The sequence below is a fragment of the Coffea arabica genome, chromosome 1e (genome assembly GCF_036785885.1).
Source record: "Coffea arabica cultivar ET-39 chromosome 1e, Coffea Arabica ET-39 HiFi, whole genome shotgun sequence".
Taxonomy (NCBI): domain Eukaryota; kingdom Viridiplantae; phylum Streptophyta; class Magnoliopsida; order Gentianales; family Rubiaceae; genus Coffea; species Coffea arabica.
Genome location: NC_092311.1, coordinates 20,550,419 through 20,622,507, shown reverse-complemented (window position 1 = coordinate 20,622,507; position 72,089 = coordinate 20,550,419). Strand labels below are relative to the sequence as shown.

The 72,089-nt window shown below is 38.8% G+C and overlaps 2 protein-coding genes across 2 annotated transcripts in view; both read right to left on the bottom strand.

Annotated features, from left to right (window-relative positions):
• Positions 1-34,257: 34,257 nt before the first annotated feature.
• Positions 34,258-57,084, bottom strand: LOC140016347 (uncharacterized). Its single transcript, XM_072069854.1, has 6 exons — positions 56,761-57,084; positions 55,741-55,846; positions 55,169-55,386; positions 34,784-37,328; positions 34,575-34,699; positions 34,258-34,521 (listed from the first exon to the last, which is right to left on the bottom strand). Exons 1-6 carry the CDS (start codon positions 57,082-57,084, stop codon positions 34,258-34,260), a joined length of 3,582 nt encoding a protein of 1,193 aa, XP_071925955.1.
• Positions 57,085-69,775: 12,691 nt separating this feature from the next.
• LOC113701610 (zinc transporter ZTP29) overlaps positions 69,776-72,089 on the bottom strand; it is a 12,139-nt gene continuing 9,825 nt past the window's right edge. The window contains exons 8-12 of the mRNA XM_072053792.1: positions 71,782-71,822; positions 71,560-71,627; positions 71,397-71,453; positions 71,182-71,299; positions 69,776-70,278 (exon numbers count right to left, since the gene is read on the bottom strand). Of these exons, the coding sequence (XP_071909893.1) occupies positions 70,233-70,278; positions 71,182-71,299; positions 71,397-71,453; positions 71,560-71,627; positions 71,782-71,822 (330 nt within the window). The 3' untranslated portion in view covers positions 69,776-70,232. The remainder of the gene's footprint in view (positions 70,279-71,181; positions 71,300-71,396; positions 71,454-71,559; positions 71,628-71,781; positions 71,823-72,089) is intronic.

Genomic DNA, 72,089 nt, shown 5'->3' with positions numbered 1-72,089 from the left:
TTCGTATTCGTATTCGTATTCGGGAGACACCTAAACTCGTTGGTTAACTTTGCGAATCGAGCCAACACGGGCTTGGTCGATAAGCTTAGCCAACCATGAGATATTCGTAGAGCATGATCTATTGGAGAGATCTTGCTCGGCATTACTCGTGCAGTATTGCCGTGATATACTCAAGTATTATCAAAACTTTGATGAGCGGGCAGGGTTAGGGGGTGTAACGGTGACGGGATTCGAAAAAAAATGGTGTATCTACGGATTTGATACTTATTGGTTGACGGAGTGTCAACGTGAGATGTGATCAAGACTTCGACTCGACTCGACTACGTGGAATTTAGCTCCTGAGAGCTACAGTATCCTTTAATTGTTTCTGTTTATTTTTCCTGTTCGAAATATGAATTATTCGAATTTTATAGCTTTACTTACTATGTAATTTGTGGCTACTTGGATTATGTGTTTGCATGTGTGTTTCTTGGCCTCACTGAGTATTGGCTCATCCCATTAGTTAACAGGTTGGATTGGAAGATTTTAGAAAAGCCGACTAGATTATACTTTTGATTGGAATCTGGGTTGTAAATGTTTAGTCGACTTTTAATGGTTGTATTTTGGGACTTGATGTATCTTTTGTGAACATGATGTAAGATTTGAATATTTAGTTAAGGAAGCGACTTTTCTTCATTTTGACTTGTAGTATTTGGTATGTATCGTTAAGTTCGATTTGAATTGCCTTAAGGCCTGGCGAGAGCTGGGCAGGCGTCCCGCGGATACCCTTGGGTTCGTCCTTGGGAGAAGTGGGGCGTCACATTCTAGCCATGAGTGAAGAAAGGAAAAGAGAGAAAGAAAACCATTTCATTTCATCTTGAGTTTAGCTTATTTGAGTGAAAATCAAGAAACTAAACCGATTAAATCTTCTTTTGAGTGCTTAGGTACTTGTGTGTTGGCAAAAGTTGGAAGTGAATGCTAGGGTTACTCTTGAAAGCAACTTTAGGAAGGTAATAATGCTGGTTTACCATTTTCTTACTTTTAATCTTGCCTAAGTTGGTATAGCACCTTAAATTTTTGGTTAATGATAGTTATTTCAATGGTTTGGATGGATATGGTGCATGTTCTTGAGTTAGGGTTGAGGTTTTCAACTATATTTATTGTTGGTTAGATGGTTTATGATGGTTATAATCTTTGTATATGAAGTTGAGGAGGTGAATCAAACCAGAAATAAGAAGATTAGCATTGGACTGTATGAATTCCAGATTTTAGGAAATTTTGTTTTCAGTTTTGCCCGTTTCTGGTTGCCTATGTTAGAGGCCGAATTAGCCTTAGCCTAAAACATGAAAGTTGTAGAGAATGATGTTTTATAGTTGCCTACAAATTTCAGCTCAATCCGAGTACTGTAGCTTGTGAAAAGACAAAACTACCCCTGACTGCCATAGGTAGAGCCCTGTGGACAGCGTTGACCTTTCACCAATCTGACCGCATTTGTTCACCCTGATCTGTACTGAATTAGCCTTTGGCCAAAACACAAAAGTTGTAGTGCTATGTCTTAGCTTTCCAACGCCCTGGAATTACCTCGATTGGACTTCGATAGCCTGAGTTATTGTCGTTTAAACATAGCGTGGTTAACTGACCTGTTTGTGCGATTCTAGTTCAGTAATTTGACATTTTGACCTAGATACACTACGAACTGGACTAAGTGGTCTTCATCAAAGTTGTAGCCCTCTGTCTTAGCTTCGAAACAGTATAAATTGTACCTCAATCCGATAAGCGTAGCCTCAGTTGTGTATATTAAGCAAAACAACATCAAATCTGTCTTTTGTTTCTTGACTCAACCTTCATTTCCGCACATGCTCCTAGCTTGATTTTGTACTTGTATGACTTGGAGCCTATGGAATGGCTATTGAAATGAGATGATTTTTTGTATGACTTTGGGATTGATGGAGGAAAAGAATGAAGCCATAAATGGCTAGAAAATAGGTAAATACAAAGGGCGTGCTGCCCAAATTTACGCTTGAGAAGTAGGTCGATATACTTGTGACTTGAGTAAGGCTTGAGAGCAAATACCACGTGAACCATCTAGGGTATTTACGTCTTCTTTTATCGAGGTATATAAGTTAGAATTCGGCCGAAACTTGTACCCTTGAAAAAATGAAATTTACGACTACTAGAAATACGTTTTCTTTGCCACTTCGACTCAAATAGCGATTTTAAAGTTTTACAAGTAAGCATAGGTTTTACAAATATTTTGCTTATGTCCTTTGGTTTAAATGTACTCTTTTCACTACCAAAACCATATTTATACTTTGTACTAGTACGTATTCGAATTTTCTTTGAATCACTTAAATCTTTGATGGTTGAAGCATAATGTGTTCTTTTGATTATATTAGGGTTCCTTGGTGATTGAGGGTGTTATCTGAAAGGATGCTTTGGACGTTATTTTGTGTAAATAGGTAAGTGTTCATTGTTTGTTATATTTTCATTGACTATGTGGCTTGTTCTTGATTATATGACTTGTTATGAATGAATGATAACATGTTAAATGTTTTCAATGATTGCTTAAAATGAGTTTTCTAAGCGACTGTGTACTTTATCGCACCCGACCTAAATGAATGTGAAATTTTCAATGATTAAATAATTAAATGCTAGTTGCGCATGAATGTAAGCCGTTTGGCTGAACTGGACCCTTGCCCTTCGTTACTGATCGACTCGAGCTAGAAGCGAACTTTGTCGGCCAATTTAGTGACCTTGGGTGAACGTTTGGTATACTCGAGTATTACCGTGTAGTCTGGTGGAGCCTGGCCAACGTCCAGGAGGGGGTGAAATGAAATGAATGAACGAATGTCAATGTAAATGAAGGGTTTTACTTATCAAAATGCATTTCCGAACGAATGGAGGAATAAGAAAATGAAAGGAGAATGAATGAATGAATGAATGGCTCCATGTGAGCGCATATCCTTTTAATGAATGTTATTATTGCTTTATATTGTCATGTTTCTGGAATTACTTGCTATCTATGATTAATGTATTGAACTCATTGTTTGTTTATGTGTCTGGAACCTCACTGGGCTTTTAACTCATTCCGTTAGTTTTGTTTTCCTTACAGGGGATGCGAGTAAGGGTGAGAGACTTGTATAGAATAGCATAGCCTAGTCCTTTTGAAGATATCTTTTACAATTGTACTCGCTCTAGTGCTTGGTTAGGGTTGGAAGTATTGGGAACCTAAAGCTTTTGTACATTTGGGATTGTATTACTTTTGAGATAGAAATGAATGTAAGTAAGCGTTTCAACTTTGGGAATTGGTTTTATTTTACTTTTCCTCGAGGTTTTGTCTTATTTTATCTGAATAGAGTGATCGAGCCCCGGCGAGAGCTGGGCAGGCGGTCCACCGAACCCTTTGGTTCGCCTTAGGGGAAGGTGGGACTGTCACATATTTGATAGCTTATGATTTGTATATGCAATTGTGGTTGATTGTTATGAGATTGGTGGTTAGTTGTAGCATGGAAAAGTAAAGGAAAAACAAGGGAAAATGCTGTTCCTTTATTTTCTTCGAGTTTGAGTGAGTGAAAGTGGGATTTGAAATATGATTTTGTGATGAGTTGGACTTATTTTGCTTAGAACTACTTAGGTCCCCTCTAGTAGTCTTATATGAGCGAACTTTTACTTAAACTTATACATTTTCGCATGGTGAATGTGATGACCATTTTAAACATGATGGTTAATTGCAAATGTCAAGTTTTGAACTTCAACTATCTTACTTATTTTCTTCCCAAAACAAAGAAAAGTTGTATAGGTTTCTCGGCCACAAAATCTGTTTTTAATAAGCGAGGCTTTAGGTGTGAATTTAAGGTATTTGTCTTCCTCTTGCATATGATTTTAACCAAGACATTTGTTACACATTATCTCCTTGCATGAGTGTTACTTTTGAGCCAAACAAAAGCTTTACGAAAACAAGAAAATGTTTCTTCAGCATATCCAGCCGTATCTTGGCCGGATTGCTGGCCGGATGTGGACACCAAATTTTTTATTTTAAAATTTATTTATTTAATTAATTTAATTGTAGCTTTATTTGCTTCAATTTTAGGTTTATTTTATTTTATTTTATTATTTATTTTTGCCTTCATACTAAATTTCATAAAAAGGAAAAAAAGAAAAGGGAAAAATAATAAAAATGGCAAGTGAGGGGCATGCATTAGGACAAGTGTTCCCTTTATGTATTGGACAACTAAGCACTTAAGGGATTAGATGTTAGACATTTGGAGGCCTAAGATTTGAAGGAAAAGAAAAAACAAAAAAGAAAAAAGAAAGGAAGGGGCGGCTAGAGATTTTTGGGGGGCCGGCTGAAAAAGAAAAGAAGAGAAACAGAGGGTTTTGAGGGGGGAGTCTGAGTAGAATCCGGAGGGGACGGCTGAAGAGATAAGGGGCGGCTAGGTTTTGAGGTCTGAGAGCGGGAGAGAAAAAATCTGAAAAGGAGGCGGCTAGGGTTTTAGGGAAAAAGCAGAGAAAGAAAGAAGAGAGGGGGCTGAAGTCTGAGAGAGAGGGAAGAGAAAAAAGGGAGACGGCGATGAAAAAGAATCTGGGGGGTCGGCTGGACAAAAGGATGAGAGGTTGGCAGCTGGGTAAAGGGGGCTGATGGAAAAATGAGGTGACGGCTGAGAGAGGGTTTTGAAAGGGAATTGAGTTGGCGGCTGAGGGACGAAAAGTGACGGGGGGTTTCTGAGAGAGAACCTAAGCGAGAGAGAGCGGCCAAGCTGCAATCAAGAGGAATGAACCAGAAAAAGCGAACCTGGGAAAACTTGGAGGAAAGCTTCGGCAAGGAAAAAACAGCAAGGAAAAAAGGAAGAGCTTCGAGGGGGGGGACTGGCCGACGACGAAGGAGTTTTGCTTCACTAACTCTTGCAGGTAATTATAGCTTTGTTTCCTGTCTTTTCAACCCAACTTTTTGATGAAGATTTGAGTTCGTCACATCAGTTTCTTGTTCTTTCCTAGTTAATGCGATTGTTATTTCATCCCTTTGTGGTTCCTGATGCTCTGAAGAATTTGTTTGGCTGATTCAAAGGCATTTAAAAGGCTTTAGGGTGGTTTTATGTTCAATGAATAGATGGGTTGGCTAGAAAGATATTGACTTTAGATGGAGCCAATTACCACAAGTTTCGTTCTTTCTTTCTTTGCTGCGTTTTCATATACAGACGCATTGTTAGATCTTCTTTGAATGTTCAATCGTGGTGGGATGATGTTAATTGAATGGGTCGGAGTGTTGTTGGGTTTAGATTGATAAACTAGTGTGTTTCGCTTGAGTTTTGCATTTAATCCACCTGGTAAGATAGGAAGCAGGTTGCGGAAGTAAATAGTTGCAAAAGGTTTCTAGCTATGCTTGTTTCCTGTTTTGAATTTCTTTTGGCATGTGTGGAGGCTGAATTTCTGTGATATTTGGTTGAGAAGTTTGATTAAATTGTGTGTTTGAATCTGAAATTTATGTGTAAAAAGGAAACGGCAGCAGGTTTGAGTTGCAGAAGCCTTGTATTAATTTGCATGCAAGCTTCAGAAAAAGTAGCTGTCTTTTGTGGCTTGGTTGGATGATTGAAGTCCTGCGATTTTGTTGGTTAGATTATGGGTTTTGATGTTCGGCTGGATTTTTTTTATGTGATTAGAAGATGCATGAAAATGTTTACGGAAGAAAATGGAAGTTTTTGAAGTTGTGAAAGTTTGTTGCAGAAAGCTTCTTCCTGCCTTTTTGCATGAAATTATTTAGTATTTCAGTAATTTCCTTCTATGTTTTGTTTGTTTGGATATCAAGTTTCGTATTGCGTGTTGTTTTAATGTCAAGTTGGAAAGCTGGATGATGGATCTGAATTCGGTGCTTGAGGCTGAAACAAGAATACAGTAATTCATTTGTTTTTGATTGCAGAAGCTCTCTTCACGTCAATTTGCAAGCATTTGCAGGGGAAATGTTCTAAAATCCCATTCTTACCCCTTAATTTGTGTTTAATATTATTATGGCCCAAATAAATTGAAAGAACTTATCAATTTTACCCCTTCACCATATTGTTTTCCTTTGACATGCTTTAAAGTGATTATTGGACAAAATGGGCATGAGTTTTAGGATGAATTTGAAGGTTTTAAGAACTTTTTTCTAGATTTGTAGTTTTGATTTGATTTTTTTTTGTGGAATTTTTGAAATTTTATTGTTTAATCGTAGCAGATTGGTCTTCATTTATTTTTTTTTATTTTATCATTTGATGGGTAGGTTTCACCTTAAGCCCTTAATCTTAATTTATTTCTTTTGGACCCTTAATATTTGTAAAAAATAATAAATTGATCCCTCGAATTTCTTTAATTCTTTCAAATGGGTCCTTGTTTGTTTCAATTTGACGAATATGGGTTGTTTAGTTCATTTGAATGCTTTGATTGATTCAATTTCATGTTTATCTTCATTTCTTGTGATTATTTGTTAATTAAAGTGATGCCTTGACCTTTTCTTTGTTTTTGGAGGGTAAATAAATAATTCGTATTATTAGGGTCCCGACTCAAGGGAGGTACACTCTACCCCTTATTTTTTAATTTATTTGACTCTATGTGCCCTTATGTGACTTTATGTGTTTAATTGCATGATTTTGAAATATTTTATTTTATTTATTTATTTACTTTATTTGCTGCAATTTTGTATATTTATTTTAATTTAATTTGTAATTATTTGGGAAGGCAATTAAATGCCACAATTGTAATAGTTAGGTATTTTCTTTAATTATTTATTTTATCTCCCCTTTTAGATTGTAGTAGGCCCCCCCTCAATGTAATAGTTAGGGCTTTATTTTCTTTATTTGTTTTGCGTGTTTTTGCATGCCTATGTGCTATGTGTTACCGCTTTCTTAGGGTCTTGCATCTAGATATCATGCTTACGTGTTATGTGCTATATATGATTTATGTGTTTACATGTTTTTATTAGGTCTTACATGATTTATTTGATTATAATTAATGTGTGACGTTACCACACTAGTCCAACGCTAGTTGTGGTTTCTTTGTTCAATTTCTCACTAGTCCAACGCTAGTGAGAAAGTAGAAATATGGGCTAGTCCAACGCTAGACCCTTAGGAGCCCTTTCGCATGTTAGATCATGATTGTATGATAAAATCACTTCACCTCATGCATATTTTTTACTTTCTAGGGTCTTTTATCATTTTGTATGATATTCCCCTTATACGTATAGCCCTTATCCCTAATTTCCCTAAATATATACCCCTATGTATGATACATAACATTAGAATTGCATTTCATTTTAGAATTAGGATTAGGGTAGTGCATTTGCTTGATTAGATTAGGGAATACCCCTTGAATATGGGATATGGACGAGTTTGGCTCTCTAGCCTTAGCACGCTCGTATTCCCTCTATTAAAGGGAAAATTGAGTCACGAACATTAGTCCCCCGTACCCGACATGATGCACTCCTTTAAGACATGTATATTTGTATAATTATTTTATTCCTTTTTTTTCTTAGAGTCTCATATTTTGACCAATTCGTGACTTCTTCGAAATAATCACTTTGGGCATCACAATTAATGTGATTGGTACCAATTGAGCTTTGAAGAGATATTTTGACTCCCCGATACCCTCCTAGGTCTAGGGTATGCATTCATATAGTACATCCAAATGTGATAAATCTTTTGGTTAAAATAAAAAAATCTTGGACTAAATCACGCAACTAGCCTTGGTTAGGTTGAAAGGGTGCCTTGGATTCTTATCCTTGCCTTCCCTTTCTTCAAATGTGACTCCCGAATCTTTTTCTCTGATTTTCGTAGACTTGGAGTCGTTTAAAAAGGTTTTTTCTACTTTTTTCTTTAAAAATTTATTTTTAGGTGACTTGGTACACCTTAATTCTATACCAAGTGGCGACTCCGATTTTTTATTCAAAAACCCTTTTTAAACTATATTTTGGGTCAAAATCGTCGTATTTTCAAGTCCCATTTAGACCCATGTTTTTCATTCTCTTTTAAATCAAAAATTCATTTTTCAATCAAAAAATTGAATCAAAAGCCATTTTTCTAAACTCGTCTTTTATTTTTTCTTATTAAAAAAGGGGGCGCGACAGCTGGCGACTCCACTGGGGACTTAGAGAGTCCGAGCAAATTCGATTTAGTCAATCTTTTTCTTCTTTTAACCCTCTCATATATCGCATTTGGATGTTTAGGGTTGCATTCTTCGTTCCCTTTTGCCCTTTTTCTCTTTTTAGGGATTTTGCATCTATCACGCGCATAATCGCTCTTCGCACACTATGTATGTGATGAATGGATGGTTCATTTATTTGTTTACTTTTGCTTGTTTCGCGATTGCATTTTGGGATGGGGGGTAGTTACCCTAGAACCTTCGACCGCATCTAATGGTACAATCCCTCCCCTCAATAAGAAAGCACCTCATACGTGCATACATAGTTTTATTTACCCTATTTTTTTCTTTTTCGTGGGCGTTTCCCACACCTCCTTGTAGGATTAGAATCGATTGCCTTGGGTAGGCGGATGGTGTGCTCTGCGCCCATAGCGCTACCTAAGGGATCACTCGAGCCACCGATCAAAGGCCCTGGGAGTGATGACCCTTCGCCTTTAGGTCTGAAGGCTTGGGAGCCGAAACCTTATCGAGTCTAGATGCATTAGTGAGCCAAACCTCATGCATCCATATTAGAATTGCCTAGGATAGAGTCGACCTTATCCTGAACTAGGGACACTATGCACGAGGGGAGGGATTCCAACCCTCTCACCTTATTTCTGCTTTCTATATTTTATTATTATTATTTGATTGCCACAATGTGTTATGTGTTGAGCTAACTTTCCTTGTTTCTTGCCTTTTGCATTCACAAACATTAAGAGATAAAAGGTCTGGCATGATCTTCTTTTAGAACCTACCCTTGTAGATAGGCTATTGCACATTTAAGAAATTTTGGTATATTTCGTCCATGAATTAATAATGCCATATCATTTTAGGCCTACCCTGGCAAATAAAGGGTCCCTTAGGTCATGTTTCATTTCAAATTGCATATTTTACTGCTTTAATAAACTGGCATCACGCATAAACCATAGAAAGGGAATGCCATTTAGGGGATCCCACGTTAGGAATAAACCGCCCTGTGTCTCAGATATTTAATCCAAGGAGACTTGCACGTTTATATTTTTGTACCATCCGAAGGGGTAGTGCACGAGGTAAGGTAGGATTCGATCCTTTCCATGACCCCATAGTGATTTTTGGTACATTAGAATATGAGTCTCTAACAATCACTTTTTGGCCATTTATCAAAAAGCTGGATAAAAATCCCTTGCTTAAAGGGCATTAAGTTGAAGGAATTCACAAATAATTCTTCATTGATTGAGACAATATATCAAGGCCAAATTTTGATTTTAGAAGGGTCATAGACTAATGCATCTCAATAATTTTGAAATCACCAATGGCCGGACAATTCAATCGATCCATTTTGCCAATTCATTCACTTTAGGACAATATAGTCGATTTTGAATAAAACATCAATTTCATTAAATTCATTTGACCAGTTTACCCTTTTTAGGGCGATCCGGTCAATTTTGAATAAATTCTCGATTTCATTCAATTCATTTGACCAATTTCTTTTTTTAGGATGATCCGGTCAATTTTGAGTAAATTATCAAATTTCCATTCAATTCGCTTGACCAGTTTCCCCTTTTTAGGGCGATTAGGTCAATTTTGAATAAATTCTCAATTTCATTCAATTTATTTGACCAGTTTACCCTTTTTAGGGCGATCCGGTCAATTTTGAATAAAATTCTCAATTTCATTCAATTCATTTGATCAAGTTCCTTTTTTAGGATGATCCGGTCAATTTTGAGTAAGTTATTAAATTTCATTTGACCCGTTTACTTTTTTAGGGTAATCCGTTCGATTTTGAATAAATTGTCAATGTCATTCAACCCATTTGACCAATTAGGGTTTCAATGTCGAATTTCAAAGTGGGAAACCTAGTCGATTTTGAGAAAACCATCCATTGCATCCAACTATTTGGTCGGTTGGGGTTTTGACTCATTTGTCAACGAATTTCAATCTCTCTAATAGGAAGTTCGTCAAGGTTAAACCGGTGCATTTTTGTAAATTCTTGTATCGGTCAAAGTGATCAATCCATTTGGACGTTGTCCTCATTTTGACAAATGTCTCTCGTCACCCCAATTGACCAAAATTTTCAAATTATTTTTCACTCCATAAGTTGATTGGATCCATCAGGTATTGTATGATGCCTACCCTAGAGGATTGCATTCTCATTGTAGGCCTACCCTTGGCTCAAAAAGGGCTCCCCCATAGGACATGCTTACCGATTTTATAGTCTTGCTTACTAACTCGGGGTATTTTTCTTTTTATTTTCCCCTCTCCCCTGCATTCATAAAAATGCTTCAATAAGGTAAAGAATATTTTTCTATATCTGATTCAACTTCACGATTATTTGTTAATTAAAGTGATGCCTTGACCCTTTCTTTGTTTTTGGAGGGTAAATAAGTGATTTCATTTCATTAAAGCTCCAACTTCAAGGGAGGTAATCTCTATCTCCTTGATTTTATTTTCCAACGTGCTCCTATGTACTTTTTCGTCAATTTTGCATGTTTTATTGCGTGCTTGTTTATTTTATTTTTATTGGTTGTTCTTTAACTCCATTTTTTTCCTAATGTAATTATTTGGAGGCACTTGAATGCCAAATTTGTAATAGTTAGGTATTTATTCCTTTTCCCCCTCTTAGATTGTAGTAGGGCCTCCCCAATGTAATAGATAGTGTAGACACCAAAATTTTAAGGTATTTTGTTTACTATTATTTTTATTTTTGATTAATTTCATTTACTTTTAGTCTTTTATTTTTAAGTCATTTTATCATTTAATTAAACTTTAATCATTTAATCATTTAATTTTTATTTTAGTTTGTTTCGATTCTAGGTTTTGAAGAAAAAAAAGAAAAAAGAAAAGAGAAAAAGAAAAAGAAAAAATGGAAAAGTCAATCAAAGGGACAAGAATAAGACATATAAGCCTACTTTGGGATTTGAAATCTGGGCCTTTCAAATTAGGTTTAGTCTTTGGAGGTGCCTTTAAAAGAAAGGGAGCCGCAAGCCACAAGGGGGGAATTGGGGACGGAAGGAAAAACAGAAATCAGGGAAAAGTTTTTTGACGGCGAGGGTTTTGAGAGAAAGGAAGAAACCAGAGAACTGAGTAGGCGGCTGAGTGGGAGAGAAACCAGGAGAGTCGAGGGTTTGAGATGAGGGTTGTGGAAAAAGACGCAGCTTTGAGCGAGAGAGAGAGCTGAGAGTGAAGTGCAGAAAAATTTTGTAAAAAGTAATCCGTAGTTAGTGGAACGGTGAGGTTCCCCGCCAGATTCCGATCACTCAAGAACCTCTGATAATAAGATTTTGCTTTCTGGGGAATCTACGTGGTTTGGGGAAGAAGTTTCATGTGGATTTTTCCTGGAGGAAACGGCCGGAATATCGCCAAATTCGAGCTTGAACTAGCCATCCACGCCAGTCTTGAAAAAGATTTTGCAGCTTTGATTGCGTACCTGGGCTGTTCTCTCTTGCATTTCCGTGCTTAGTTTCGCCCTTTTAAGGTGTAAAGGTGATCTCTTTCCATCTCTTTTTGACCATATATCGCCGTTTTGTTCCAAGCATGGTTAAAATTTTGTTACTGCATTCTTATTCCTTTTCGTTTTGGCTGTTATCTTCCCTGTATAATAGCTCGATGGTTTGGGTTTTGCTGCCTAAGTTGCTGTTTAATCTTGTCTTGAACAAGGAAACCTGATAATCAATGTTGGGTTGGAAAGGTTTTGCTCAAAAAGTTGCGCAAGGTCTGTTTTTAGTTAGGATCGATACAAGTTTCTCTCCTTATGCACCTTTGCTGCCTTTTTTGCACTTTCAAATCTGTTGGGATGTATCTTAAGATCATGGCTTTGCAGTTTGGTTTAAAACTGGCCGCATGAAGTTGCTAGAATTTCAAAACATCTGAAATTGCAGACGCTCCTTCATTAATTGCATATCCACATTTCTGTCTTTGTCCTCTTTGTTTGTGATCTTCTCGTGATGGCCAATCTGTCCCTTGTGCCTTAAAAGTCTTCCCTCTTGTTTTCCATGATTAGCTGGAACCATTTTTGTCGAGATGCTGCACCACAGTTCGCAGCTCATGAAGTCCGCATTTCCTGAAGCTGTTATACAGCAATTCACAAGCCCACACTCATTTGCATTTGTTAGCATTGAAGTTTATCACTTGGTCTGTGATTGTGTCATCATATTAGTTTCCGTTTCTCCAAGTGAGAAGATTAAGTGCTTAGTTTGCTTCCATCCGAGAGTTTGGAGAGATGTTTTCTATGAGTGTTGAGTCTTTTGTTTGCGTTTGATTGCAAGGATATGGTTGGGATCTTAGATTTTTTTATCTTGTGAATTTGGTTGGAAGTCACGGCAGAGGTTTAATTTATTTTGGTTGTGTTTTGGTAAACCACAAGTCTGCATCAGAAAAACATTGCAGAAAACCTCCTTAGCTGCCAAATTTGTTTTGGTAGCAGAAAGCTCTGTTCGTATTTTTGCATGGATCCTTGCATGAATATTTTCCTCGTTAGCATTTGTTGGCATGGAAGCTTATCATTTGTTTTGTGATTGCTTCATCATTTTAGCTTCCGTTTCTCCAAGTGCATGAAGAACATGCTGCTGTTCTGCTTTTATTTAGCTCACCTGCTGTTTTTTTTTTACGCTAGATCAATAAGTTGCTAAGAATATTGTGTTCCTGTGATTGCATTTTAAATGTTAAGATTCTGTATTCTGTTACTTAGAGTAAGGCTTTGATGTTTGATTGAGGTTAGTTGTGTTGGGATGGAAAGGAGATTGCATTCAAGTAACCCGAGGGGAAGTGAAAATGCAGAATGCTTTCGCTTGTAGAAATGAGTTCCTCGTAGCCTGCATGCATGAAACCTTTTTTCAAATTGCACGTTGACCCCTTGGCTTCTAACTCATGCTGCTATGACCCAATCAATTGAATAATCTCCTCAATTTGGTCCTTGGTAGTTTTAATTTTACAACTTCATTGCTTGTTTGTTTCAATTAATTACTATGCTTTATTTCAATTGTACTTAAGTCATGACTTTAGGGGCTTTATGATCAAGTGAGTTTTGTTTTGCATATTTCTTTTAATTTTTTTAAATTAAAGTGGTACCTTGACCTTTTTATTGTTTTGAAGCCATTTTTCCTTCATTTGATTACCATTGCGAGGGAGGTACACTCTATCCTCTATTTTTGACTTTATTTGACCCTACGTTCGTATACGTGTCTTATGTGTGCAATTGCATGACCTTAAATGTTTATTTCATTTTCACCTTATTCATTTCTTTAGTTGCTTAGTTTTGCCTTAATTTTATCATTTGGGAGGCACTCGAATGCCAAAATTGTAATAGTTAGGGATTTAATTGTTTTATTCCTTCTTATTCCCCCTTTTAGATTGTAGTAGGCCTTCTCCCCTAAAAATGTAATAGTTAGGGTCTTATTGCCTTATGTGTTGTGCATGCTTAGATGCTATGTGTTTAATCGCTTTTCTTAGGTTTTGGCATCTAGATATGCATGCTTATGTGTTATGTGTTATGTGAATTGCGTGCTCACATGTCTACTTGCTTTAATTATGCACCTTACTTACATATGTGAGTATGATGGATGCAAATGCACGTAACCGTGACCAGTCCAATGCTAGACATGGTTGTCCCCTCGAGCTCTTGCAAGTCCAATGCTTGTGAGAGAGCGTAGATGTGGGCTAGTCCAACGCTAGACCCTTAGGAGCCCTTCGCGCGTTAGAGCATGATTGCGTGACAAACACTTCATCTCATGCATATCTTTACTTTTAGGGCCTCTTTATCATTTTTTGCATGACATCTCTTCCTTATATATGTATACCACTTCCCCCATATGTTCCCTTATATGTATATTTCTTGCCCTTTTGTATGCAAGCATAACATTAGAATTGCATTTCATTTAGAATTAAGGATAGGGCATTTGCTTGATTAGATTAGGGAATAATCCCTTGAGTATGGGATATGGACGAGTTTGGCTTTTCTAGCCTTAGCACGCTCGTATTCCCTCTATTAAAGGGAAAATTGAGTCACGAGCATTAGTCCCCCGTACCCGACATGATGCATTCCTTTAAGGCATGTATATTTCTATAACTATTTTATCCCTTTTCTTTTCTTGGAGTTTCATATTTTTGCATTATTCGTGACCACTCCAAAGAATCCACATTGGGCATCACAATTAATGTGATTGGCACCACTCAAGCTTTGAAGAGAAATTTTGCCCCCCGATGTCCCCCTAGGTCTAGGTTTTGCATTCATATAGTGCATCCAAATGTGATAAATGCTTTGGTTAAAACAAGAAAATCTTTAACTAAATCACGCAACTAGCCTTGGCTAGGTCGAAGGGGTGCCTTGGATTTCATCCTTGCCTTCCCCTTCGTCAAATGTGACTCCCGAACCTTTTCGTTGGTTTACGTAGACTAGGAGTCGTTTAAAAGGGGTTTCTTTTCTATCTTTTTCCTTAAAAAAATTCATTTTTAGGTGACTTGGTACACCTTAAATCCATACCAAGTGGCGACTCCGATTTTTATTTCAAAAACCCTTTTTAAACTATATTCTGGGTCAAATCGTCGCATTTTCAAGTCCCATTTAGACCAACTTTCTTTGTAAATGAAAAATCATTTTTCAAATCAAAAAATTCACTTTTTAAACCATTTATTTATTTATTTATTTTTCTTGTAAAAAATGGGGCGCGACAGCTGGCGACTCCACTGGGGACCTAGAGAGTCCGAGCAAATTTGATTTAGTCAATCTTTTTCTTCTTTTAACCTTTTCATATATCGCATTTGGATGTTTAGGGTTGCATTTTTCCTTTTTTAGGATTTTGCATTTCACGCGTATCAACTCACTCCCTCACACATTTGCGTACGATTGTTTTGATGGATGGATGGTTTATGTATGTGATTCCGCGCTTTTCATTGCATTTGGGTGGGGGATTTTACCCTAGAGCCTCGCGTTGGTTCTTGATCCCTCCCCTCCAAACGAGCACTAGCATACATGCATACGCTTTAATTTTATACCCCTCATTTATTTTTCTTTTAGTGGCTTGTCACGCCACTCCACCTTATTAGGATTTTTGGTGACCCGCTTGGACATATGACCGTGACACGACGTGTGCGTAGCATGGTCCGAGGGGTCACTCAATCTTCCGCTTTAAGCTTTGGGTTAATAGCCTTTAGCTTTTAGTCGAAGGTTGAGGATTTTTGATAGATTCACTCAGACATGTGGCCGTGACACGACGTGTGCGTAGCAGTGTCTGGGGAATCGCTCGAGCCACCGACAAAGAACCTTGGGATTGATGACCTTTGGTTTCTAAGTCTGAAGGCTCGGGGACCTAAAACCTATCGAGTCTAGATGCATTAGTGAGCCCCAACCTCATGCATCCATGATAGTTTTACCTAGGATAGCGTCTGCCTTACCCTATTAGGGACACTATTCACGAGGGGAGGGGTCCAACCCCTTTCTCCCTTTTATTGCTTTATTTCTTTGTATTGATTTCGTTGCTACAATATGTTATGTGTATTTATCTGGCTGAACTAACTTTTCTTGGTTTTGTGTCCCCATTGCATTCACAAACCCTAGCAAATAAGAGGTCTGGCATGACCTTCTTTTAGCACCTACCCTTGTAGATAGGCTATTGCACGTTTAAGAAATTTTGATATATTTCGTTCATAAATTAATAATGCCATATCATTTTAGGCTTACCCTGGCAAATAAAGGGTCCCTTAGGTCATGTTTCATTTCAAATTGCATATTTTACTGCTTTAATAAAATGGCATCATGCATAAACCCTAGAAAGGGAATGCCATTTAGGGGATCCCGTGTTAGGAATAAGCCACATTATGTCTCGGATACTTAATCCAAGGAGACTTGCACGTTTACATTTTGTATCATCCAAAGGGGTAGTGCACAAGGTAAGGTAGGATCCGACCATTTTCATAGAGCGATCTTTAGAATATGAGCGTTTAAATAATCACTTTTTGGCCATTTTATCAAGATTGGTAAAAATTCCTTGCATGAAGGACATTAATTTGAAGAAATTCACCAATAATTCCTCACTGCTGAGACAATAAACAAATTGAGGCCAAATTTGATTTTAGAAGGCTCATAGACTAATGCATCGCGATAAATTTTTGAAACTACCAATAAGCCGTCAATTCCATTCAAACAGTTGGACCATTTTATTCATCAATTTCATCCAGTCCATTTTATCAATTTGTTCTTTTTTAGGGCAATCTAGTCGATTTTTAATAAGATCACCAATTTCATTCAATTCATTTGATTAGTTCTTAGGGCAATTTTATCGATATTGAATAAATCATCAATTTCGTCCGATTCATTTGACCGATTTGCCTAGTTTTAGGGCAATTTGGTCGGTTTTGAATAAATCATCATTTCACTCGATCTGTTTGATCAATTGATTTCATTCAATTCATTTGATTAGTTTCATTCATTTTTAGGGCTATCCATTCAATTTTGAATAAATAATCAAATTTCATTCAATGCATTTGACCATTTTACCCATTTCCGGTCAATTTTTGAACAAATCGTCAATTCCATCCTATTCATTTGACCCGCTTATTCCCTTCAGGGTTTAAGTCTAAGGTTCACTGAATAAATTAGTCAAGGCATTGCAATTCTTTCAAGAGTAGATTCTTTTACACATCATTTTTATGCGTCAATCAAAACAAGCAATCCATTCGGACTTCGCTCTCATTTTTTAGGACAAACGTCTCTTCTCACTCCAATTGGCCAAATTTTTCAAATCATTTTTCACCCAATCAGTTGATCGGATTCATCAGGTATTGTATGGTGCCTACCCTAGAGGATTGCATTTTCATGCTAGGCTTACCCTTGGCATAAAAGGGCTCTCCCATAGGGCATGCATACCGATTTTATAGTCTTGATTACTAACTTAGGGTATTTTTCTTTTGTTTTTCCCCTTCCCTTGCATTCATAAAAACATTTCAATAAGGTGAAAATATTTTTTCATATCTGATAACAATTTTGATCTAATAAAGTTTGAAAATAACAAGTATTACTTGATTCTTGGGCAGGCCCTATAATGTAAATTTGAAAATTCATCTGAAAGCGCTCGTATAAAACATCTAAGAGATTTCATTGCTCAAAGGGAAAAGGGGGCTATTAAGAGAGAAAAGTGTGTATACATGTGTAAAGGAGTTCTTTAGAACGTTTCTCATATGTATTGCTTTTAAAATTTTTCAAAACATTGGCAATAATGAAGCTTTTATTCAGACAATTATTTGTTTTGTATATACTCGTGTACATTTCATTCTTTATTGAGCTCATTAAGAGATTTCATGATGAATTTTAAGAAATAAGCTCAAATTGAGATTTTTCAACCTCTTGCCTGAAAAATCACAAATGTATACACCAGATTGGTGATTCGAGCTATGCAATAAGAGTGCTCAGAATTAAAAGAGGTCACTCAAAAGACCCAATGCAATACCTCTTTCTCTTTCACTGTACAATTGATATTTTGCCCACTTCTATTAACCCCAAAATAAAATCAGTCACATTGATTGATAAATTGTAAATTGGGGCGATCTTTGTTTGAAAAATGTCCGCTGTGTCTAATTATATTCAATTCACATCTAAGTGAAAGAAAAATGTGCATTATTCTTGTTTGTTTTGGAAATTTGGAATGATACTTCGAGCATTCGTTTCTCTGCCTATACAGATTTTATCATTTGCTCTCCCATTTGAGCCTTTGAAAGAATAATTTTCGTTTCAAGTAAGTGCCTTGATGGTCACTACCCTATATTGGAAAAATTTTCAAATATCAAAAAGGAGAATGGATTCTCAATGAGCATTTCGTTACTTTGGCTGTCGTGAGGTGTAAGAATGATGCTTTGGCCATCGTTTCTACAATCTAAACACTAATTACCCCTTGCATCCTCATTTGAACTAAAATGGGTGGTTCTTTTCAAAAGCATCTACGATCGCACCCCCACATTGGGGAGGGAGATTGGAGAATTTTCCAAAAAGGAGAAAAGCAAAAATGCTAAAACTAAAAGAAAAGAGGGAATCACAAATTGGAGAAATTTGATTCCACTTGGGTTTCAATTTTGGGAAAAAAGAAGAAGAGAAAAGAAAAGGAAGAGTTTTTCCCGCACGGATCACTTATATTGCATAGATATGGATGAACAAGGGTCTTCCTCAGTCAGTTAATTCAGATACAAGCAAGAATTTTTCATTGATGAAAGTTTCCTTTCAGAGTTAATGTAAGGAACGGAATAAAAGTCAGACCCTCTTCTTTTCCAATCAAACATTCTATCCCTAGTTATCCCTTTTGAGCCTTCAGAATAAAATACTTCATTTGGCAACCCCTGAAAATCGCAAACCCCACACTAGGGCAAGTTTGAGTTGAAAAGGAAAAGTTTCAAGAAGTGAAAAGTGATAATGCAACAAAATCAAAAGACAAAAGAAGAAAAGAGAACCTCAGTTCAAAAATAAATTGGGGCAAATTTTGTGAAAAGTTCAAAAGAATGGCAGAAGGCCGGAAAATCAAAAGAAGAAAGAAAATGAAAGAGAAAAAGCCTCAATTGAGCATAAACTGGGGCAAATTCTGATTTAGCCCTAAAATAGGGTTGGCGCAACAATGCGATCTCAGATTCTTCAAACTGCTTTTGAAATCCGCTTTCAAGCCTTAACTTTTCTAAGCACCCCACCTGACCCCATTACAAAAGCCGAAAGTCCTGACTTCTGTTCTTTGCAATGGCCTTGTCAAGAAAATTTCTGATGCCGGAAAATTTTAGCTGTATTTCTGAATTGCTTGGGTATGGGGTTGACGCTACTCACCATGTGACAACCCACCAGGTCGAGGAAAAGAAAAGAAAGTAAAAGCAAAGCAAGAAAAGTGAATGCAAGAAAATGCAGAAAAATTTGACGCCGAAGTCCCTGGTGAATGATAAGGAAAATGCAAACAAAGTCTGAGATCTTTGAGTTCAAAATAGGGGCAATTTTGGAAAAATGCAATCTTTGGTGCAATGTCCTTGAAAGACTTATTCTTTAACTGTCGTTTCCAAGCCACATTACAAGATCATAAAGTCCATCGCTGACTTATCCTTCATGACGACCCAAAGTGAGGATTATGCTCGTAAGAAATCCATCAAATCATTTGTGTTCATAAGGGTATAACCAATTTTCACATGTTTAGCTATCGTTTCTATCCATATTGTTGCAAGCCTATAAAGCTTATATGTTGACTACGTTTTCTTAAGAAATAAGGGTGACAAACTCTTTGCTTTCACTAAGATGTGATTACATACAATTTGGGCACAAGAATAAGACAAATCTTGACCTCCCATTTCCTTTAACCGCCTCAAAATCAGAAATAACGCCCACTTGATTGGTCCTGCAAGTGGTGACCCGTTACCCTAAGCACCTATGCCAAGGTGAGGAAGAAATTTTCTGTAATTTGGTATTATTTCGAGAAATTCATCATGAAATTTTCTGATAGGAAACATAGTTTCTTACTTTGTTCAAACAAATGGAGCGTCATCCAAACAAAATTTTTGCAAATTAAATGGGCCCATACTGGGGCAAATTTGTTATTTGTGAGATTTCGAGAAATGAGCCCACACTGGGGCAGATTTTATAACACATTTGAGGATTTCGTCCAAGAATCAAATAATACATTTTTCAAATCAATCACGCTGCTCTTCTCATGAAATTCAAGTGCATGTCATACTTTGGCAAGCCCCTGTGCAGGTATTAATAGTTGAAATCGACGAAAGAGCATCTGGTGATGTGGAAGGCCGATGCCGAAAAAAGAGAAGAAAGAAGGGAAAAGGGCCTTACACTGGGACAAATTGTTTTTGAAAGGATTCTCTCGAAAAATCAGAAAAAGTCAAAAATCAAAAGAGGAAAAATGAATGAAAAATCAAGTTTAACTTCTTGTTTCTCGACAAATCTTTTTGAAACATCACGTTGGGCCTGGATTTTGTGCCTCCAACCTCACAATGATCACGTTGGGCCTGGATTTTGTGCCGTCAACTTCACAAACATCATGTTGGGTTTGGATTTTGTACCACCAACTAAGGCAGGCTCGGGTTTAATCCCACTGACCAATTCATCACTGGGGCAAATCTTTGGATAATTTTTCGAGCAAGTCTTATACAGTTTCTTCATACACACCAGCATTTCATTTCCACTGCCACTGAACATGGGTCAGTCCCACCAGTGAGCATTTCATTTTCTTTGCCACTAAACATGGGTCAGTCCCACTAGTGTGCATTTTATTTTCATCGCCACTGAACATGGGTTAGTCCCACCAGTGTGCATTTCATTTTCTTTGCCACTAAACATGGGTCAGTCCCACTAGTGTGCATTTTATTTTCATCGCCACTGAACATGGGTTAGTCCCACCAGTGTGCATTTTGTTTTCATTGCCGCTAAACATGAGTCAGTCCCACTAGCATGCGTTTCATTTTTTTTGCCACTAAACATGGGTCAGTCCCACTAGTGTGCATTTTATTTTCATCGCCACTGAACATGGGTTAGTCCCACCAGTGTGCATTTTACTTTCATCGCCACTGAACATGGGTCAGTCCCACCAGTGTGCATTTTATTTTCTTTGCCACTGAACATGGGTTAGTCCCACCAGTGTGCATTTTGTTTTCATTGCCGCTAAACATGGGTCAGTCCCACTAGCGCGCGTTTCATTTTCTTTGCCACTAAACATGGGTCAGTCCCACTAGTGTGCATTTTATTTTCATCGCCACTGAACATGGGTTAGTCCCACCAGTGTGCCTTTCATTTTTACTTTGCCACTAGCCGTTGGGTCAGTCCCACTAGTGAGCCTTTCATTTCACTGCCACTGAACATGGGTCAGTCCCACCAGTGTGCATGTCATTTTCATTGCCGCTAAACATGGGTCAGTCCCACTAGCGTGCATTCCATTTGCATTGCCACTAAACATGGGTCAGTCCCACTAGTGTGCATACCATGATTTTAAATTTTATTCGGGTCAGTCCCATGATTTTCAATTTTATTCGGGTCAGTCCCATGATTTTAATTTTGTTCGGGTCAGTCCCATGATTTTAATTTTATTCGGGTCAGTCCCATGATTTTAAATTTTATTCGGGTCAGTCCCATGATTTAAATTTTATTCGGGTCAGTCCCATAATTTTCAATTTTATTCGGGTCAGTCCCATGATTTTAAATTTTATTCGGGTCAGTCCCATGATTTAAATTTTATTCGGGTCAGTCCCATGATTTAAATTTTGTTCGGGTCAGTCTCATGATGATTTAATTTTATTCGGGTCAGTCCCATGATTTTAAATTTTATTCGGGTCAGTCCCATGATTTAAATTTTATTCGGGTCAGTCCCATGATTTTAAATCATGATTTTAAATTTTATTCGAGTCAGTCCCATGATTTTAAATTTTGTTCGGGTCAGTCCCATGATTTTAATTTTTGTTCGGACCAGTCCCACGATTTTAAACCTTGTTCGGGTCAGTCCCGCTTTTAAATTTCTTGTTCGGGTCAGTCCCGCATTTAAATTTCTTGTTCGGGTCAATCCCATGATTTTAATTTTATTCGGGTCAGTCCCATGATTTTAAATTTTATTCGGGTCAGTCCATGATTTAAATTTTATTCGGGTCAGTCCCACAATTTTAAATTTTATTCGGGTCAGTTCCATGATTTTAAATTTTGTTCGGGTCAGTCCCATGATTTTAATTTTTTGTTCGGACCAGTCCCACGATTTTAAACCTTGTTCGGGTCAGTCCCGCTTTTAAATTTCTTGTTTGGGTCAGTCCCATTTAAAAATTTTGTTAAAGAGGTCAGTCCTCGTTTCAATAATGACAGTCATTCGAGTAGCTGCAGCCGAATAACACAGGTAAGTATTTGGTGTCTACTTCTTTGTCTCAAGTTTTTTCAAAACTCAGACAAAGAGGGGCAAACTGTAGACACCAAAATTTTAAGGTATTTTGTTTACTATTATTTTTATTTTTGATTAATTTCATTTACTTTTAGTCTTTTATTTTTAAGTCATTTTATCATTTAATTAAACTTTAATCATTTAATCATTTAATTTTTATTTTAGTTTGTTTCGATTCTAGGTTTTGAAGAAAAAAAATAAAAAAGAAAAGAGAAAAAGAAAAAGGAAAAATGGAAAAGTCAATCAAAGGGACAAGAATAAGACATATAAGCCTACTTTGGGATTTGAAATCTGGGCCTTTCAAATTAGGTTTAGTCTTTGGAGGTGCCTTTAAAAGAAAGGGAGCCGCAAGCCACAAGGGGGGAATTGGGGACGGAAGGAAAAATAGAAATCAGGGAAAAGTTTTTTGACGGCGAGGGTTTTGAGAGAAAGGAAGAAACCAGAGAACTGAGTAGGTGGCTGAGTGGGAGAGAAACCAGGAGAGTCGAGGGTTTGAGATGAGGGTTGAGGAAAAAGACGCAGCTTTGAGCGAGAGAGAGATCTGAGAGTGAAGTGCAGAAAAATTTTGTAAAAAGTAATCCGTAGTTAGTGGAACGGTGAGGTTCCCCGCTAGATTTCGATCACTCAAGAACCTCTGATGATAAGATTTTGCTTTCTGGGGAATCTACGTGGTTTGGGGAAGAAGTTTCATGTGGATTTTTCCTGGAGGAAACGGCCGGAATATCGCCAAATTCGAGCTTGAACTAGCCATCCACGCCAGTCTTGAAGAAGATTTTGCAGCTTTGATTGCGTACCTGGGCGGTTCTCTCTTGCATTTCCGTGCTTAGTTTCGCCCTTTTAAGGTGTAAAGGTGATCTCTTTCCATCTCTTTTTGACCATATATCGCCGTTTTGTTCCAAGCATGGTTAAAATTTTGTTACTGCATTCTTATTCCTTTTCGTTTTGGCTGTTATCTTCCCTGTATAATAGCCCGATGGTTTGGGTTTTGCTGCCTAAGTTGCTGTTTAATCTTGTCTTGAACAAGGAAACCTGATAGTCAATGTTGGGTTGGAAAGGTTTTGCTCAAAAAGTTGTGCAAGGTCTGTTTTTAGTTAGGATCGATACAAGTTTCTCTCCTTATGCACCTTTGCTGCCTTTTTTGCACTTTCAAATCTGTTGGGATGTATCTTAAGATCATGGCTTTGCAGTTTGGTTTAAAACTGGCCGCATGAAGTTGCTAGAATTTCAAAACATCTGAAATTGCAGACGCTCCTTCATTAATTGCATATCCACATTTCTGTCTTTGTCCTCTTTGTTTGTGATCTTCTCGTGATGGCCAATCTGTCCCTTGTGCCTTAAAAGTCTTCCCTCTTGTTTTCCATGATTAGCTGGAACCATTTTTGTCGAGATGCTGCACCACAGTTCGCAGCTCATGAAGTCCGCATTTCCTGAAGCTGTTATACAGCAATTCACAAGCCCACACTCATTTGCATTTGTTAGCATTGAAGTTTATCACTTGGTCTGTGATTGTGTCATCATATTAGTTTCCGTTTCTCCAAGTGAGAAGATTAAGTGCTCAGTTTGCTTCCATCCGAGAGTTTGGAGAGATGTTTTCTATGAGTGTTGAGTCTTTTGTTTGCGTTTGATTGCAAGGATATGGTTGGGATCTTAGATTTTTTTATCTTGTGAATTTGGTTGGAAGTCACGGCAGAGGTTTAATTTATTTTGGTTGTGTTTTGGTAAACCACAAGTCTGCATCAGAAAAACATTGCAGAAAACCTCCTTAGCTGCCAAATTTGTTTTGGTAGCAGAAAGCTCTGTTCGTATTTTTGCATGGATCCTTGCATGAATATTTTCCTCGTTAGCATTTGTTGGCATGGAAGCTTATCATTTGTTTTGTGATTGCTTCATCATTTTAGCTTCCGTTTCTCCAAGTGCATGAAGAACATGCTGCTGTTCTGCTTTTATTTAGCTCACCTGCTGTTTTTTTTTTACGCTAGATCAATAAGTTGCTAAGAAGATTGCGTTCCTGTGATTGCATTTTAAATGTTAAGATTCTGTATTCTGTTACTTAGAGTAAGGCTTTGATGTTTGATTGAGGTTAGTTGTGTTGGGATGGAAAGGAGATTGCATTCAAGTAACCCGAGGGGAAGTGAAAATGCAGAATGCTTTCGCTTGTAGAAATGAGTTCCTCGTAGCCTGCATGCATGAAACCTTTTTTCAAATTGCACGTTGACCCCTTGGCTTCTAACTCATGCTGCTATGACCCAATCAATTGAATAATCTCCTCAATTTGGTCCTTGGTAGTTTTAATTTTACAACTTCATTGCTTGTTTGTTTCAATTAATTACTATGCTTTATTTCAATTGCACTTAAGTCATGACTTTAGGGGCTTTATGATCAAGTGAGTTTTGTTTTGCATATTTCTTTTAATTTTTTTTAATTAAAGTGGTACCTTGACCTTTTTATTGTTTTGAAGCCATTTTTCCTTCATTTGATTACCATTGCGAGGGAGGTACACTCTATCCTCTATTTTTGACTTTATTTGACCCTACGTGCGTATACGTGTCTTATGTGTGCAATTGCATGACCTTAAATGTTTATTTCATTTTCACCTTATTCATTTCTTTAGTTGCTTAGTTTTGCCTTAATTTTATCATTTGGGAGGCACTCGAATGCCAAAATTGTAATAGTTAGGGATTTAATTGTTTTATTCCTTCTTATTCCCCCTTTTAGATTGTAGTAGGCCTTCTCCCCTAAAAATGTAATAGTTAGGGTCTTAATTGCCTTATGTGTTGTGCATGCTTAGATGCTCTGTGTTTAATCGCTTTTCTTAGGTTTTGGCATCTAGATATGCATGCTTATGTGTTATGTGTTATGTGAATTGCGTGCTCACATGTCTACTTGCTTTAATTATGCACCTTACTTATATATGTGAGTATGATGGATGCAAATGCACGTAACCGTGACCAGTCCAATGCTAGACATGGTTGTCCCCTCGAGCTCTTGCAAGTCCAATGCTTGTGAGAGAGCGTAGATGTGGGCTAGTCCAACGCTAGACCCTTAGGAGCCCTTCGCGCGTTAGAGCATGATTGCGTGACAAACACTTCATCTCATGCATATCTTTACTTTTAGGGCCTCTTTATCATTTTTTGCATGACATCTCTTCCTTATATATGTATACCACTTCCACCATATGTTCCCTTATATGTATATTTCTTGCCCTTTTGTATGCAAGCATAACATTAGAATTGCATTTCATTTAGAATTAAGGATAGGGCATTTGCTTGATTAGATTAGGGAATAATCCCTTGAGTTTGGGATATGGACGAGTTTGGCTTTTCTAGCCTTAGCACGCTCGTATTCCCTCTATTAAAGGGAAAATTGAGTCACGAGCATTAGTCCCCCGTACCCGACATGATGCATTCCTTTAAGGCATGTATATTTCTATAACTATTTTATCCCTTTTCTTTTCTTGGAGTTTCATATTTTTGCATTATTCGTGACCTCTCCAAAGAATCCACATTGGGCATCACAATTAATGTGATTGGCACCACTCAAGCTTTGAAGAGAAATTTTGCCCCCCGATGTCCCCCTAGGTCTAGGTTTTGCATTCATATAGTGCATCCAAATGTGATAAATGCTTTGGTTAAAACAAGAAAATCTTTGACTAAATCACGCAACTAGCCTTGGCTAGGTCGAAGGGGTGCCTTGGATTTCATCCTTGCCTTCCCCTTCGTCAAATGTGACTCCCGAACCTTTTCGTTGGTTTACGTAGACTAGGAGTCGTTTAAAAGGGGTTTCTTTTCTATCTTTTTCCTTAAAAAAATTCATTTTTAGGTGACTTGGTACACCTTAACTCTATACCAAGTGGCGACTCCGATTTTTATTTCAAAAACCCTTTTTAAACTATATTCTGGGTCAAATCGTCGCATTTTCAAGTCCCATTTAGACCCACTTTCTTTGTAAATGAAAAATCATTTTTCAAATCAAAAAATTCACTTTTTAAACTATTTATTTATTTATTTATTTTTCTTGTAAAAAATGGGGCGCGACAGATAGGGTTTCATTTGTTTGTTTGTTTCATTTTGCTTGCATGTTTGTCTACCTATGTGTTTAATCGCTTTCTTAGGGTCTTGCATCTAGATATCATGCCTATGTGCTATGTGCTTTATGTGATTTATGTGTTTATTTGCTTTATTATGATTTATCTGATTTACTAGACTATAATAAATGCATGTTATCACACTAGTCCAATGCTAGCTGTGATTCCTTTCCCGTCACCACACTAGTCCAACGCTAGCTGTGGCTTTTTGTTCCGATTGTCCACTAGTCCAATGCTAGTGAGGATCTATAGACATGGGTTAGTCCAATGCTAGACCCTTAGGGACCTCCCTCGCTAGATCATGTTTGTATGATTACATTACACTTCATGCATATTTTTTCATTTTTAGGATCTTTATCATTTTCACATAATATTTCCTCTAATAAAATATCCCTTACCCCTATGTATATATAACATTTAGATTCGCATCTCATTTAGGAAATTAGGGGGTAGATTAGTGCATTTTGCCTGATTAGACTAGAGATTACCCCTTGAGTATGGGATATGGACGAGTTTGGCCCTCTGGCCTTAGCACGCTCGTATTCCCTCTGTTAAAGGGAAAATTGAGTCACGAACATTAGTCCCACGTACCCGACATGATGCATTTCTTTAGGTCACGTATATTTGTATAATTATTATTATTTTTATTTTTTCCTTGCCTTTTTTTTAGAATCTCATATTTTTACATTATTCGTGACCTCTCCAAAGAGTCCGCATTAGGTATCACAATTAATGTGATTGGCACCAATTGAGCTTTGAAGAGAAATTTTGACCCCCCGATACCCTCCTAGGTTTAGGGTTTGCATTCATATAGTACATCCAAATGTGATAAATTCTTTGGTTAAAACAAGAAAATCTTTGACTAAATCACGCAACTAGCCTTGGCTAGGTCGAAAGGGTGCCTTGGATTTTTTTCCTTGCCTTCCCCTTCGTCAAATGTGACTCCCAAACCTTTCCTTTGATTTTCGTAGACTAGGAGTCGTTTAAAAAGGGTTTTCTATTTTTTCGAAAAATTCATTTTAGGTGACTTGGTACACCTTAACTCAATACCAAGTGGCGACTCCGATTTTTATTTCAAAACCCTTTTTAAACTTATTTTGGGTCAAAATCGTCGCATTTCAAAGTCCCATTTAGGCCCATTTCATTTTCTTTACCCATTTTCCTTTTAAATCAAAAATCACATTTTCAATCAAAAATCCCATTCATTTATTTTAAAAAATGGGGCGCGACAGAAAACATCTCAAATCTGGTTCATTTAGGTAGACAATGTCTAAGAAGCATCCAAGATGTGTTTGGTAGGTGATTAACACCAAGAATTTCTAAACAACAAGTCCCAATCAAGGTTAAGGCATCAACTAGCCAAAAGAGGGTTTTCAATCCCTGAATCAGTTTCGAACTTCGGCCACAACTCACTCAATTCAACTTGGAATTGAGTGTGGATGATGGCGTTGAAAACTATATTCATAAAGCTACAATTTCTCAGAAGAAATCATTTTCAAAATCTGTCCACAACTAGCTCACATTTAAGCATCAACTCGCTGCTCAAAACAGAGCTTCCAGCGAATTAGCGAAACAGGACAGTCACGTTCGAACAATTGGTATGGATTACTCAGGTGGATTCAGGATATACATTTTATACCGTTGGAAATCTGGGAATGTCTAGTTTCTAGTGCCACAAACGGCACTTGATTTCGATGTCGGACCAAAACATTATAGCTGTTTGAAAAACACTGCCAGTGCAATAAGGGAAAAATTCCAGTTTTGAATGAACTTTCGAAATCACCACATTTGGCCAACCAAATCACGTAATTTTTTGTGGAAACCTTCCACACAGCCCATACAACATATATACATCATAAACAAGTCAATATAACTTCAAAAAAATGCTCTGAAGGTCACGGCATTCACAGGGACAGAAATGGAAAAATTCCCCCCTTCACTTCCTTTGAGCTTTCATCCATAATATCTCTCATTTCTACTAATTTAAGCACTAATCCAACATTATTAACATCAAAACTCACAAAATCAGTCCATCAAGCCATAGTGGGAGTTCATAGAGCCCACTCACCAATTTTTCAACAATTTAAAACTACCCATAAGAAATTATGAACTCATAAGTGTTAAACAACTTCCATAAGTCAAGATTTGCAAGGTTCATTGTCACTTACTGTGACAGCCCCACCTTCCCCTAAGGCGAACCAAAAAGGTTAGCGGGCTGCCTGCCCAACTCTCGCCAGGACTAACGAGCAGTTACACGCTGTCTAACACGTTCCGGGAAAATAAAAGCGCGCTCAAACAAGCCAAAATCACAAAATAAAAAAATGAAAAAAAAAATCGGAACCGACATGAATAGTGCCAGACACGGCAGAATCCGGCCGGAATCTGGCCGGATTACCGGCCGGATACTGGCCAGAGAGCAAATGGCTGGATCCATATTTTCCCAGGGCAATCCGGCCGACAATTCGGCTAGATTCTGGCCGGATTCCTGGCCGAATTCGACCCTGTCCTTTCCCTCCAAAAATTTTCTTTTGCCATTTGAAAACCGAATCCGTTCGAAATCCCTCCAAACATAAACAAACCATATACACCTTGAAATTTAACATTTACAAGCTAAAATAACATACCAAAGTTACCAAGCTCATTTACACATGTACGGTTTAAATCTTACAATTCAAAAGAGGGATGGATCGAAATACATCTAGGGTTTCATTCATTAAGGAGCTATATAAAAATGTATTTAAAACTAGCTCAACTCGGCAACCAACAATCCTAGCCTTTCCAAAAGTGTTCAAATTCCTGTAAGAAAAACAAAAGTAATAGGGTGAGCTTACGCCCAGTGAGATACTATCACTCAAGCAACGAAGTTCATAAAAGCATGAAGCCTTTCATTCCAAATCATTCAATAAGGAAGTAAGCCAAGATCACACATCAATAGAAATGGGTAAAAGAATACGGACGGCTCTCAGGAGCCCCTTTCCTCGCTTGCATACTTGATCGAAACTCATTGACCCTCCGTCAATGTTTAAAGAGTAACCAAACGCAGACCCCACTTTACTTCCATTCCTTCCACCCAACATACCCCTACCGGACCCGAACTCCAAATAGTGGAAAATTGGTAATACTCGAGTATACCGGAATCGAGAGTCTCATACTACAAGATTCCATATAACAGTCCCCATGGCTCGTCAATTTTCACGACCAAGCCCTCGCCGACTCGATTCAATCGACCACCAATAGGGTTGAGCTCAGTAGTAACAGTAATGGCCATTGGATACTCGTCCAAACGACACCAAATCCAGTATATTCAAGTACCATTCAAGTAACACAGTAAACAGTCATACATAGGACAAAAGGATGAGAGTGATCAAGTACACCCTCGCTTTAATCAATTTCAACGGCACAAATAAGCATTCAAGGCATCAATTTCAAGTATAACAAAGCCACATAGTAACAAGCAAGTGAGTAGTACACTCACCAAGCAAGCAAATGAAATTTCATACACTTCCGCCCAAAGAGCGTCTTGAATCACCGTCACTCCCTAAAACATTCAAACAAGCACAATAAGACTCGATTACAAGTCATAAACCAAATCCACATACTACCAAAAATAAGGCTCCATTAGAACGTATAAGTACCAAAGTAAGCTAAAGAAAGTCCGGAAATGAAAGTTAAGCCCTAAAACCCAAAAATAGTTTTGACGTCGATTAGCGTATTGGACACAACCGGCGCTGCGATCATCGGATGGATGTGAAAATTACACTGTTTTGAAGCTAAGGGAAAGGGCTACAATGTTGAAGAAGGCCACTCAGTCCAGTTTGCAATATATCTAGGTCAAATTTACCAAAACAACCCCAGATTTTCCAGTTCGAAGTTCGACTATCAGTCCTGATTCATTCAATCATATCTCAGCACATACAACTCCAATTCAAGTGATTCTAAAGCCACATGAAAGATAATATACCAGGCTATATTTCTTAAGAAGACATCGATAACCAAATCAGTAGTATTCCCAGTCAAACGACCCAATTACAGAAGCTGATTATCATTTTCGGACAGAAACATGGCAGCAGGGGTATTTCAGTATTTGCACAGGCTACGTTGATTATCAGCTGAAGTGACTCTTCAGGAGAAAACACATCTCAACAAAGCACATGCAGTCTAGTTAGATACCTGAAACTTGTCTTGGCCAATTTAGCAGTATGGCTATCTCGATACCTCTCTATATATGTTATATCTTCTTGTTCTATTCCTTTATTCTTTTTCTATTTTTTTGGTATCAACAAGTTTTCTTTTACAATTGATTTCATGAATTGAATGTTTTGATATAATTTGTCGAAAGGTCAAGAGTTGAGGAATAATGTTTGATGGTGCTGTTGATAAAATGGGGCAAAATTTGCAAGTCTACAAAAAGTATCACATCTCGAATGCTGAAGTTAGACCAATAAAAGAAAAGTATATGTTGGTAACGTTACTGTTCAATGTGTTATAAGCACTTAGATAGTTGTTCAGGAGCTAAGTGATGAAGAAACCAATATGATATCTTCCCACTTTGACTTTACCCGTTTTAAGGACCTTAGGCCCTCATGTTGATTCAAAAGTTTAGACTATTGGTGAGTTCTAAATCTGATTTAAACGTTATTTGTAATACAAATATATTAGTTGAAATAAGCTATTTTGCTCTTTTTTTTCAAATTGTTTTATATTGTTGCAGACATTATTGGAGTGGACATTGATAAGATGACTATCATTCCAATCAAAAGGGATTTTCAAGAATCATATGAGCAAAAATTATGGATTGTAAATGCAGAATACGCTATTTTTTGAAGTTTGTTAGCTTATTTCTTACTAAATATCTGGTTTAAACTAAGCCTATTCCCTACTTTAAAGCAAACTAAATTTGTTTGCTTGTATAGTAGAATGGTTCCTACAGTGTTATTCCTCTAGAATGCATTCATTGCAAGCTGATGTGGCTATTGATAGTGATACCCTAACAGTATCAATCTTTGGTGAACTCACCGAGGGGTTTTAAACAAGGCTTTTATACATGGTAACAAAACAAACTTTAGTGCATATCCATATAAGCTTTGACAAAATGTAAATTTTATGAAAATAATATGGTAAGCCAAGTTATCTACAAAAAAACAAACTGAAAAAATCTGGTGCTAAAACATGATAATCTGATATTGTGTGCAGTAATAACTATCTTTGGATTTCATACTTCATAGAATGACGATTTGCCTTTAGGGACTATTCACGAGGAGTTAAAGTCAAAAGTTTTCATAACTCAACTGAAACCAAGAAACACTAGAGATGATGGATCCTCCTACTAGTAATACACTATTGTCTATTACTTTGAAGAGACTTCTAGAGAAGACTTCATTCATGATCAAGAAAAAAGTAACAACCAATCATCAGATGTGTAAACTAATAGCCAGATTGCTCCAATTCAAACTCTAGGTATTATACATCTTGCAGGTATTTGTAATGTATATGTTACTTTAGCATCTGATGATAATACTAGACTATTCTTACAATGTGCAGAAAAAGAATGCATCTCATCCACAAAATAAGAATTTCTCTTAATAAGAAATTTGAAGAATTTGAACAGATACCAAATTATGAACCAAGAGTGATATGTGTCTTTATTAATGATCCCCTAGTGATTCCCTTGCTTTTAACATATTGATTCCCTAGTGATTCATCCATGCTAACAACTACTAGCATAAAACTTTAATGTGTTGTGCTATTTAATTCTAATAGAAATTGATGTCTTTATCATTCTACCTATATCTTTATTGATTTCCAGCACTTTACTTTTCTATGCTATTGATTTTAGAGAATCAGTTAAGTTATAACATCTCAATTGTACTTGCTACCTAGTTGTCTACTTTCATGTTAGCAGTATGAGTGATCTATTTATTCAATAGCCATCAACTAGTATTCCCTCAACAAATTAATCGTTAGCCTACAAACTACTGTACTCATTACTATTTTAACAACATCAAGTCAAATAATATGTAAATGTAGCAACGTCTATACATTATATATAGGGCTCTTATCCTCCAACTCCTATCACCGATTTTTGTTCTCCTTTATTTTGTTTGCTATAGCAGAGTCCTCCTTTGTTATAGCATAGTATTCTTTGTGAATAGCAACTTGTTCCAAAAGATGGCCAAGTCCAAAAATTCTTTCAAAAAATAGGAGGCTGTTGAACAAAAGGACAAGATTAGGAACGTCATGGGCACCTTCAGCAAATGTAGAGTGCATGCTGCAATTGTTACCACACCACATACAAGAAATATTGTATATTACATAAAAGAATCATGTTTGAATCATATCCAATATCGATGAAATACATGGATGAGCCATCCTTATATTCTCTTGCTTCGGTTGAACAATGGTTACAAAATATTATTAATCTAGACTCTACAGCATTTGCAGAAACAAGTATCTATTCATTTCTTAAGTACCTTTATGAAGTAGTATCTTTTTTATCTTTTGTCGGATAGATGCAAATATCAACAAAAAACCAGATATTATTAGAAGGGACTTCATGGTGCTTTATCTTATTCTGCAGTAGTACTTAGAAACAGGTCACTATCCTTGCACTAAGAAATAGCATGGTTTCTCTCTAAACATGCATTTATAAATGATCTCTTGCCTTATTTTAGAAGCTTTCTACTACACTTTTTAATGCTATTGGCTTCAAAGACAGACAAGAAGTTATATTCTATCATGCCATTGCTAAACAAAAAATGATCATAAAAGATGTGTTCTTTAGCAAAGGATGGGAATCCTTTTGTAGAGACAATCTCATTAGCGAATATAACATGATCTTCTTTCAACAAAGAGGGAATCAAAACTATGATATTCTATCTTTTGGCACCATACAATGCCTAATTACAATGCCATAGTCACTTCCCTTGCTAATGCTGCCAAGTAAATCTCCTTTTACCAAAAAAAAAGTCACTGATTACATACACAATTGCGTTTAGACTTTTACTACCTATTCTAAGAGGGAATTTTCCATCTTATTGTTCGGTTGTAGGATACCTGGATCTACAAACACCTTCCAAGATAATTACGTCATCTGCATAACTCTTAATTATTTTTTATCAGTTTTATAATCCTATGCCTAAGTATAGTTTAGTGTGTTTCTATATATTGTATTCTAAATTCTCTACATTAATTTTTTTTATCTAATCACAACTTTTATAAATTCATTTCTTATAGAAGTTCCAAAGTATGCCGATTAGTCCCTGGAAGAAACAAGACTCTAATGATAATATTGCAAACTAAAAACAAAACATTTTCCATTGGAATGCTTAAGAGTTTCCATCAAACTAGAATACTTTTGTGGCTGATCATTCTCTTGAAGAAGGCAAAATATTTTTTTGTTCCTCAATCCAGCAATTCTTTTGTTATTATTGTTGTATTTAATAGAAAGGAAATTTAAAATATGCATCCATGGTATTATTAATTTTCTCTTTGAAAAATCTAATGTAATTTGCATCTAGTTAGTGCATGTTGCTTCCCTATAAACATTCTTCCCATTTAGTTATTTCGCTATTACTTCTTCCATAGCTATGAACTTGTTGGTATGGGAATCATAGATATTTATAGGGTTAAAAGTAGTAAACCCCACTGAACTTTAACCGTAGTTGCACATTACCCCTCTCAACTTAATAAATAAGCACTTCCCCCCTTGTTTTATGTTTTAGGACAAAAGAACCCGTTCCATATTAATTATTATTTTGTTTCTTTTTCTCCTTTTTTGCCCTTTTTCTAATTGTCTTTTGTCTTTATATATGTATATTTTTTAATTTTTCTCCTTTTCTCTGATGTGATCAACTACTGTCTCTTTTTGCAATTATTATCCATATATTAATTTTAATCCTCTTAAACTTATTTTTTTTATTTATTTCCATATTTTTACTTTTGTTATTAGAAGTAAGAATTATCATAAAGCCTATGCTACAATAGAATATATGTCATTTATGCGCATAAACTATTTCATATATTACTTAAATCAATACATCAAGAATTTAAAAAAATTAATTTTAAAAAACAATAGCAACAAATTTTTTTTTTTTTTTTTTTGGCTAACCTCGTACACGAGGGGGGACGCCACTCCAAAATTTATTCAAGGAACACACCACATACAGCAAATGGTCTAAACGCTTGCCAGGAAGGCTAAGCCAAACGTACATAAGGGACGTGCATCCTATCTAGGCGGGCTAGCCCCCGTATATGGCCCGGAAGTGTGGACACATTAAAACTTTGACAGACTCCTGTGGAACTAGCTAGATTTGCAAGCGCGTCGGCAACCCCGTTTGCCTCTCGATAAACGTGAGTAAAAGTGACCTGGCGGCCCAGTGCTAAGTTTTGGATGCGGGAGATAGTCCTCCATAGCTTCCAAGGTATTCTTCCATTGCCATTCACCATAGCCAGCAAAACCTGAGAGTCCATTTCAACCTGTAGAAAATGGAAATCAGTGGAGAGCAGCATACCTTCCAGTAATGCCGAGGCTTCCGCTTCCATATTTGTCCTTGATCCCAAAAAGGAGGAGAAGCCGCATAGGACACAACCCCCCGAGTCACGGAGCACCCCCCAGCACCAGAGGAGCCTGGATTCCCTAAAGATGAGCCGTCAACATTCAGTTTGACATACCCATACGGAGGTTTTTCCTAAAAGACCCAGCGCGGGGCCAACCGCTCACGTGGTGTAAGTCGAAGTAACAAGCCCGAGTGAACCAACTCCCCATCATCCCGAGTCACTTGAGTGAGAGGCCAGACTTGGGTCACTTGACGAAGCAAAGCTTGAACATTCCAGCAAACCTGCGAAGTTGTTAAAATAACCCCCTCGTAAACCGCCAAGTTTCGAGCCTTCCAAAGTTCCCAACAGATTAGCGACGGCAGCACCCTGCACAGCTTTCCCCTTGCGGACCCCAGAGGGTGACAAAGCCACCATTGCTGCATGCGGCAGAGGACGCCCGTCAAAGGTGCATTGGGAACCCAACTGGCCTTGGCGAAGAAACTCCAGACCCCAGATGCCAGGAAGCAGCCGGATAGGACATGATCTTGAGACTCTCCATTCAGGCAGAACGGGAACTTTGAGGGGAGGTGGAGGCCAAACCTCTGTAAGACATCAGGGAAAGGGAGGAACTTATTGAGTAACTTCCACATAAAGACGGCGATCTTGCAAGGCACTCGACCACTCCATACACATTTCCTAGATCCAAGGGAAGCCCGTTTTGATCGCAAGGCCTCCCATGCTGAAGAGATAGTGAAATCGCCAGAGGATGTTAGCGTCCAAACTGGCCGAGCCCTGTCCTCGAAGTCTATAATCTGGGTGAACTGTGCCACCGTATCAGAAACGGCTAGCATTCGTCGCCAGACTCTGGATGTCCCGCGGGCTGCCCCATTATCCTCACTATACCGAGATCTCATAAAAAGAGCCCACAAGGAGGACGAATGGCAGAATCGCCACCACAGTTTACAGCTAAACGCCCCCTGTATGTCAGTAAAGGATCGAATGCCCAGGCCATCTTCCTCGACTGGGAAGCATAGGTTTCCCCAGGCACGCCAGTGATGTTTAGGTCCCAACTCCGTCTGACCCCAGAAGAAATTTGCCATTATTCGCTCAAGATCCTTGAGCACCCCGGAAGGAGGGTCCATAACAGCTAACACGTGCGTAGGAATGGCAGAAAGTACATGTTTAATGAGTATGAGCCGTCCCCCTTGGGAGAGAAATTTTTTCTGCCAGCCCGCAAGTTTAGTAATAAATTTGTCTATTAAGAATTGGAAGTACACCTTTTTCCGACGTCCAGCATATAGATTGCATCCCAGATAAGGGAGAGGCAGAGATCCATGCCCGAAACCGGTCATCTGCTGAATTCTACGAATTTGGCCAGAACCACACCGACGCGATGCTATGAATAAACTCTTTTGGTTGTTAACCCGCTGTCCAGCTGCATTCTGATATATATTTAAGAAATGAACCAAATTCCCTACCGACCTCCTATCTCCCCGAGCAAAAATTATGATGTCATCAGCGAAAGACAAATGTGTGACCCGTACGCATCCACGTGGTGTTGCATAGGGAGCCACACTGCCATCAGCTACTTGTGCATTCAGTCCCCTATTGAGAGCCTCGGATGCCAGAATAAAGAGGAGAGGGGATAGAGGATCCCCTTGCTTGATCCCGCGGGACGCCTGGAAAAACCCCCTGGCCCTGCCATTGACCAACACAAAAAACCAGCTGTGGGAGAGGTTATTCAAAATAAGCAAAATGAATCGATAGTCAAAGCCGAACTTGCAGAGGAGTTGCCGAAGAAACCACCATGACACCCTATCAAAAGCCTTCATCATGTCCAATTTGAAGATGCAGTTGTGTCCGCGGGCCTTCCTGTTAAGGGAGGCAATCATTTCTTGTGCCAGTAGAACATTCTCAGCAATATCGCGACCAGGGCAAAACGCGGATTGCTCCGGAGATATAATGCCCGGGAGAAAACCCTGCAACCGATTGGCAAGGACCTTTGTAAAAATTTTGTTTACAAAGTTGCACAGGCTAATGGGCCGGAAATCTGAAAATGGATTCGGCTTCTTCGGGATTAACACAATCAGAGTGCTAGCAATTCCTTTTGGGATCGGAGTCCCAGCCAAAAAATCCCTGGTCGCAGCTAAAACATCAGGGGCCACAATATTCCAGCAATGGCGGAAAAAAATGCCAGTGAAACCATCCGCGCCCGGGGCACTATCCTCGTCAAGCTCGAAAACCACCCCCTTGACCTCCTCCATTGTAACCTCCCTTAATAAGACTCCATTTTGATCTGCAGACACCAGGTTCGGTATGTGAATGAGAAGATCATCAACATTGCTGACCTCCTCAGCTGTAAGAAGACGCTGGAAAAAACACACCGCTGCCTGGCCAATCCGGTCGTCATCCTCGAGCCAAGTCCCCCCCTCATCCTTAATGCGGTGAATGGCCGGCTTTGTACGTTTCTCTCTAACCGATGCATGGAAATATCTTGTATTAGCGTCCCCATCCTTTAACCAACGCAAGCGCGCTTTTTGACGCCAGTAGTCCTCTTCAACCCGGAGACTTTGCAATAGGCAGGCCTGTGCCCGATGAAGGTCAGCCCTCGCCTCATCCGTCGGGGAAGCCTCGAACAAGATTTCCTTTTGCTGAACCTCAAACTCACTCTGTCGGACAGCCTGGAAGATGTTTCCAAAACGCTGCTTGCTCCAGTGCCGTAAACATGCCTTCAGACGTGGTTAATCAACTATACATAAAAAAAACTAAAATACTAGTTACTTTAGTTTTTGGGATATATTTTTAAATACTAAGTAATTTAAAATTCTAGTTAGCTTATATCTTTTTAAATTGTCAAATTGCTAGTAATATACATTTTTTTTATTTTGAAATGCATATATTAATTTTTTTGCTCTATACAGATTATCTTGAATTTTCTAACAGTGTAATAAATAAAACAAGAATAAAAATATAAGTAAAACTAATTATAATATTATAATAAATATACATATTAGTAATACTAATAAGAAAATGAAACAAAATAGTGATATAAGAGAAGTGAAAAAAGAAAATATTAAAATAAGAAAAAATAAAAATAAATAAAAGAAAGTACTGGAAAAGGAAAAATAAGTGAATGAATAAACAAAAAGGAAACAAAATAAAATAGTAAAGGAACTTTTGTCTTAAAATCAAATAGGGGACAAAGTGCTTATCTAATAAGTTCAGAGAAGTAAAGTTCAAAAGGTTTTTAGGGCATTTAACCCATAGTTATATTGTGCCTCCTAGTTTGTTCCATGTGTGGTATCAAAATCATCACATCAGCAAAGCTTTCAAAATGCATCTTAGGCATCCCATCTCTCCAAAACACATTCAACAACCCACCATCTTTATCAAGTTGAAATGTGCAGAAAAAATGTGCATCATTAGCTTGATGAACCTTAAATTTGTCAAGCAAAGATTCCCCCAACATCAATTAGGCTTTTTCTAAGTGATTGCTTATTTTGGACATCCTGCTCTAAAAAATTGACATTTTCAATTCCACGAGCTTGGTGCATCATGTCTCTGTAAGCTGTTTTTTCTCCTACACCTGAATTGAATAATGAAGCCTGCATTTTCCCAACGATAAGTGTGAAATTTCAAGTAGACGAAATGAAATGTTTTTGTTTATCATCGATCGGAGGATACTTATGATTATCATCAAAAACAACTACTCCCCATAAACCATCAACAATTTGAATTTTGGCCAGAGCTTTACTCTTTTTCTCTCCTTATTTGTAACACCGAATTTCAAAATATCCTTCACATGAATGAAGAAAATAGCATGAAATTAGCCCACTTTTAGACCATATTTTTTTCACTTTTCTTACCCCAAAACCTTTTGATATGGGATATACATTATATGCATATTGCCTAATCCTCACATTTGAAGGTCATTCCAATTCTAAATTCTCATTGATACTATGTGAGGACTCGTAAATTTTCCTTATTTTTATATTATTTTCTCGTATGCATTTTCTTCATTATACCTTATTATATTGATTTTTCCAGACATTTTATAAGTGAGTAGAGTTTTTAAAATATTTTCCTAGTTTAAGTTAGTTCATATTCAGTTTGAAGCGTATTATGGATGTGGGGCCCACTAGTGCGCTAAGTGCGATAAATTTTTGCCGATTAATTGAAGTTTTGTATTAAGGAATATTACTGTACAAGGTGTTAGGAGACAATTAGAGGTTAGTTAGATAAATTACCATTGGTAGACAAAAGGGATAAGATTAAAACCCTAAAAAGGAGCCAAGTGTCACTAGGCTATTAGAAGTTGGACTTTTGACCAAGGTTAGCAACTTTACTGAAATCAGATTTTTGACCAAAATTCATTCATTTTCTTGTCTCCTTTGGCCGAAATTAGTGAGAGAGAAACCAAGAGAGTTCTTCATCTTCCACTTCAAGTTCCAACCGATTAAATCGCGAACTACTCCATAAAAGTACTAGATAAGGTAGTTTTCAAGGTGTTTGTGGAGCTAATTTGGGAAGAAGAACTCTAAGCCACCATCTTTCTTGAGGATCCAAGGTACTTTGCTTGTAAAATCCCTCTTTGTTTCTAATAATTGTCAATTAGTGGATTGGAGAGGTTAAATATGTAGTTTTGTGGACAAGTTTATGGTTGGAAGTAGGGGCAAGGTGAATTTCAGTTTTTATAGTAAATTTTCTGTCCTCATATGATGATTGATGTTTAGCCATGATTTGGTAGTTGTCATGAGTAATTTTGAGCTTGAAAATGCTAGTTTTGCTTGCCTTCAAAGAATTTCAGCTAAAGTGCATGAATTTCAGTTTTAGGGTTTCCAATTTGCCCTGTTCTGCCCGGTCCTGTTTGACCATGTTAGAGACTGAATTAGGCTTAGTACAAAAAATTAAAGTTGTAGGAAATGATGTTTTATAGTTTCCTGTAAAATTTCAGCTCAATCGGAGAACTGTAACATGTGAAATGACCAAAATACCCTTGACTGCCCATAAGCCCTGTTTCGCGGACAGTTTTCTGTCTTCGTAGAGATTTCAATTTTTGACTCTGAAAATGCATGATTTAGCTTTGGAGGCCTTCATAAGAAATGTAGGTGCTTTGAAACTCCATAAGATTCGCCTCAATCGGACTTGTGTAGCCTGAGTTATTGTCATTTGAACTCAGTGCTGTTAACCAGCCTGATGGTGAAAGTCTGGTTCTGTACTTTGTGATTTGACCTAGATATACTATGAACTGGATTGAGTAGTCTTCATAAAAGTTGTAGCCCTCTGTCTTAGCTTCGACACGATATAAATTGTACCCCAATCTAATAAGCGTAGCTTCGGTTGTGTCCGTTCCGCTAAGCGACGTCAAATCTGTTTTTTGTTTTCTGACTTAAACTTCATTTCCGGACATTTTCCTAGCTTGAATTTGTACTTGTACGACTTTGAGCCTATTGAACGGCTATTGAAATGAGATTATTTTGTGTGTGACTTTAGGACTAATTGAGGAAAATAATGAAGCCATAAATGGCTGGAATATAGCAAAATACAGAGGCCATGCTGCCCAAAATTTTAGGGCTATGCGATTCCTTCAAGTTGAATTGATCTTGGTAAAAATGAAGGGTTTTGGGGGTTGTTTGTAACCCTAGGACCAACTGTTATCTTTTTGCTCAAAAGTCATATGTTATTCTTTTGTACTAGTACTTAACCTGGGAAGGCATACGACTTGTAGTCGAGTCTCATTTATGCATTCCATTTACTGGGTTTGTGGATGTGGGAACTATAATTATTTTATCTTGGTTATTTTAGGGTTTCTTAGTGATTAAAGCTACTTTGGGTAAAAAATTTTGAAGTATGTGTACTGGAACTGGTGAGTGTACCACTCCCCTCATTTGTTGTTTAACTTGGTTTCTGTACATGAAATCTGTGATTTGAATGACTGTACTATCTGTTTATTCTGTTTGAGATGAGAGTGTACTTTATCACACTCGTTCTCTTGGTTGACTGTATGCTTACTTACTGTATATACTTGACTCTATTATCTGCATCTGAGTCTGTTCTGATGTCGTTTGGAGGCTTGTATCCAATGACACTTCGGTGATCTCTGAGTTCAAAATCTGTGGTTAGTTACTCGAGTTGAGCCGGCAAGGGTCTGGTCGATTAGATAACGAACCACGGTAGTCCGTTTCTGGGAATCTTTGAGTATTGAGACTCTTGATTCCGGTATACTCGAGTATTACCACTTCTGTTTCTGTTGAGGTGTTTGGGCCCGGTAAGGGGTATGTTCAGTGGACGGAATTTGGTGTAAAGTGGGATCTACGAACATAGTTGTTCTTTACACGTTGACGAAGAGTCAACGAGTTTGGTTCAAGTACGGCAATGGGAATTTTGGCTTCTGAGAGCCACCTGTATCCTTTCTATCTAAGGTGTCTGTTCATTTCTCTATGTGATATGCACAAGTGACTAATTGAACATGAAATTCCATGACTCTTGACTGCTATTATTTTGGTACCTCATTGAGCGTAAGCTCACCCCCTTCCCGTTATCTTTGTTTTCCTTTCAGGGGCAAACTTTGAATCCTTGATTTTGGAAAAAAAGGTTGAGCTAGTGTAAATATTATTTTGTTAAGCTCTTTTGTAACTGAAACCCGAATTGTATTTTTAATTGTATGAATACTTTAGCTTGTACTTTAGTTAATTTGTTCAAGACTCCGATGTATATAAGTATTTAACCTTATTTTTTAAAAGTGTATTCCTTTGAGATGTTATGCTTCTATGACTTTGGTGAACGTTTCTTGTAACCGTTGGACGATCGGGCAAGCGCGGTATTTGAAAAAATTTTGGGTTAGCCATTGCCCTGAATTCGGCCAACTTCCAGCCGGATTGTGACGTGGCCATTTTCGTTTCGTTTTCGTTTTCGTTTTCCTGTTTTTTTTTTTTTGTTGAGGTGTTTCATCGAAGTTCCGTATCACCGTATGGTTTGGTAAGTTATATTTTGTCTTGGTGGTCTCCAATTGTTCATTTTCTTTGGGTTCCATCACGCGCAATATAGGGTTTGTGAGATTCGACTCCATAGTCCTAGCGAGAGATGGGCAGGCGGTCCTCCGAACCGTTTGGTTCGCCTTAGGGGGAGATGGGGCTGTCACATACTACATTGAGTTAATGGGTTGTTCAAAACCGGTAGCATGGCTTGTATCTACAAAATAAACAACCATGTGAAAAGTACAAAATATATATATATGGAGTACTTAAGTAGATCTTTATCATTTACTCAAATTACAAAGTTGGAATGAACAAAGAGAGAGTACGGAACAAATACTTTTTTTTTTGAAGTCTAACTTCTGATAATCTCTAAGCGACTTAGACATTTTCTTCTCTAATCTGCAAACATATTTTGGCAAATGAGAAACCCATAGGATAACAAAGAAAGTTTTTTTTCTGAAAAAAAAAAATCAAAGGCAAGTGTTAAAAGAAAAATTATCAAGAATGCCTCTATATTCTAATTAAACATCGATACCAAAGGAATATGACCCGTGATGTAAAACCCACAAATAGCAATCTCTGTATTGTATTTAAACATCAAAAGGAAAGGAATATGACCTATGATGTAAAACCACAAATAACAGCGCATGAATCAAATCCCTTAGGAGCCTACGATCACGAAGAAATCTAAATTGTTGGTGGAATTTGCTGAGAGAGTGTGAAAAATGGGGAGTGAAAGAGAAAAGCTGTATTGCCAATTTACCGCCACTGTGCATGTTTTAATTCGACAATTAACAGGAAAGTTTTCAATTTTGCATTTGTTTTCCAATTGCCATATATAACAATAACAATTTCTGTTAGCTACTCGCATGGAATATGATGTGACAAATAGTATCCAAATGGAGCTCGGTCATCGATTGTTGATACGGTCCGCGATCAACACATTTCGAGACACGTAGCACGTTTGCCCAAGGATCTAGCGAGATTGTCCAACGCTTGGATTGCGGGACCTAAATCCAAAACGGACGACACGAATTGGTTGAAGGTGGTAGAATGATGACTCCAATTGAGGTGTTTACTCTAGTGGATAGGTCGGTAGAACAATCTAGGACAATTCGCGAGATTGCTCAAGAACCCTTACCTAAGCAAGTGAAAGGATCGAATGCTCTCAATAATTTGAAGAGAAACAAACCAGAATTTTATTATAAAAATTGTGTACCCGTTAACCCTACAAAGTGAGCCTTATATAGGCTAAGGGGCTAATGAAACCCTAGGAAACTAGCCCTAGGGTACTAGTACACTTTGTTTAACATGGGAGAATGTACATGCCCAAATATATGTCACATAAACCTGAGAAAACACTTCAAAATATACATAGTAGTAAGTTTACAAACCAAAAGGAAACATTGTATTAAGATACATTTAGGGTTTCCAACTTCCACGGAGCTATACAAAAGGGTGTTTATACAAGCTCAATTCATTCTTCAAAATGATCATTGGTCCAAAAGATGGTTCCCTGTAAGGAAAACAAGGATAACGGGACGGGATGAGCTAAAAGCTCAATGAGGTACCAAAAGTATAAATGGTAGGAACAGTAGAACTCATGAAAAATAACTTTTAAGGCACATATTCACATCAAATACAAGAGATGAAAGAACACCACAATGTAAAGGATACATGTGGCTCTCAGGAGCCAAATCCCCGTTGCAATACTTGATCCAGTATCGTTGACCCTCCATCAACGTTCAAATGAAGGAACCAATCCCGTAGAACACCACTTTAACGCCAAAGTCCCGTTCACCAAACATACCCCTTACAGGGCCCAAACGCCAAACAGGAACAGGAATGGTAATACTCGAGTATACCGGAATCAAGAGTCTTAATACCCAAAGATTCCCCAGGAACAGGCACCCATGGATTGTCAATTACCTCGACCAAACCCTTGCTGGCTCGATTTAATTAACTCCCCATGAGGTTGAGCTCAAGTTAACAAGAAAATCGTTGGACTCACTTCCAAACGATCTCATAACAAGCGCAGGTCACAAGTTCAAGTTCATAACAAGTACAGGTAAGAGATTCCAGTTCATTCATTTCAGGCAAGAGAACGAGTGTGATAAAGTACACCCTCGTCTCATTCAGAATAACAGAGTTCATAGTTATCCATGTCACACATTTCAAGTATAGATGAACCAATCAAACAAAAATTCAGGGGAGTGGTACACTCACCTATTAAGGCGACATAACGTTCAGAATATCTTTCCGGGTAACACTTTCAATCACCGATGAACCCTAAGATTAATCAAGAGAAAATATTACAGTTCCTCCAGCAAAAGTTAGGTGAATCGAAGACAATTCAAATACTACTAGTATTTTGGACATATGATTTTGGAAGTGAAAAGAGTACATTTAAACCAAAGGACATAAGTAAAATATTTGGAAAACTCATGCTCGCTCGTAAAACTTTGAAATATCCATTTGAGTTGAAGAAATGAAGAAAACGTATTTCTATTAGTCGTAAATTTCATTTTTTGCAAGTGTACAAGTTTCGGCCAGATTCGACCTTAAATACCTCGATAAAAGAGGACGCAAATATCCTAGATGTTTCATATGGTATTTGCTCTCAAATCGTTACCTAATCCTCGAGTGTAAATTTGGGCAGCACGCCCTTTGTATTTACCTATTTTTCAGCCACTTATGGCTTCATTATTTTCCTCAATCAATCCCAAAGTCATACACAATATAAATTCATCACAACAGCCGTTCAATAGGCTCAAAGTCGTCCAAGTACAAGATTTAGCTAGGAAAATGACCGGAAATAAGCTTTAAGCTAAGGAACCAAAAAGGCAGATTCACCGCTACTTAGCGTATCGGACATAAACAAAACTACGCTTATTGGATTGAAGTGAAAGTTATACCGTTTCGAAGCTAAGATAGAGGGCTATAACTTTGATGAAGACTACTTAGTCCAGTTCTCATCCTAAATATGTCAAAGTTATTAAAACAACCCCAGATTTTCCAGTTCGAAGCTCACTGTGAAATTCAACTAGCAGTCCTGATTCATTCAATCATATCTCAGAACACACAACTCTGATTCAGGTAATTCCAAAGCCATTTGAAAGCTAAGATACAAGGATATAATTCTTAAGAAGACATCGACAACCAAATCAGTAGTATTCCCGGTCAAACTAACCAATTACAGAAGCTGATTATCAGTTTCGGACAGAAACAGGGCAGAAGGGGTATTTCAGTCTTTTCATAGGCTACGTTGCTCCGATTGGGCTGAAATTTTGCAGGATACTATAAAACATCATTCTATACAACTTTAATGTTTTATACTAAGGCCAATTTGGCCTCTAACTAGGTGTAACAGTACCGGGCAGAATAGGGGAAATTGAAACCCTAATTTGGAATTTTCTGCACAACATGGAAATTTTCCGCATTTAACTACAATTTACGCACTATAGCTTCATTCTAGACTATCCCAAGTCATCATCCATGGCCACACAATATAAAACATATAAAAACAGAAAAATCAAGAAGAAATATAAAATTCATCAAAGCTTCACTTCCAACCACAAACACACCATAAAGCATCTTATTTAGCCACCAATGCCACTAATTTGCCACTATTAAGAACAAAGCGAGGATTTCTTCACAACTCGCCTTACAACTTAAGAAAGATAGCAACTTAGCACTTCCTCTTGCCAAATCACTCCACCAACTACTTCAATACCACTTAGCAAAGGGATTTTATGGAGAGTTTTGGAGTATAAACGGTTAAGTTGTGAGATTGGGCAAGATTAAGAAGAAGGAAGTTGGAGATTTTTTTCTCTTTCTTTGCTCAAGAAGTTCGGCCAAGGGGAGGAAAAAATGAAGATGTTTTTAGTCAAATTTTTGGTTAAATGGTAAAGTAAGAAAGTTGGTCAAACCATCCTCAAGTCACAAGGTGACACTTGTCACCCATTTTTGTTTGAGCTTATCCTTTTGTCTTCCAAGGTTAATCCCTCTATGCATCCTCTAATTGGCTCATAATACTATGTAATATAATCTCTGTCTATATAATTTAACCTAATTGGCCGCATTTTATCAAACTTACCGCACTAGTGGGTCCCACAACCGGTTTACGCTCTTAATTTTTTAAAAACTAATTAATACTAGAAAAATAATTTTAGAACTATATTTACTCATAAAAATTATCTAGAAAATGTTTCTAATAAAGAAAATATAGAAAAGGCATGCAATTAAATAAAATAAAGTCTAGAAAATAAGAAAATCCACGGATTCTCACACTCTCTCCCCCTTAAAAAAATTTCGTCCTCGAAATTCCTTATCATCGCCTTCTCCGGGATACAAAAATTTGAATACTTCCTTTTCACAGTCAAATTGAGCATCATACTTAGCTAACCAATCTGTACCCCTTCACTGGCTAGGCTCATGGAATTCTTTGGTATAGTTTCTTCTTCCTTCCCAAATTGTAATTCTGATACACCATTCTAATGGGCAAACGGTGGAATACCAGAATCTTACCTTCCACGTCCTCTAATGGGTCAGAGACTTGATGTTGTTCTAAGGAGTACACCCGAGCTGACACTTTCGATCCATTCTTGTCCCCCTTCGACTGGTCAGGGTTGGTCATGGTTGGTTGTTGGCTCCTACTCCCTTTTCGAGATTGGCCTGGGCAACTTGCGATTTGATGATCTGCGCTCCCACAATGCAGACACTTTCTTCCTTTCTTCCAGCAAACATCCTCCGTATGATTCGGCTTCCCACAGTACCCGCAGGGACCACGGGAAGCGGAGACTGAGCCTCTCTGTGAGGCACCACTTGATATCCTCGGTAATTGTACTCCCCCGTTTTCCCTTCCAATCTTAGGAGGCGTACCCTTATCCCCTTGCTCTAAGCTACTTCCACGAAATCCCCTTTTCTTAGCTTGAAAGTTTCTAACTTGAAATCTCGCGCTTTCAACTCGTTGAGCTTTCTCCACCGTATAACTAAAGGTATTGAGTTGGGCTACAGCCAGGTCCTTCTGAATCTCAACGTTTAATCCTTGGACAAAACGCCTTATCCTCCTTTGCTCAGTCACAATTAACTCGGGAGCGAACTTGGACAACCTGGTGAACTGGCTCTCATATTCGGCGACGGTTTGAATTCCCTGGCGGAGCCTAATGAACTCATCTTCTTTCTTTTCCTAGATCAGAGGTGGAAAATACTTCGTGTTGAACTCTCTCATGAAATTCACCCACGTTCTTGGGGTTTGTTCTCTTTCCCATTTCAGTCTTATGATATTCCACCAAGAACGGGCTGCTCCCTCCAGTTGGAAGACAGCAAATGTGACCTGTCACTCCTCAGTATAATGTAACGCAGCAAATATATCAATCATCTTCTCTAGCCATCTCTCAGCCACGTCAGGGTCTGGTCCTCCCAGGAATTTCAGTGGCGAGAACTTCTGAAATCTTTCAAGGGCATTATCCTCACCCTCTATGTGATTATCAGGGTTTCCGGCTGATGATTAGGATTTTGGCCCTGATGTTCTACTACGTGAGCCAAAAGGTCAGTCATACGTTGGATAGCAGCAGCCACCTGAATGCTAGGATCCATTCCAGGTTCAGGATTAGGTCCAGGTGTTGGTTCCCGATTTTCTCCTTCATTTGAGGTTCCACGGCCCCGGCCCCGTCCACTACGAGTACCCTCCATTTGACTTAACCAGTCTAGGGTTGAAGTGCGAATACCATATTAAAACAAAGTATGCAGGTACAAGTGATAAAAGCAGACAATATACATATAGCATATCTTTAGCAGATAAATCACACAGTAACAGTCAGTCAGATACAAGCAGAAGAAATCGCATGAAAGTCATTAAAAGAACTATATACTAATTAGGCCAATGGTACACAAGCGACCAACCAACAGCTTTCTCTCTCTGGGCTCCGTCCACAATCATCCCTAGGCAGGGTCAATCATCCTTAATGATACCCTAACACATCATATCAAGTTCCGTAGAATCAGATTTCTAATTCGCCCAAGTCATTTCTAAACTAGGCTTTCATCCCTTTTCGTATTCAGGCACAAGAATCCAAAATAAGATAATTCACCACTCGAGCTTGCCAGTCCCAAGAGTAAATCATCTACATTTGTAATTCCTACCTGACATACGTATCTATAGTCTCCAAGTGCCAGAATAATGTTTTGAACCCTATAATACACCGTGATTCCTAGCTTATGCTCAAAAGAGTACTTAGTCCCTTACACTCATTCACATGAGCGAGACCACAACACCACTTGGCCCCAAGCTCACTCCTCGCAGAGACCACGCGAAGCGGCTCTGATACCACCTGTGACAGCCCCACCTCACCCTAAGGCGAACCAAAGGGTTTGGCGGACCGCCTGCCCAGCTCTCGCCGGGACTACGGATCTGGAACAGACATAAACCCTTCCAAACGCTCAAAAGAACTTCAAAAAGGTAACATTCAGAACCAAATGAGCCAAAGTAAAAGATACAATCAATCTTTGGTACAGCGTTCCCACGAAAATCAAAACGAAAAGGAAGAGCCGCTGCGCCGACACAATCCATCCCAGTACTAGTACACTTTGTTTAACATGAGAGAATGTACATGCCCAAATATATGTCACATAAACCTGAGAAAACACTTCAAAATATACATAGTAGTAAGTTTACAAACCAAAAGAAAACATTGTATTAAGATACATTTAGGGTTTCCAACTTCCACGGAGCTATACAAAAGGGTGTTTATACAAGCTCAATTCATTCTTCAAAATGATCATTGGTCCAAAAGATGGTTCCCTGTAAGGAAAACAAGGATAACGGGACGGGATGAGCTAAAAGCTCAACGAGGTACCAAAAGTATAAATGGTAGGAACAGTAGAACTCATGAAAAATAACTTTTAAGGCACATATTCACATCAAATACAAGAGATGAAAGAACACCACAATGTAAAGGATACAGGTGGCTCTCAGGAGCCAAATCCCCGTTGCAATACTTGATCCAGTCTCGTTGACCCTCCGTCAACGTTCAAATGAAGGAACCAATCTCGTAGAACACCACTTTAACGCCAAAGTCCCGTTCACCAAACATACCCCTTACAGGGCCCAAACGCCAAACAGGAACAGGAATGGTAATACTCGAGTATACCGGAATCAAGAGTCTTAATACCCAAAGATTCCCCAGGAACAGGCACCCATGGATTGTCAATTACCTCGACCAAACCCTTGCTGGCTCGATTTAATTAACTCCCCATGAGGTTGAGCTCAAGTTAACAAGAAAATCATTGGACTCACTTCCAAACGATCTCATAACAAGCGCAGGTCACAAGTTCAAGTTCATAACAAGTACAGGTAAGAGATTCCAGTTCATTCATTTCAGGCAAGAGAACGAGTGTGATAAAGTACACCCTCGTCTCATTCAGAATAACAGAGTTCATAGTTATCCATGTCACACATTTCAAGTATAGATGAACCAATCAAACAAAAATTCAGGGGAGTGGTACACTCACCTATTAAGGCGACATAACGTTCAGAATATCTTTCCGGGTAACACTTTCAATCACCGATGAACCCTAAGATTAATCAAGAGAAAATATTACAGTTCCTCCAGCAAAAGTTAGGTGAATCGAAGACAATTCAAATACTACTAGTATTTTGGACATATGATTTTGGAAGTGAAAAGAGTACATTTAAACCAAAGGACATAAGTAAAATATTTGGAAAACTCATGCTCGCTCGTAAAACTTTGAAATATCCATTTGAGTTGAAGAAATGAAGAAAACGTATTTCTATTAGTCGTAAATTTCATTTTTTCCAAGTGTACAAGTTTCGGCCAGATTCGACCTTATATACCTCGATAAAAGAGGACGCAAATATCCTAGATGGTTCATATGGTATTTGCTCTCAAATCGTTACCTAATCCTCGAGTGTAAATTTGGGCAGCACGCCCTTTGTATTTACCTATTTTTCAACCACTTATGGCTTCATTATTTTCCTCAATCAATCCCAAAGTCATACACAATATAAATTCATCACAATAGCCGTTCAATAGGCTCAAAGTCGTCCAAGTACAAGATTTAGCTAGGAAAATGACCGGAAATAAGCTTTAAGCTAAGGAACCAAAAAGGCATATTCACCGCTACTTAGCCTATCGGACATAACCGAAACTACGCTTATTGGATTGAAGTGAAAGTTATACCGTTTCGAAGCTAAGATAGAGGGCTATAACTTTGATGAAGACTACTTAGTCCAGTTCTCATCCTAAATATGTCAAAGTTATTAAAACAACCCCAGATTTTCCAGTTCGAAGCTCACTGTGAAATTCAACTAGCAGTCCTGATTCATCCAATCATATCTCAGCACACACAACTCCGATTCAGGTAATTACAAAGCCATTTGAAAGCTAATATACAAGGCTATAATTATTAAGAAGACATCAACACCAAATCAGTAGTATTCCCGGCCAAACTAACCAATTACAAAAGCTGATTATCAGTTTCGGACAGAAACAGGGCAGCAGGGGTATTTCAGTCTTTTCACAGTCTATGTTGCTCCTATTGGGCTGAAATTTTGTAGGCAACTATAAAACATCATTATATACAACTTTCATGTTTTATACTAAGGCCAATTCGGCCTCTAACTAGGGGTAAAAGTACCAGGCAGAATAGGAGAAATGGAAACCCTAATCTGGAATTTTCCGCACAACATGGAAATTTTCCGCATTTAGCTACAATTTACGTACTGTAGCTTCATTCTAGACTATCCCAAGCCATCATCCATGGCCACACAATATAAAACATATAAAGATAGAAAAATCAAGAATAAATATAAAATTCATCAAAGCTTCACTTCCAACCATAAACACACCAGAAAGCATCTTATTTAGCCACCAATGCCACTAATTTACCACTATTAAGAACAAAGAGAGGATTTCTTCACAACTCACCTTACAACTTAAGAAAGATAGCAACTTAGCACTTCCTCTTGCCAAATCACTCCACCAACTACTTCAATACCACTTAGCAAAGGGATTTTATGGAGAGTTTTGGAGTATAAACGGTTAAGTTGTGAGATTGGGCAAGATTAAGAAGAAGGAAGTTGGAGATTTTTTTCTCTTTCTTTGCTCAAGAATTTCGGCCAAGGTGAGGAAAATATGAAGATGTTTTTAGTCAATTTTTTGGTTAAATGGTAAAGTAAAAAAGTTGGTCAAACCATCCTCAAGTCACAAGGTGACACTTGTCACCCCTTTTTGTTTGAGCTTATCCTTTTGTCTTCCAAGGTTAATCCCTCTATGCATCCTCTACTTGGCTCATAATACCATGTAATATAATCTCTGTCTATATAACTTAACCAAATTGGCCGCATTTTATCAAACTTACCGTACTAGTGGGTCCCACAACCGGTATACGCTCTTAATTTCTCAAAAACTAATTAATACTAGAAAAATAATTTTAGAACTATATTTACTCATAAAATTATCTAGAAAATTTTTCTAATAAAGAAAATATAGAAAAGGCATGCAATTAAATAAAATAAAGTATAGAAAATAAGAAAATCCACGGGTTATCACAAATGGGCTCAAGTCTGCGACATTAAAAGTCGCGCTAACATTGTACTCCCCAGGTAGCTCTAATTTGTAGGCATTATCATTGACGCATTGGAGCACTCGAAAGGGTCCATCACCCCTTGGGGATAGCTTCCCTTCGCGTTGCTTGGGAAATCTTTCTTTTCTCAAGTGTAGCCACACCCAATCACCAGGTTCAAAGGTCATCTTGCGACGGTGCTTGTTAGCTTGCTGGATGTATTGCTGCGTACGCTACTCAAAAATTGCATGACCAGCTTCATGTAACCTGCGCACAAAATCAGATTTCTTTTTCCCATCTAACCTTGTGTGCTTAGAGGAAGGTAAGGGTGCCAAATCAAGGGGAGTCAGGGGGTTAAAACCATATACAATCTCAAATGGTGAGTAGTGTGCTGCACTATGAACAGTTCTATTGTAAGCAAATTCCACATGTGGCAAACACTCATCCCAAGATTTAAGATTCTTTTTAATCAAAGCCCTGAGTAATGTTCCAAGTGTGCGATTGACAACCTCAGTTTGGCCATCGCTTTGGGGATGACTTGTGGTTGAAAACAATAATCTAGTGCCAAGCTTAGACCACAAAGTCTTCCAAAAATAACTCAAGAACTTTACATCTCTATCACTAACAATGGTTTGAGGCATACCATGCAAGCGAACAATTTCTTTGAAGAACAAGTTAGCAATACGAGATGCATCATCAGTTTTGTGACAAGGGATGAATTGACCCATCTTAGAGAATCTGTCAACTACCACATAGATTGAGTCATTACCCCTTGGTGACCTAGGTAGGCCCAAGACAAAGTCCATAGACAAGTCTACCCAATGATGATGTGGAATGGGCAATGGGGTATACAAGCCATATAGGTTTGTTTTAGACTTGGCCTTGTGACAAGTGGCACATCTACCAACCATGCGCTCAACATCCCTACGCATATGGGGCCAATAGAAGTGTTCTTGCAACATTGCTAAAGTCTTAACAACACCAAAATGTCCCATGAGGCCGCCACTATGTGTCTCTCTAACCAAAAGATCACGAATGGAAGAATTAGGCACACACAACTTATCTACATGGAAGAGGAATCCATCATGCAAAAAGTATTTTCCATGCGGGTTCTTAACACAAGCAGCATATATGTCACCAAAATCATGATCATGTGCATAGAGTTCCTTAATCATTTCAAACCCTAATAACTTAGAATCAAGAAAAACAAGCAAGAAATGTCTACGTGATAAGGCATCAGCTACCACATTCGATTTACCAGTTTTGTACTGAATGACATAAGAGAAGGTGTTAATGAAGCTTACCCACTTGGCATGTCTTTTACTCAATTTTGGTTGCCTCTTGAGAAACTTCAATGATTCGTGATCAGTGTGTATCACGAACTCCCTAGGGCGGAGGTAGTGTTGTCAGGTCTCCAAAGCCCTCACCAGTGCGTACAACTCCTTGTCGTACGTGGGGTAGTTTAAAGCAGCACCTCCCAGTTTCTCGCTAAAGAAGGCACAAGGCCTCTTGTCTTGCATGAGGATGGTGCCAATACCTACACCAAAAGTATCACATTCAATTTCTGTGACAGCCCTACCTCCCCCTAAGGTGAACCAAAGGGATCGGCGGACCGCCTGTCCTGCTCTCGCCAGGACTCACTCACTCACTACAGTCCTCAAATAAATTACAAAGTAAATCCCAAATATACATCACCAAATCCTCCATGAATACATATCACAAGCGCGGAACGTACACATACACTCGTTCAATTCCAAACATACATACAATCCTAACTATTACACAAGATGAATTCCAAATCCAAACTATACACGAGATAATCCATCCAACCACACGAAGAACTTAATACAAGCGCTTCTCTTGCCTCGAGCCCTGTGGGGAGAAAATATATTTTTGGGGTGAGCTAGAAGCTCAGCGAGTATCCAATAAAATCAGTAATCAACCAGTTTCACAATAATGCATTAAATGAAAGCATGAATCAGTGATCAAATGTATATATGTTGCTCTTGTGAGCCAGTGAAATCATCGTACTTAGAACTCTAACGCTCAAATGGATCCAGTTAGTCAAACAGTACAAATGAGCCATTTGCTCCAAATAATCAGGGGTGGAGATGTTGGTTCTAAGCACACGAATTTCAAGTACACATTTGAGCCAAAATATGTCATGGTCCACATGCAAGCACTCATGATATGCAATCGAGTATGCAATGCAAGAAATAATTTGAAAAGTAACTTTGCAAATGGTTGAGGAATCACTCACCAGCCACGGCTCAGGAACCATCCATCATAGATCATTGCCTGGATCAAGTCCAAACCCTAGATCACAATTATCATGTCAAGCAAGAGGAATTCTAAAAGCATCAAGTTCCTACCACCTTTTGGCATTTTAATCATAATGGAAGCTACACTTATCTGATTGAAACGAATCTTATGGCGTTACGAAGCTAAGACATATACCAATATTTTTTATGAAGACCTCCAAGGTCAAATCATACATATTCATGGTCAAAACCGAGATCTTAGAGAAAAGTGGAAAACTGGCCGTGAAACAGGGCTTATAAGCAGTCAAGGGTATTTCGATCATTTCACATGCTACAGTACTCAAAATGATCTGAAATTTTATAGGCAGGTAGCTAACTCACATATCTACAACTCTCATGTTTAGTCCAACAACTGGTTTGGTCTAAAACATGGAGAAATGTGCGGTCCAAGTTGAGTCCAGAAACATGGTAAACGGAAATTACACTTCTAAACTAACCCTTGTATAGAACCACAAGTACACATATGAAATAGAAGATATACCACATATCTAATTAGGCCACAATGCCCCTTCAATATGAGCCAATTGATAGTTCCAAAACCAATCATAATTAAGCCCAATTCTAACCCCTAACATTGATATGGACCTACACAAGCTAGAATTTCCGTAGGCAAGTGAAACTAGCACATATAACATCAATATTTCACATAACAAAACTATCAAATGTTCTCAAAGATTGGACAGCACTTCCCCTTAAATTTTCTTATTTCCATCCTACAACAACACCAATACCATCTCAATTCAACCACATATTCACATACAAATCATAAGCTATAAAACACACCTAATTAGGGCCACAACACCCTTAAATCTTAACCAATTAAGAGCTCAACAACCAACCATAAGAAAGCCCCAAATTTGAAACCCTAATACTGAAATTTTCCGCACAAATCTAAAATTTTCCGCAAACCATCACACTAATATACACAATCTTCATTTTACACCATATCAAGTCATCATTCATGGCCAACCAATAATTATTATATAAAATCATAAAAATCACCAATAAAATCCAAAATTGGTTAAGCTTTACCCTAAACCATGAAATTATCCACAAAATAGCATATTTAACCTCTACAAACCACTAATTCCACATTAGTAGGAACAAAGAGAGAATTTCTTGATAACTTACCTTATAACTCAAAAAATATGGTAGCTTAGAGTTTTCCCCCTTCCAAACAACTCCACCAACTCCTTTATTTCTCCTTAGTGTACACTTGTACGGAATAGTTTGTGATTTCACCGGTTAAAACTCAAGATTTGAGCAAAGATTAAAGCTAGAAAAATGAAGAACTTTCTCTCTTTTCTCTCTATGATGCACGGCCAAGAGAATGAGCAAGAATGGAAGATATTTCAGCCAAGAAACAAGATAAGAATGAAGGAAAAATAGCCAGTCAAACCTGGCTGCAGAAGTGACACGTCACAATCCGGCCAAAATCTGGCCGGATTCCAGGCCAGATTCAAGGCAGTGGCGATTCAAATTTTTTTTCAAAACTCCAAGACAATCCGGCCAGGTATCCGGCCAAGAACTGGCGGGATTTCCGGCCGGATTCCCCAAAAATATTTCTAGTCAGAAATTTTTTCCTTTTCTTCTTCTTTCGGGCGTCACAATTTCAAAGGTCTTGTCAAAATTTGGTAATGCTAAAACAGGTGCATGTGTGAGTTTGTCCTTGAGGGTAAGGAATACTTGTTCTTGGGCTTCTCCCCAATGGAATTTATCATTCTTCTTTGTCACGGCGGTCAATGGAGCAGCAATGGTGCTGAAGTCTTTGACAAATTGCCGGTAGAAGCCCGCCAATCCATGGAAGCTACGCACCTCAGGGACGGATGTTGTAGTTGGCCATTTCTTGATGGCCTCAATCTTGGACTCGTCTACTTTGATGCCCTGTGAACTCATAACATAGCCTAAAAACACAAGTTCATTAGTACAAAAGGTGCACTTCTTAAGGTTGGCGTATAGACGCGCCTCTCGAAGTGTATTAAGAACTAATCTCAAATGCTCCATGTGCTCATGCTCATTTCGACTATATATCAAGATGTCATCAAAATAGACAATCACAAACTTCCCAATGAAGTGTCTCAAAACATGGTTCATTAATCTCATAAATGTACTAGGGGTGCTAGTCAACCTAAAGGGCATGACTAGCCATTCATAAAGACCATGTTTAGTTTTGAAAGTTGTTTTCCATTCATCGCCTTCTTTCATTCTAATTTAATGATAGTCACTCCTTAAATCAATTTTAGTGAAAATAACAGCACCATCAAGTTTGTCAAGTATATCATCTAGCCTAGGAATGGGATGACGATATTTAACAGTAATAGCATTAACGGCTCTACAGTCGGTGTACATGCGCCAAGTACCATCCTTTTTGGGGACAAGTATCATAGGCACAGCACAAGGACTTAGACTTTCCTTTACCCAACCCTTACCTAATAGGCCATCAACTTGCCTTTGAAACTCCTTTGTCTCCTCAGGACCCATGCGGTAAGCCAGTTTGTTGGGTAGTGGTGCTCCAAGAATCAGTTCTATTTGGTGCTCAATCCCTCGAATGGGTAGTAAACCATCAGGGACCTCATCAGGGAACACGTCCTCGAATTCCTGCAAAAGAGCAACCATACTCGAAGCAATGCCTTATCGAGCTCAGCAACATCTAAAAGCACATGTTTGCAAATCATGAGAAGTACAGGCTGATCAGAATTCAATCTTTCTAACATCCTTAACCTTAATGATCATGTTTTGCTTCCTAGTGGTGGGTTTAATGAGTGAATGGTCATGTGTAACACTAGGTGTGCTCACTTGACCCTTGGTCGATTGCTCACTTGTAGAAGTGGAGCATTTGCCAGCGTTGGCCGCCTTGTGTTTCCTCTTTTGCCGATCCATTTCGCACTCCCTTTGCAATTTAAGTTTGTCCTCATATACTTGTGCAAGTGTGAGGGGTGTTAGGACCATGCGTTTATCATTGTGCAAAAGAGTGTACTTGTTTGCCCTACCATCAAATGTGACATGTTTATCAAATTGCCAAGGTCTTCCTAGAATGACATGTGTCGCGCATGCATAGGTACAACATCACACACAACTTCATCAATGTAGTTGCCAATTGAAAAAAGAACACGTACCTGTTTGTAGACATGTACCTCACCTTCTTCACTTAGCCATTGGAGGCGGTATGGATGTGGATGTCTAGTGGTAGGAAGGCCCAAGCTCTCAACCATTAGTAAGCTTGCCACATTGGTGCAACTCCCACCATCAATGATGAGACTGCACACTTTATCACTTACTTTACAACGAATGTAAAATAAGTTTTCCCTTTGCAATTGCTCGTCCTCCTTGACTCGGGCGGTTAGCACTCGTCGGGCCATCAAACACCCTATTTCCCCTTGAGTAGGAGAACATTCTTCCTCAGCCGAGTCATCCTCCAAGCAATCGTCCTTGATCAATCCAGGTATATCCTCACAATCATCGTCATCGGAGACGATCTCTCCATTGTGAGTGACTAACATGATCCTCTGGTTCGGACATTGGGACTGGATATGTCCAAACCCTTGGCACTTGAAGCGCTTGATATCTCCACTCCTAGTCTTAGGAGTCTCATGACGTGCCATAGAAGTGGACCTGGATGCATCAACAACTTTGTTAGGGGTAAAATTAGAATTTCGATTAGGAGCATTACCTTGAGCTCGGCTAGATGAAGTTGGGGTAGCCGAATTTCCAGCTTCGTGGGTCGCTCTCCGTGGTTGGTTGCCCCTCCATGAAGTCGAGTTGGAAGTTTGGAAGGTACGGGCTCCTCGCCTCAATTTCTTTCCCCTCTCGGCCTTGATAGCGAGTTCAAGAAGATCATGCATGTCCAAATAATGTTGGAGCTCCAAGGCTTCTTGAAGGTCAGGGTTGAGACCTCTAAGAAACCTCGCCATGGTTGCTTCACTATCTTCTTGAAGGTTCGCCCTCATCATGGCCATTTCGTTCTCCTTGTAGTAGTCCTCCACACGCATGTTACCTTGACTGAGGGTTTGAAGTTTGGAGTGGAGATCATGATTGGAGTAGCTAGGGACAAATCTCCTACGCATCAATGCCTTGAGTTCTCGCCAAGTTCGGACTTGTGGTTCTCCCATTCTCCTTCTTTGGGTTCTCACTTGGTCCCACCAAACTAGGGCGTAGTGGTGAACTCAACGGTGGCAACTTTCACCTTTTGTTCCTCGCTATAGTAGTAACAGTCGAAGACCATTTTGATGCGGCCTTCCCATTCCAAGTAAGCCTCAGGTTCACTTTTGCCTTTGAAAGGGGGCACTTGAATTTTGAGTCCCTTGAGTTCGTTCTTAGGCGTGTCCTTTCCAGGCCTCTTGGTTCTCTCGTCATCTTCACTAGTCGAGTAGTCTTCACAATTTGCCTCCTTGGTGCCATGGTTACTCCGGTTGTGAGACCGAGAACGAGAGCCTCGTGTGAGACTCCTAGATAGCTCCACAAAACTAGTGTGCAACTCCTCCATTTGTTGCTCACTAATTCGCTTGAGCTCGTTCTTCATGGCGGTGAACATCAACGAGTAGTCTGTGGTCGGTTGATTTTGCTCCATGTCCCTCTTTATGCCCTACAAAAGGTTAGTAACAACAACACAAGTATATCCTCACTTCACTCCCTTAGTGTATCACTCAATCTCCTGTGTATCACTCAAAAGCACTCTAATGGACTTACCAAATACCTTTACCTGTTGGGTTAGATAATTGAGAAGGCCGCTCAAGTCCAATAATTGTCACCAACTTTTTCCACAAGAGTAACCAAGAAGGTAAGACACAAATGTGGGTGGAAAATGAAGTGGGAATGGACGAATTTGGAAGGCCAATAGTGGCGGACAGAAATGGAAGTGCGCTAATGGGAACACAAAAGAAAGAAACCCTAGCTTCCTAAAATGTAGGAGTGGGTTCCTAGAATGTAGGAGAGTAATCCTAAAATGTAGGAGAGTGTTCCTAAAATGTAGGAGAGAATGTAGGAGAGTAGCCAAGTGAAAACAAAGGAGTTATCCAAGTGTTTTACTTAGTTTCCTAAATTGATTTGGAAAACAAGTTAGTTTTGGAAACCGTTTAGAAAACCTTTTCTTGAATAACTTTGATTAGCTTCCAAATCCCAACCCAAGTCGGGTTTCCTTAGTAAATTTCGGTCCTCCCCCTAAACCCTCTTCCCAAGTCGGTGGAGATGGCTTATTAAAGCCCTCCACTATAGCCATCACTTACACTCTCGAAGAAGACCAAGTGCAATTCGGAATTTTTGGTCTTAGTGCTCAAGATAATTCGGCTAATGGTCAAGGCAAGAAGATGGCGTCTCAAGAAGATGCAAGCAATGTCACTCAAGCTTCCCCCCAATGGGCTGCTCAAGAGTTTCTCAAGAATTTTACTCTATGGTATTGCTTTGTTTCTTGCCACCCGAATGCCCTTTCTTTTTTCCTTTTCGTTTCTATTTTTTTTTTTATCGTATCAAACAAATAACACAAATAGCCTGACCGAACTGGAATAAAATTCCAGATTTGGTTCGGTCCACAATGCACAAGTAACGATCAACAATCCCTCAAGAATTCCCACGCAAGTTTCAAGAACTTCAAGAATTTCCAGTTTGATTTCAAGAGACTCAAGAAACCCTAGATTCTTGTAGATTTCCTTCATGATTCACAAACACCAACTAGTTTTAACAAAAATCAGTTTTGAAAATTAAGCAAAAAACACTTGGACAGATTTGAAACAAAGAAAAGACCCTAGCGCAAGACAAACCCTAGCCACCACTACTAGAGTCTCTTTTGTTTCCTTGTCGCTCACGGACAGTTTGGAACTAACAACAATAACACACGAGTTGGACAGAAATTTTGATGCAACAAAGGACACAAAGTACGGTCAGATTGTCAAGGCAACAACCGACGCATGCATGGACAGATTTGGCTCGATAACTTGAGCAACACCCGGACAGAATTTTGTTTCTCTTTTGATGAATACTAGCGACTCAATAACAAGGACAAGTGCAGCTACACGTGGAGATGATACGGGCAGCATGCACGACACAACCACACGAACAGAAATTGATGGCCACGAAGCAACAAACGACTCCGGTCAGATTTCAACCAAACGACTAACACGACAAGGGAAGAACAAGTGCGGACAGATTTTGTTTTTTTTTTTTTGAAACAATGCAGCGGAAAATAACACAAAAATCCTACGACACAACTACGAAAAACAAGGATATAACGAAAGATACCTCCACCTAAGTTCTGATACCAACTGATACGGTCCTCGATCAACACGTATCGAGACACGTAGTACGCTTGCCCAAGGATCTAGCGAGGTTGTCCAAGGCTTGGATTGCGCGACCTAAAACCAAAACGGATGACACGAATTGGTTGAAGGTGGTAGAACGACGACTCCAATTGAGGTGTTTACTCGAGTGGATAGGTCGGTAGAAAAATCTAGGACAATCGGTGAGATTGCTCAAGAACCCTTGCCTAAGCAAGTGAAAGGATAGAATGCTCTCAATAATTTGAAAAGAAACAAACCAGAATTTTATTATAAAAATTGTGTACCCGTTAACCGTACAAAGTGAGCCTTTATATAGGCTAAGGGGCTAATGAAACCCTAGGAAACTAGCTAAAGGAGTGTCGGCCATTCTTTGGACAAGGTGGGCCGGCCCATGATTCAAATGAAATAATCTAATCCAACTCTAAACAAGTGAACCTAACACTAGGCCTAAGGCCTAGTCGACCAACCCTTCATGGGCTCTCTTCGTGGGCTTGGATCATCATGTAGACAACTTGATTATCTCCTTCCAAACCTTCAATATCCCGATGGACTCCTTGTTGGTCTTGAACATTTCGCACAAGAGCTTGAAGGGACTCCTTGAAGCGCTTGGCCCGTGCACGTGTGACTAGGCCCAATGGAACTCGAACTGGATCATTACTTGGGTTAAGATCCGTGCATACATCGGTCCCCTCCATTTGAGGACGCCAAGGAATGGGCTCAAGTCTGCGACATAAAAGTCGCGCTAACATTGTACTCCTCTGGTAGCTCTAATTTATAGGCATTGTCATTGACGCGTTGGAGCACTCGAAAGGATCCATCACCCCTTGAGGATAGATTCCCTTGGCGTTGCTTGGGAAATCTTTCTTTTCTCAAGTGTAGCCACACCCAATCGCCAGGTTCAAAGGTCATCTAGCGACGGTTCTTGTTAGCTTGCTGGATGTATTGCTGTGTACGCTTCTCAATATTTGCACGACCAGCTTCATGTAACTTGCGTACAAAATCAGATTTCTTTCTCCCATCTAAACTTGTGTGCTCAAAGGAAGGTAAGGGTGCCAAGCCAAGGGGAGTCAGGGGGTTAAAATCATATACAATCTCAAATGGTGAGTAGTGTGTTGCACTATGAAAAGTTCTATTGTAAGCAAATTCCACATGTGGCAAACACTCTTCCCAAGATTTAAGATTTTTTTTAATCAAAGACCTGAGTAATGTTCCAAGTGTGCGATTGACAACCTCAGTTTGGCCATCGCTTTGAGGATGACTTGTGGTTGAAAATAATAATCTAGTGGCAAGTTTAGATCACAAAGTCTTCCAAAAATAACTCAAGAACTTCACATCTCTATCACTAACAATGGTTTGAGGCATACCATGCAAGCGAACAATTTCTTTGAAGAACAAGTTAGCAATACGAGATGCATCATCAGTTTTGTGACAAGGGATGAAATGAGCCATCTTAGAAAATCTGTCAACTACCACATAGATGGAGTCATTACCCCTTGGTGACCTAGGTAGGCCCAAGACAAAGTTCATAGACAAGTCAACCCAAGGATGACGTGGAATGGGCAATGGGGTATACAAGCCATATGGGTTTGTTTTAGACTTGGCTTTGTGACAAGTGGCACATCTACCAATCATGCGCTCAATATCCCTACGCATATGGAGCCAGTAGAAGTGTTCTTGCAACATTGCTAAAGTCTTAACAACACCAAAATGTCCCATGAGGCCGCTACTATGTGTCTCTCTAACCAAAAGATCACGAATGGAAGAATTAGGCACACACAACTTATCTACATGGAAGAGGAATCCATCATGCAAAAAGTATTTTCCATGCGGGTTCTTAACACAAGCAGCATATATGTCACCAAAATCATGATCATGTGCATAGAGTTCCTTAATCATTTCAAACCCTAATAACTTAGCATCAAGAAAAACAAGCAAGAAATGTCTACGTGATAAGGCATCAGTTACCACATTCGATTTGCCAGTTTTGTACTTAATGACATAAGAGAAGGTGTCAATGAAGCTTACCCATTTGGCATGTCTTTTACTCAATTTTGGTTGCCCCTTGAGAAACTTCAATGACTCGTGATCAGTGTGTATCACGAACTCCTTAGGGCGGAGGTAGTGTTGCCAGGTCTCCAAAGCCCTCACCAGTTTGTACAACTCCTTGTCGTACGCGGGGTAGTTTAAGGCAGCACCTTCCAGTTTCTCGCTAAAGAAGGCACAAGGCCTCTTGTCTTGCATGAGAACGGCGCCAATACCTACACCAGAAGCATAACATTCAATTTCAAAGGTCTTGTTAAAATTTGGTAATGCTAAAACAGGTGCATGTGTGAGTTTGTCCTTGAGGGTAAGGAATGCTTGTTCTTGGGCTTCTCTCCAATGGAATTTATCATTCTTCTTTGTCACGGCGGTTAATGGAGCAGCAATGGTGCTGAAGTTTTTGACAAATTGCCGGTAGAAGCCCGCCAATCCATGGAAGCTGCGCACCTCAGGGACGGATGTTGGAGTTGGCCATTTCTTGATGGCCTCAATCTTGGACTCGTCTACTTTGATGCCCTGTGAACTCATAACATAGCCTAAAAACACAAGTTCATTAGTACAAAAGGTGCACTTCTTAAGGTTGGCGTATAGACGCGCCTCTCGAAGTGTATTAAGAACTAATCTCAAATGCTCCATGTGCTCATGCTCATTTCGACTATATATCAAGATGTCATCAAAATAGACGATCACAAACTTCCCAATGAAGTGTCTCAAAACATGGTTCATTAATCTCATAAATGTACTAGGGGTGCTAGTCAACCTAAAGGGCATGACTAGCCATTCATAAAGACCATGTTTAGTTTTGAAAGTTGTTTTCCATTCATCGCCTTCTTTCATCCTAATTTAATGATAGTCACTCCTTATATCAATTTTAGTGAAAATAACAGCACCATCAAGTTTGTCAAGTATATCATCTAGCCTAGGAATGGGATGACGATATTTAACAGCAATAGCATTAACGGCTCTACAATCGGTGCACATGCGCCAAGTACCATCCTTTTTGGGGACAAGTATCATAAGCACAGCACAAGGACTTAGACTTTCCTTTACCCAACCCTTACCTAATAGGCCATCAACTTGCCTTTGAAACTCCTTTGTCTCCTCAGGACCCATGCGGTAAGCCGGTTTGTTGGGTAGTGGTGCTCCAAGAATCAGTTCTATTTGGTGCTCAATCCCTCGAATGGGTGGTAAGCCATCAGGGACCTCATCAGGGAACACGTCCTCAAATTCCTGCAAAAGAGCAACCATACTCGAAGGCAATGCCTTATCGAGCTCAGCAACATCTAAAAGCACATGTTTGCAAATCATGAGAAGTACAGGCTGATTAGAATTCACAATCTTTCTAACATTCTTAACCTTAATGATCATGTTTTGCTTCCTAGTGGTGGGTTTAATGAGTGAACGGTCATGTGTAACACTAGGTGTGCTCACTTGACCCATGGTCGATTGCTCACTTGTAGAAGTGGAGCATTTGCCAGCGTCGGCAGCCTTGTGTTTCCTCTTTTGGCGGCCCATTTCACACTCCCTTTGCAATTTAAGTTTGTCCTCATATACTTGTGCAAGTGTGAGGGGTGTTAGGACCATGCGTTTATCATTGTGCAAAAGAGTGTACTTGTTTGCCCTACCATCAAATGTGACATGTTTATCAAATAGCCAAGGTCTTCCTGGAATGATATGTGTCGCATGCGTTGGTACAACATCACACACAACTTCATCAATGTAGTTGCCAATTGAAAAAGGAACACGTACCTGTTTGTAGACACGTACCTCACCTTCTTCACTTAGCCATTGGTGGCGGTATGGATGTGGATGTCTAGTGGTAGGAAGGCCCAAACTCTCAACCATTAGTAAGTTTGCCACATTGGTGCAACTCCCACCATTAATGATGAGACTGCATACTTTATCACTTACTTTACAACGAGTGTAAAATAAGTTTTCCCTTTGCAATTGCTCGTCCTCCTTGACTCGGGCGGTTAGCACTCGTCGGGCCACCAAACACCCTATTTCCCCTTGAGTAGGAGAACATTCTTCCTCAGCCAAGTCATCCTCCAAGCAATCGTCCTTGATCAATCCAGGCATATCCTCACAATCGTCGTCATCGGAGACGATCTCTCCATTGTGAGTGACTAACATGATCCTCTGGTTTGGACATTGGGACTAGATATGTCCAAACCCTTGGCACTTGAAGCACTTGATATCTCTACTCCTAGTCTTAGGAGTCTCATGAGGTGCCTTAGAAGTGGACCTGGATGCATCAACAACTTTGTTAGGGGTAAAATTGGAATTTCGGTTAGGAGCATTACCTTGAGCTCGGCTAGATGAATTTGGTGTAGCCGAATTTCCAGCTTCGTGGGTCGCTCTCCGTGATTGGTTGCCCCTCCATGAAGTCGAGTTGGAAGTTTGGAAGGTACGGGCTCCTCGCCTCAATTTCTTTCCCCTCTCGGTCTTGATAACGAGTTCAAGAAGATCATGCATGTCCAAATAATGTTGGAGCTCCAAGGCTTCTTGAAGGTCAGGGTTGAGACCTCTAAGAAACCTCGCCATGGTTGCTTCACTATCTTCTTGAAGGTTCACTCTCATCATGGCCATTTCGATCTCCTTGTAGTAGTCCTCCACACTTATGTTACCTTGTGTGAGGGTTTGAAGTTTGGAGTGGAGATCGTGATTGTAGTAGCTAGGAACAAATCTCTTATGCATCAATGCCTTGAGTTCTCGCTAAGTTCGGACACGTGGTTCTCCCATTCTCCTTCTATGGGTCCTCACTTCGTCCCACCAAACTAGGGAGTAGTGGTGAATTCAACGGTGGTAACTTTCACCTTTTGTTCCTCGCTATAGTCATAACAGTCGAAGACCATTTCGATGCGGCCTTCCCATTCCAAGTAAGCCTCAGGATCACTTTTGCCTTTGAACGCGGGCACTTGAATTTTGAATCCCTTGAGTTCGTTCTTAGGCGTGTCCTTTCTAAGCCTCTCGACTCTCTCGTCATCTTCACTAGCCGAGTAGTCTTCACAATTTGCCTCCTTGGTGCCATGGTTACTCCGGTGGTGAGACCGAGAACGAGAGCCTCGTGTGAGACTCCTGGATAGTTCCACAAAGCGAGTGTGCAACTCCTCCATTTGTTGCTCACTAATTCGCCTGAGCTCATTCTTCATGGCGGTGAACATCAACGAGTAGTCTGTGGTCGGTTGATTTTGCTCCATGTCCCTCTTTATGCCCTGTAAAAGGTTAGTAACAACAACACAAGTATATCCTCACTTCACTCCCTTAGTGTATCACTCAATCTCCTGTGTATCACTCAAAAGCACTCTAATGGACTTACCAAATACCTTTACCTGTTGGGTTAGGTAATTGAGAAGGCCGCTCAAGTCCAATAATTGTCACCAACTTTTTCCACAAGAGTAACCAAGAAGGTAAGACACTAATGTGGGTGCAAAATGAAGTGGGAATGGACGAATTTGGAAGGCCAATAGTGGCGGACAGAAATGGAAGTGCGCCAATGGGAACACAAAAGAAAGAAACCCTAGCTTTCTAAAATGTATGAGTGGGTTCCTAGAATGTAGGAGAGTATTTCTAAAATGTAGGAGAGTGTTCCTAAAATGTAGGATAGAATGTAGGAGAGTAGCCAAGTGAAAACAAATGAGTTATCCAAGTGTTTTACTTAGTTTCCTAAATTGATTTGGAAAACAAGTTAGTTTTGGAAACCGTTTAGAAAACCTTTTCTTGAACAACTTTGATTAGCTTCCAAATCGCAACCCAAGTCGGGTTTTCTTAGTAAATTTCGGTCCTCCCCCTAAACCCTCTTCCCAAGTCGGTGGAGATGGCTTATTAAAGCCCTCCACTATAGCTGTCACTTACACTCTCGAAGAAGACCAAGTGCAATTCGGAATTTCTGGTCTTAGTGCTCAAGATAATTCTGCTATTGGTCAAGGCAAGAAGATGGCATCTCAAGAAGATGCAAGCAATGTCACTCAATCTTCCCCCCAACGGGCTGCTCCAGAGTTTCCCAAGAATTTTACTCTATGGTATTGCTTTGTTTCTTGCCACCCGAATGCCCTTTCTCTTTTCTTTTTCGTTTCTGTTTTTTTTTTATCGTATCAAACGAATAACACAAACAGCCTGACCGAACTGGAATAAAATTCCAGATTTGTTTCGGTCCACAATGCACAAGTAACGATCAACAATCCCTCAAGAATTCCCACGCAAATTTCAAGAACTTCAAGAATTTCCAGTTTGATTTCAAGAGACTCAAGAAACCCTAGATTCTTGTAGGTTTCCTTCAAGATTCACAAACACCAACTAGTTTTAACAAAAATCAGTTTTGAAAATTAAGCAAACAACACTTGGACAGATTTGAAACAAAGAAAAGACCCTAGCGCAAGACAAACCCTAGCCACCACTACTAGAGTCTCTTTTGTTTCCTTGTCGCTCACGGACAGTTTGGAACTAACAACAATAACACACGAGTTGGACAGAAATTTTGATGCAACAAAGGACACAAAGTACGGTCAGATTGTCAAGGCAACAACCGACGCATGCATGGACAGATTTGGCTCGATAACTTGAGCAACACCCGGACAGAATTTTGTTTCTCTTTTGATGAACACTAGCGACTCAATAACAAGGACAAGTGCAGCTACACGTGGAGATGATCCGGGCAGCATGCACGACACAACCACACGAACAGAAATTGATGGCCACGAAGCAACAAACGACTCCGGTCAGATTTGAACCAAACGACTAACACGACAAGGGAAGACCAAGTACGGACAGATTTTGTTTTTTTTTTTTTTTAAACAATGCAGCGGAAAATAACACAAAAATCCTACGACACAACTACGAAAAACAAGAATATAACGAAAGATACCTCCACCTAAGCTCTGATACCAACTGATACGGTCCTCGATCAACACGTTTCGAGACACGTAGCACGCTTGCCCAAGGATCTAGCGAGGTTGTCCAACGCTTGGATTGCGGGACCTAAAACCAAAACGGACGACACGAATTGGTTGAAGGTGGTAGAACGACGACTCCAATTGAGGTGTTTACTCTAGTGGATAGGTCGGTAGAACAATTTAGGACAATCCGCGAGATTGCTCAAGAACCCTTGCCTAAGCAAGTGAAAGGATCGAATGCTCTCAATAATTTGAAGAGAAACAAACCAGAATTTTATTATAAAAATTGTGTACCCGTTAACCGTACAAAGTGAGCCTTTATATAGGCTAAGGGGCTAATGAAACCCTAGGAAACTAGCTAAAGGAGGGTCGGCCACTCCTTGGACAAGGTGGGCCGGCCCATGACTCAAATGAAATAATCTAATCCAACTCTAAACAAGTGAACCTAACACTAGGCCTAGGGCCTGGTCAACCAACCTTTCATGGGCTCTCTTCGTGGGTTTGGATCATTGTGTAGACAACTTGATTATCTCCTTCCAAGCCTTCAATATCCCGATGGACTTCTTGTTGGTCTTGAACATTTCGCACAAGAGCTTGAAGGGACTCCTTGAAGTGCTTGGCCCGTGCACGTGTGACTGGGTCCAATGGAACTCGAATTGGATCATTACTTGGGCTAAGGTCCGTGCACACATCAATTGTCGACCAATTATTAAACATGTCCAGCAAATGATAATGACCAATGTAAAATTTCTCATTGGTACACTATCAAATCAGGATAGGAGCTAGAGAAAAACACGAATACCAACAAAAGAAAGAGATGTCATGATGGGTGCAACCCTAGCAACTGCACCAGCAAGTCATCGGTATGGAATAATCTGTGGAAACTTAATGTCAGGCATAAGAAAAAGCACTTTCTATGGAAATGTTTACAATACATGATACCCAACAATGAGACTTTGCATATAGAAGAACTAGGAAAGAGAGTCGTTTTAGCTAAAAGTGTGAAGAAAACCACTCAGCATTTGTTCTTTTATTATAGAACAGTCGAGGAGATATGGAAAATTTTTCCGCTATAACATGGATGGATTGAAATTTTTGGACTTGGTGGATGAGACTACAAGAAGCAGCAGCCAGGCGAGATGGAAGAATATGAATAAGACATTTTTTAACTCTAAAAGGCATACTAGAATTCTAGACTAGCTGTGCAACAATGGAGTGAATACAAAAATGCTGTTGGGGTAGAGAGCTCGATAGCAAAGGAGATTCATACTGCTGCAACAAGCCAGGCAACAGGAAGTCAACCAGGTCAAGATGCAATGAAATTATATGTAGATGGAGCCATTGATAAAGGGAAAAAGGGAAGATTAGTAGTAGTGTGGAATGGTGCAGAAAAACTAGTAACCACTTAGGCAATCCTCGTCAAAAATAGCTAATTCGATAATCATTGATGCCATGGGAATAAGGTCTACACTCACTTTTGCCATTGACAAAAATTGGGCCTCAATGTGCATCTTCTCGAGCAACAAACTGTGGTAGAAAGGATCAATCAACAATAAATGATTAGTCCATGCTATCTAGCATACTACGGGATGTATGAAAGCTGAAGGATTCATTATGTAAGTGCTAATTCCTTTCTGTTAATATGAAGGACAATAGTGTAAGTCATACTTTGGCAAAATTTGCCACCATACTTGATGGAGCCGCGCAAGCTGTCCAAGAGGTTCGAGAAGCTGAAGTCAATCCTGTGACCATTCCAGTTGGCCCAATGACACATCTCGTACCAAGAATCTCAAGGAATCGCTTCAAGCAATGGTTCGAGCTGTTCAAGATTCGATTGGGATGTCAAGTGCGTTTAAAGAGCCTAGTGAACAGAGTTTACCATTAGTGAACTTGCTTCAAATCAAAACAGAATTGGGGCATGAAGGCCTAGTTGTCCAACCGACTTGACCAACTTTACTGTTCAAATCAAACCAGAGTTGGAGGCACGAAGGCCGAGCTGTCCAACCGACTTGACCAACTTTAATGGCGCTTTTGTGGTGTTATTAATCGTTAGTAAGCAATAAACGGACCATTTTATGCAAGATTAGATCCACATATGATAGGGCCGAATTTGTGAGCCCATATTAGGTAATCGTGCGTTATTGCTTTCCAAGTGTGGTTAGGATTTCATTTTACAAAACTTATAAAAACTCTTGTTTCTATCAATAACATCACACAAAAAATTCCAACTTCACAGTTTCGAGTGCTAAGGCTCTCTTAGGCCTTAGCTCTTGCGAGCACCCTTGAACACTTTAGAAAATCTCTCAAGTGTTTATTCCATCTTATCAATCAAAAAATCATACTTAATTGTAGCACCAACTACCATTCTTATGGTTCACTAATTCGTTTAATTGTGGATCAAGATTGTACCAACATTCGTAACTAGAAGAATTAGAAGGATCTACGTAGGAAATTTCACTGCTAAGCTTGTGTCAATCACCAAAATCTGGGGCTTATTATTCACAAGTTTCGTCACACCGACGGCTCGTATCAATACTCATTTATGATGTTTAATGAAAATTGGACTTTCCTCGTGGCTTATCCGTGGGGCACAGATTATCGGTTGCGCAGTTGTCCCAAAATGCTTTGCAAAGTCTAATTTATATAAATACAAATCAAGTATAAGGGGAAAAAAACCTACCATCATAGGTCTGAACGGTACATGTCAACCACATTGGCAGCTAGGCAACCGTTTAGCACTTTTTAGTCAATATTTTCAATGATAATTTCCTCGCCTAAGTTCCTGATTTATTTTTTCTTTCAATATAATTTATTGAACAATTAGGCCTAATATTAATCCCCAATTCACGTTTATTTCTATCATCCTAATTGCATTGCAGAAACTAGTCGAGGTAATTCATCCAGTCCTTTGGATTGTTCAGTAGTTCTCAATTGCTTCAGAATTAGCAAAAGAGTAATCATTCAAAATTAATCAAAGCTATTATTAGATAAATTCTACATTCAACATTTTTTTGCCATTAAAAAATCTAGAACCTAGATGTAAAAGCAACCGATAACACATATTACAACACCAACCAAAAAAAAAACCCAAATGATTCAAAATGAAATCTAAATCAGCTAAAATAATCAATGCGAACTACCTGGAAAATGCAGAAATAAGACGAGGCTAAATACACTTTCCGTTCCATGTCTATTATGGGGAACAATTGATTCCAGGTAAATCTCCTGAACGTACATCTAAGGCTCTCATAAGCAGAGCAAAGTTGATCGAGATATGCACTAGTTATTTCAGGGCATTGTACTCGCTTGTACAAGCATTCGAATAAACAGTGATCAATGAAGCACAATTCCCTACAGTGCCGCTACTCTCTTACGGTCCAAACGTTCTCCGCAAAACACTTCATATTATGTGCAACAGCAATTCAGCAATTGTGTGCCGTATTCCCAATAATCCAGTTTATGTCATTATACTGTTAAAGGGGCCTCCTCTGCCAACAACTTAGTATAGAAAGTGTTGTGAAAGAGCTGACAAAGTTTACACATGAACTGCTACAAACTCATGTCTTTTGGCAAGCTGATCTCAAGAAAATACAGGCTGCAATATAAGAATTAAAAGATGATCTATGTAATATACCGAAGGGGACTTTCAAAATGATGTATAAGCAGGATACATAGAAGATTAAAAAAATCCAGAAATAAGTGAATTAAAGTTTTCTACAGTAATTTCTGGTTAACCATCTCTGGAAGATGTTATCAATATGCAAGTCTTTTATTTCTTCAATGCATGACTTATTATCTCTTTTTATGTTTGTTACTTAGATTTTGGGACACGCAAACCAGAAGCTAACAGTGCCATCCTAATGTCTACAGTGCCACAAGGGGAAATCATCCATAGAAATCCCATAGGCTTTGGCCATACAGTGTTTCTGGGCACTTTAAAGCTTCAAATGCCTTCTAACGGAGGATCATAATAGGACAAATGGAACAAAGGCAAACCATGTTTTGAGAACTTTGCATAATTGCATGTTTCATTTTTTGACAATTACTTTACAATCTAATTTAAGCAAGAGGCATTACCAGAGCTTGGACCAAAGCAATAAATAGCTCCATGAAGTTAGTGTCTAAAGCAAGAGCTAAGAGAGGTGGAGACATTTATATCATATCTTCTATTAATGCAAGGAACACATACCGAAAGAGGATGTCAAAATCAAAAGCTAAGACAAATAAAGGCATGCAAATCCTTGAATCTTGTGCAACTTTATTATCTCTTTTCCAGTCATTTAGAATCAGTATTTCCGTCTAACTATTTGTTCCTTTTTAGACTTGTTAACAATTTGTTAAGATTCTTCTCTATTGTCTAGACAAGTATAACTGAATTGTCACACGAGAATTCTGACAATTTCAAAACAGGAGCAAAACTAAAGGAACATTATAAGTAAACAAGGTCTAGTAGCTATCCTTTCAGAATGCTTTTAGTCTTAATAGTAAACTTTGTTACCTGGCAGACATGAACGCCATCCCAAAGAACACAGCTTTAACAGCTTGCTTTTGCCCTGCATAGTCAAATGCCAAAGGCAGCATCTCATGCAAGGTAAGAAAGGCCATCACTCCCCCTACTGCAATAACAAGAATTAACAGAAAATAATGATGCTAGATGGTAATCACATGTCATCCCTCAACCAGTTAAAAATACTCCAGGAACAGCATAAGAACCTGATCCAAGAAGACCCTCCAAAACTTCAGGATTTAAGCTGCTAGGGAATAAGTAAGCTGCACTAAGCTAAAAGGTAAGAAACTTCTAATGTCTTAACTCCTCTGCTACTTCAGAAGAGAAAATTATTAAATTAATCAATTCACAAACAAGAACGGAACCAACCTACAATAATTACACCAAGAGGCTCTGCGAAGCCAGAAAGAGTAGCCAGTTTGAATGCCTTCCATTTGCTGAATTTAAGACAAAACTATGCAACTTAAACAGAAATGACAGAATTCCAAGGATTATACTAATGACATAGAAGTATGCATTTGAGAAACTAGCAATCTCTTTTATCTGCCATTTCTAAAATAAAACCATAATGTTCACATTCAGTCATCTTACCTATGTGTTGCAAAATAAACTGGAAGTGCAACTGCAACACCCTGTAAAAATAGAAAAGAATGAATTCAGAATCCTTTGATTAAAGTGAGAAAATTATGCTTTCTTAGGTTAGTACAGATACATCAATACCACCCTTCCCAATATTTTCCCTCTTTCATTTTTTGAGAGAGACAGAGAGTCCAGTGCCAAGAAACATTAATGATATTCTTTCACGCAGCTTTACTCTTTCTTTTGGGTTTTATCTTTCCAAATTTTAGTTCTTTTAAATTTTGTGTACTATTCAAGTATTTTGAGCACAGACTAATACT

Coding starts and splice junctions, on each gene's coding strand:
- LOC140016347 (XM_072069854.1), bottom strand. CDS start 57,084: ATGGCACGTCATGAGACTCCTAAGACTAGGAGTGGAGATATCAAGCGC. Junction 55,387..55,740: donor TATACTTGACAAACTTGATG/GTGCTGTTATTT, acceptor TTGTGTTTTTAG/GCTATGTTATGAGTTCACAG. Junction 34,700..34,783: donor GTTACTTCGACTTACACCAC/GTGAGCGGTTGG, acceptor GCTCATCTTTAG/GGAATCCAGGCTCCTCTGGT.